This window comes from Pantherophis guttatus, chromosome 1 (assembly GCF_059756535.1).
Source record: "Pantherophis guttatus breed Tessera chromosome 1, ASM5975653v1, whole genome shotgun sequence".
Taxonomy (NCBI): domain Eukaryota; kingdom Metazoa; phylum Chordata; class Lepidosauria; order Squamata; family Colubridae; genus Pantherophis; species Pantherophis guttatus.
Genome location: NC_142063.1, coordinates 84,021,796 through 84,082,743, shown reverse-complemented (window position 1 = coordinate 84,082,743; position 60,948 = coordinate 84,021,796). Strand labels below are relative to the sequence as shown.

General features: G+C 38.5%; 1 protein-coding gene across 1 annotated transcript; it reads left to right on the top strand.

The window, feature by feature from the left end:
* Nucleotides 1-21,768: 21,768 nt before the first annotated feature.
* On the top strand, nt 21,769-25,119 carry FJX1 (four-jointed box kinase 1). The gene has a single exon (XM_034417375.3). It carries the CDS (start codon nt 22,383-22,385, stop codon nt 23,721-23,723), a length of 1,341 nt encoding a protein of 446 aa, XP_034273266.1. The 5' UTR covers nt 21,769-22,382; the 3' UTR covers nt 23,724-25,119.
* Nucleotides 25,120-60,948: the final 35,829 nt, after the last annotated feature.

The following is a 60,948-nucleotide window of genomic DNA, read 5'->3' as shown; positions in this document are numbered from 1 at the left end:
TAGGGCTGGGAAGTTACTAGTGGGAATGACAGATTGCCCTCACTAGAATTATAAGCAGTTCACTTGCATAGGTTTCTCTCTTCATTTTTCCATAGCTCAGAAAGAATAATATGGAAGCACTTCCCACTTGTTCCTACTCTTGCTAGAAATGTAAACCGATGGTGGGCAGGCAGTCTGTCTCCCTTTCTGCTTTCCTTCTCCTCCATCAATTTCAGGGTTTACTCCAGAGTTTTCTTCTCTCTTTCAATCTGTTCTTTACCTCAGGTTCCCATCCTCACTTTTATGAAATCTCTACCTGAAATCTGAAATCTCTCTTTCTGCACATCACCAAGCTTCTGCTTGATCAATGTCTTTTTAAGAAGACTAGAGAAGATGCTGGGTAAAAGGTACACTCCACACTGAAGCAATTCCTGAACAGTTCATGAACGGTTTCATTTTTCCTAAATGCACATGCTTGCTCTGAAAATGACACCTGTCATTTACAGTGACTCTTCTTAAAATCCTTATCAGCAGGTTAGAAAATACATCCTTTCTCTTGATGACTCCCTATTGTTACGCCTTGCTTTCTGCTGCTTGATCCCCCTCGCCCCCCTCCCCCGTTTGCCTTCTTTATGACTTTTGACTTTTTATTCAGAGAAGAGTTAGTTTTAAAGATGGTGATCGCAAAGCTGTAGCTATAATTCATATTATTCATAGCACAAGTTTGTGTTTTGCATGCTCTGTGGGGTTATACCCTCCCTTTTTTTTTCTTCTGCAAGGATTTATTTTATGGCTCTAAATAAAGTGTTTACATAATGCTCGAGGGACCAGCTCAAAGCCATTTGCAAAATAAAATGCACAAAATCAAAACAAAAATGATTGCTCAGCTTTCCAACCAGGGTATTATTTGTGTTCCATTTGTCTGCCTGACTCATTGTTTATTTATTGTAGATTGAACAAAATGCAATGATCTTCCTGGGCTAAACAATTGGCGTGGGTCCCATTATTTATTTGATTTGATTTGTTTTCATTTGATTTATATATCCGTTCTCTTAAAATGACTCAGGATGACATACTGTCAAAAACAAAGAGAACAAAAATAAGCTGTGTTTGGGAAGAGAAACAAAGGAAAGAGAAACACTTGAACTTTAAGATTACTTCCTTTCATAAAACAGGCAAACAATATTTATCCATTTGGATGAGAGTGTAGAGGTCACTTTGCACAGTTAAAATATATATATATATATATATATATATATATATATATATATATATATATATATATATATATATATATATATATATATATATATATATATGCAATTTATAGATATGTATTTTCCATTCATGACCATGTCCATCTCCCATGTGTAATTGTAAATTAATTTAAACCATTACAACAAGTCCCCTTTTATTGATCAATTTAATATTTTATATTTCTTGCTTGGCCTAAAAGATGCCTGAAACTGCTTAGCTAATAAAAACACAGATACAAATTAGAATTTCTTAGTGAGGAGCTGGGTCATCATGCAAAGAAAAAAAAATGCATGAAATTTCTTGAAAGAAGTGTCAAAAATATCATTTAATTGGGAAAAATTAATAACAAACCCCTAACAGTGATGGTGAATCTTTCCGGAACCGAGTGCCTAAACTGGAAGGTGTGCGTGTGCGGAGCACTGAAAACCAGAAGACCAGGTGGCCAGCATGCGTGTGCACCGGCCAGCTGGTCTTTAGATTTCCGGCGCTCCGGCGCACATGAAGACCAGGTGGCCAGTGCACATGCGCTCTCCGGAAACCAGAAGAGCAGCTGGCGATGGCGCATGTGCCCACAGAGAGGGCTCTGCATGCCAACACGGCCTTAGAGCAATGTGATTGCCTAGAGATGGAGCTCTCACTTTGCAATTAGGAGACTGGTGTGTTTGATTCTAGGTAGGGGCAGTTATTTTTCTCTCTGGGTGCAAAGAGAAAATACCTGCTGTGAACTCTGTTTAGGTGTCAGGAAGTGCATCCAGCCAGTAAATGCTCAGCTTCATTCAGTCGCCCTGACTCTGCTCCAATGCAAGGGCTACAGGCTTGTTTAAAAATAACAACAAAACCCTGTCATCATACTTGAGGCATCCATTTAGACATTTCCTCGTTTCTATCTACAGGCAAATGTCCATTTACACATTTGCAGAGATAATTTCAAATCAAACTTTCTGTCAAGAAAGCCATATGTTCTAGCTTGGCAAGCCTCTTTTATCTTACACTTACTTAAATAAGTTTGAATCCAAACAACCAAGCGCCCCTCCAGAGGTGCTCAGACTTATTATCCACAACCAGTATGGCCATAAAGAATTAAAGGTATGCATTATAGGCTCTGAAATCCTATAGTAGGCACATTTTTGCCCTGGACATAATATAATTTGAAAGGGATCTTAAAAGTGTAGCTTGGCAGCAAGTTGAATTACATGTTTAAAATATCATATAGCAGTTAAAAAGTGAAATGTAATTTTAGGAATAGAGTTTCCAAAGCACATGAAAGGATTCTAATATTATACTCTGCACTGGTCAGGCCCTATTATGAATACTGGGTCCAGTTCTTGGCATCCAATGAGGAAAGATTTAAAGAAACAACACAGAGAGGAACAATGTAATAAATCATCATAAAATGGAAGAAATCTTTCAAGTTCATGATTCCATTTCAACCTGATATGCTTCTGTTAACTAATCTTTCAGCAAACCATACATTCCCTCAAAATTGGGACTCCTTATGCACGGTCACTCAGGCACTCGTCACTTCCCGCCTGGACTACTGTAATGCTCTCTACATAGGGCTCCCCTTGAGGAGCACCCGGAGGCTCCAACTGGTGCAGAATGCGGCTGCGCGGGGGATTATGGGAGCGACGGGGCGCTCCCATGTGACACCCCTCCTGCATGAGCTGCATTGGCTCCTGGTGGTCTTCCGGGTGCGCTTCAAGGTGTTGGTTACCACCTTTAAAGCACTCCATGGCTTAGGGCCTGAGTACTTACAGGACCGCCTTCTGCCACCGATAGCCTCCCAATGGCCAGTACGCTCCCACAGAGAGGGACTCCTCAGGGTGCCGTCAGCCAGACAATGTCAGCTGGTGACCCCCAGGGGGAGGGCCTTCTCTGTGGCAGCACCTGCCCTCTGGAACGACCTGCCCCCGGAGATATGTAGGATCCCAGATCTCCGTGCTTTTCGCCGTGCCCTTAAAACTTTTTTATTTCATCAAGCCGGGCTGGCTTAACCCCCCGACCCTTAGATATTTTAAATTGTTAATTGATTTTAGTTGGGGTGTTTTAAATTTATTGGGCCAAAATTTGTTTAATTCTTTTTTTAAAAAAAATTAAATTTTGTATGCGATGTTTTTAGTCTTGGCTGTTCACCACCCTGAGTCCAGTGGGAGAAGGGCAGTATAAAAATCTAATAAAATAAATAAATAAATAAAATAAAATATACTGAACTGGCATTAGATATTATAATAGCTGCAAGAATTTCATATTCTTTTTACTAGAAAAGATCTCTGTTGCCCTTTATGGAAGAATGGTTAATTAAACTGTGGGAATATACTTTGATGTCTAGAATAACTAACAAATAAGTCTGATGTACAATTTGGTATTATTTGGGAACCGTTTTACAATTAAAGGTCTATATATGGAATTGTGCCACCTTATAAATCTGGGTTCTAGTGTTTACATTTCAATCCAAAAGATAGCCTACATGTTAGCTACAGTATTTTTTAAGATATTATTCATTATATACTGTTTTTCATTTTCCTCTTAATTGATCTAAATTGTGCCCACTAAATATTTTGACAATTCAATAGGAATATGTTTTGACTAGACATTGGATGTGAAATGTCTTATAATACCCCTAGTTGTTAATAGTATATTAAATTATATTAGCCATGTAATATTTCACAAATACTGGTTATTTGAAATGTGTTAGTTATTTACCCATATTTTAATATTTACATGTTCCCCTCCCCCCTTTCCCCTACTTTAATGTATTTCTTAAAATATTTACTTGCATCAGCATTATTTTTCTTTTTTCTTGAAATTGTAGCAATAAGAATTTTTTTTTAAAAAGAATACATGAAGAAACTGGATATTTCCACCCCATTTTCACTGTTGCTGCTCTGAAATTGCTCAACCAGCACTCCTTTCAGCTGGCCATAGGGTGTCAGCAAAATAGGCAGCCTGCCAGCTCATTATCTTTCTCCTAACATTACACTGTGTTTGTTTGTAAAATTAGGAGGATGCAGGATCATCTCTTACCCACTTTAAAAGACTGGTGAAAGGATCTCACCACAGCATGACACTAACCTCAGGAGGAGGAAGGCAAGAAGAGGAACCAAGAAGAAGGAGGAGGTTAGAGTTTCCTCTTTTGGAAAAACATCTGCATCCATACTTCAGTAACATAATGGTCTTTGCTGCAAGGTCAGCTTGCTGCGGCCATCTTTCCACAGCCAACCCAGCATGGCCAACTCATGTGATCATCTTTCCAAGGCCAACCTGGTATGGCCATCCTGCCATGGCCAACTCACTACGACCATCTTACTGCAGCCAACCTAGCATAGCCATCTTGCTGCGGACAACCCGGCATGTCCATCCTGCCATGGCCACCATGGGACAACTCACTACAGCCAACTCGCCATGGGACAATTCCATGCGGAATAACTCAACATGATAAATTTTATCTGCCTCTGTTACTTCGACATTATTTCCATTAACAAAAATAAAAATAATGTTGAAGAAATAGTGGCGGGTAACATTTATCATGTTGAGTTATCCCATGTGGATTGTCCCACAGCGAGTTGTCCGTGGTGAGTTGTCCTAGACCCTGTGATCCTGTGCTGCTGTTGAGCTGGAAGTTAACTGGCTCTGCTACCAATAGTGATGATGGCATATGACTACACAGATTTGAAATTTGTTTTTATTGCTTTAATGTTTTTAAAATTATTCTAACTGTTTTATAATTTTAGAATTATGAGCCTCCCAGAGTCATTTGGTTGAGTTGGGCAACTAAAGAAATTGAATAACTAATTAAATAAATAAAACCAATCCAGGAGTAGCATAAAAGCCATATATGTCATAAGTCTAATGAGAAAAAGTTGAAGGAACAAGCCATTTTGTTAGTCTGGGAAAAATGATTGAACCGGGAGTTGGACTTTATGATTGATTGAACACATTTCAAGTATCTAAAAGGCATCATGCAGGAAAAGAGTTGTTTTCTATCAGCAGCAATATTAATACCAACATCATCATCTCAAAGTAATTGAACAGTAATTGAAGGCAGATTTGGGTTTGAGGAGAAAAAACCTCCTTGATGATAAGACTGACAGTGGAGGCATTGTCTGAGGGAGGGGATAAACAGCCAGCCAATCATCTGGAAAGGTATTCCTGTCCTGAACAGGGAGTTGAACTCTATGTCTAAAATCTCCTTCTATGTCTTAAAGTCTCCCCTATGACTCTGAGAAGAGTAGGTACTGAAAACTGGAGATGGAGTTTCTTGTTGCTTCCATTTTAATTTCTTTTTTTAAAAAAATGAAAACTATGTTCTTTGCCTTTTTTTTTTTTTAAAGGATGCCTCTCAGTTAGGCACTATCTCTACAGGACCAAAACACTCCAAGACCCTGTTGTACCAGTTTCCCAGTATGCTTTTCAGATAAGGAGAAAACAGTTTCTTTTACACTTCAAAAATTTTGAATCTAGTAACACAGAATATTTTGCTTTTTGCATTAGCACTGAGCTGGCTGTTCTTTTACTTTAATCAAATTCTTTGATCTTCCTAACCGAGCCCTGCTGGCCTGCTTCAGAATTAAACCTTATGCTTAGGGGAAAATGTGATAATGGTGTGCAGAAAGTTTTCAAAAGTGCCTCACTCAGAACTTATTTCAAGAATTTTAAATGTTTAGTCATGTCAGTTGGCTAGTTCCACGTTTGAGTGCCAGAACCTTTGAAAAATAGTTCTTCTGCTCAGGTTGGGAGATTATCATACTCATTTTTAACAAAAAAAAATTCTTAAAAGTTATTGATATGTGTATAGAATTACACATTGCACTCATCTGCAATATTTATTTATTTATTTATTTATTATTAAAATTTATATGCCGCTTTTCTCCTGTAGGACTCGGGGCGGCTCACACAATAAAAACAACGACAATAAAATATTAAAAACCAATCCGAATTTAAAATCCCCAAAGTTAAAAACCTCATAGTCAGTCAGGGAATTTGCTGAAAAAGCCATGTCTTCAGGCCAGCGCGGAAAGTGCGGAGATCGGGAGCCATCTGGAGCTCGGTGGGTAACCCATTCCAGAGGGTTGGTGCGGCCACAGAGAACACCCTCATCCTGGGGGTCGCCAGCTGACATTGTCTGGCTCATGGCACCCAGATGAGGGCAGCTCTATAAGAACGCACTGGGCGGTGGGAGGCCGGTAGGAGGTGATCCATATAGTTAGTTTAGTAAATTTACCATTTTACCTTGCCTCCGGAACTTGCAGTAGCATACAGGGAACCCTCTTCTGAGGTATCTCTCACAATTCTGAAGACATTTAGTTTGAGAGAAAGAAATAGATTCAATCACTGTGAGATTTCAAGCATGAAGGTGGATTTGAACTAGAGTCTGTCATTTAATGTGACACCTTCGCCTCTCTACCAAATTGATTTAATTAGGATGGTGTAGTGCCATGTATGAACTTAGCCAACTATTCAACAAATCATATTTAAACAAACCATAGTTTTGTAAAATATGCAAAGTCAACCCATGTCTATAGGTTGAATTTAGGCAGAAGAAATCTTGTTTCAGAAAACCAGATAGCGAGAGTGACGTTTTAAAAAAAGAAACTGTATTAAAGATTTCATCGTTCTGGTTCTCCAAAGTACTAAAATCCAGTGACAGCCTTATGGATCAAGAAGTTCCTATACTGCACACAGTTGTCCTTTATGGTCAGATGATGAGTACAAAGGAGATTCTCCCTGCTTTAATCATTGAGTGATAAGGTGGCCTCTGTACATTGCACATTAAGCAAATAATGTATATTTGCATTCTACGGAAACTTAATTCTTTTACTGAGGCTAGTTCAAGATTTTAAAGATCAGTCATACAATAAGGGTGGGTGATAATTTTTCTTGTAAGAGTAAATAATTGGAAGCTGCACAGTTTACCGACAGCAGATTTATTTATTTATTGGTTCGATTTATATGCCGCCCTTCTCCAGAGACTCAGGGCGGTTTACAATGTGTTAAGCAATAGCCTTCATACTTTTGTATATACCTGCTTCGTAGGGCTTTCGGGGCCCCCTAAGCAGTGTTCTTTTTTATACAAAGTCAGCTTATTGTCCCCACAATCCGGGTCCTCATTTTACCTACCTCGGAAGGATGGAAGGCTGAGTCAACCTTGAGCCTGGTGAGATTTGAACTTGCAGTAATTGCAGGCAGGTGGCAGCTAAGTGCTACTTAACATCACTTTAGTCTGCTGCGCCACCAAGGCTCCTATGATGAGGTCAGATACAATTGTGTCAGTAATGCTCGGTCATTCTGGTACCCATTTTTCTCTTCTCTTCTTCCCTATCATACCGCTTCTTAACATTCTCTTTCAGCTCTCTCTCCTTCCTCCTCACACAGCAGGCAATAAGGGAAAGGGACATTCCTCTTGCGAGAAAACAGATTGCTAGCAAAGGGCTTCTGAAATTAGACTGAGGACCTCCTGTGGCCCAAACCTGTTGCTCACCCAATCATACAATGTGGCAGACATCAGGAAAGTTGCATTGTGTAGTTAGGCATGTGGTGAATTGATAATCTTGCTGATTTATTTACAAACCATACTTAATTGTAAAAAAAAAAAACCTTATTTCATTCTCAGCAAATTTACAGGAATGTGATGGAATAATTATGGCTCAGTTTCAAGATGAATGTGTTTGAAGCAACTGCCTAATCACTTAGCCGTGGGATTAACACTACACAGACCCACATATGATATGCATTCTTGCTATTCCAAATAGGTTACGTAAATTGGCTAAAGACATAATATGGAAATATGGTCGGCAAAAGTCCAGAGCACTTGCCTCCAAAGAAATACATTTTAAATTGGGATTCCAGATTGTATTTTACATGCAAATGAATTATCCACATATATATTTTTTTTCCATTGTGCCAAATTAATCACACATGGCAGACCCTTTGGTGCCTCCTACTAGACTAAATATAAATATTCTTTTACCTTTGTGGATAATCGTGAAGAGAAATGAGCATAAGCTCTTAAGCAACTGGGTCTCATCAAACCAGCTGATGAATATGGAACCCTGCCAAGCACCAAGCATATGAACTGGTTTGAAATTAAAGATGGCTCCTGGCCATGTTATACCTACGAAGTGTTGTGCAACCTGTAACTCTTTTGTACATAAATTGTACTGCTGTGGTGTCTTACATCTGGAGCTTAGAGTTCTTGGTTAATGTCAAAAAAGACATTTGCTTTGTGTGTGTGTGTGTACATATACATATACACACACCATATATATGAAGTAGAAAGGATTCTAGGTCCCCAGTGGAGGAAAAATTATAGACCATACAGACCAAAAAAGAACCCATCAAAAAACCACACATCCTAAAAACACCCTAGTGCAGAGATGGCTAACCTTTTTTTCCTCAGGTGCCAAAAGTGTATGCGCGAGTGCTATTGCGTGTGCGCATGTGCCCACACCCATAATGCAATGCCCCTCCTGCACACCTCACCCCCTGCACATGTGCGCAAACCCCCATGCATGCGCATGTGACCCCCGCACGCAACCCCGCTCCCTCCCCTCACGCATGTGCATGTGACCCCCCCCACTTTCCCTCACATCCCAAAACAGCACTGGGGGGGGGGAACCCTCGCCTTCCAAAATGGCTGGGAGAGGAATAAAAGCGTTGCCTCCCAAAATGGCTCGGAGGAGGGGAAAAGCCTCCCAAAACGGCTGGGAGAGGGGGAAAAAGCCTCGCCTCCCAAAACAGTGCTGAGAGGGAATCTCCAGAGATCTGAGAAGGCACAGGCAGCAGAAAGTGAGGGGAAAGGTAGGTCCCCTGCGCATGTGTGCGTGTCTCCCACTTGCAGGGCAGACCCAAAAATCAGCTGGGCGGTGGGAAGCCTGCATGCAGGAGCAGGGAAGCTGAGCTAGGCGACGGCTCGTGTGCCCACAGAAAGGGCTCCATGTGCCACCTGTGACATGTGTGCCATTGGTTCACCATCACAGCCCTAGAGGATCTTCATATGAGAACAACTTCAGAAGGACAAAAGTTCACTCATTGTCATCACAAGCATTCAAGTCAATTTAATTCTTCAATCAGGATGTGGATCTGCTAAAACAATATTGAGAAGGCAATTAATCTATTGGTTGAGGATCACATGCTGTTTTAAGATACAGAAAAGCACAATAAAAATTAATATATGAAAGAAGCAGGTCAAATATTAAACATTTCAGGATACTTCCAATACTATTCTGTAATGCCCCATATACTAAGAAATATTAATAATCCTGAATGCATAAATTTTCCACAGATAGCATTCTGAGAGGAGTGTGCTTAAAGATGTGATAGTAAGCAATGGTGTATCGCTTCAGTGAAATTTCCAGTATGGTTCTCAGACTTTGCAAATATGACAGGGGGTGCAGAGGACAGAGGTTCAGAAGCCAGTAACATGAATTCTTACTGACACTTTGAATTATTTAAAAAAATATACTGGAAATTAAATAACTTTACAGAGGACTGAAATTACATGCTAGCCTATGAGGAGATTAATACCTTGATGCCTGTGTTCACAATAGCTTGCCGTTTATGCCTTGTGTATTAGTTCAAATATTTGATCGAAAATTAAGGTTTGAAAACTTCTCATCTATGGAAACTGGTTTCTGGAAGCACTTGAATATAACGACAGGATACAATGATCAAAACTGAGAACCTCAGAGACTAAGAGCATCAGCCCAGATGATTCATGAACAGTGGGAACATTATAAATATGAACCCAAGATCAGTCACAACATTGTGATACCTAGTATTAATTGTAATCTTTTCCTACCAATTAATAAACTTGGGATATATAGAAAAATTGTTGCTGGCTCGGTGAGATCATGTTGATCTCTTTTACCTTTATTTTTCTTTCATTACTTTTCTTACTTTCATTGATCTTTCTCTTCCTTTTAAAAACATTTTAAATATTTTACAGTAGTAAATATGGATTACAATAGTAAAAAAATCCAAACAAAACTTTAATACCTGTATATATCTTATTTTCACCTTGATCAAATAAGACAACTTTCTATTCCTTCCTAAAATCTTAACTTTAGTTCATTCAAATATTGTCAAAAGATTTGATTTCTCTCCATTTCTTCGTCATATTGCAAAAATAGTAAAAATAAAAATATGAAGACTATCCCCTTAGCTATATCAAAACTTTTCTTAGATCTTCTCTTAATTAAGCTTTTTACCAACAAGACTTGAATCTTTACAGCAAAATCTCTTATATTTTCAATAATCCTGAAAGGATGTTTTAACTTGCCACAGAGTCTTATCTTTGTTGCAGAAGAAAATCTGTCTTCCTCTATAATTGACTGCTTTATAGTGTGATTAAGAGATAGGAAAAATCCAGGGATCCTCACAACTGAACCACTAAACTAGCTGCAAAAAAAAAATTCAGTTTCTGCAGTTAAATTGGAAGGAACACCATCTGGAACACATGTGGTTAACCTCATGATCTCTGATCCAGGAAAATAAAAACCAGTCAGAAACTGCCTCCTACCTTGTTTCTCAGCTGTAGCGGCTTTCTGAATTTTGAAGAGCCACAGGTCACTATCCTTACTGGAAGCAACAAATTTCTTCAAGGCTTTAACAAGCCTCTTTTGTAAATCCAGTAAGAACAAAATTATAATAAAAGTGAAATCATTTGCACTTGAAGATACCCATTGGCCTTAAAGGACAATGCTAGATCCATTTCACAGGATACCACCTAGTCTTCTAAATTGGTTTCTCAAAAATCTTGCAAACCTCAGATTCTGCTAGTACTTTTGCAGATCTATAGCAGATTATATATATCATAGATCTAAAGACAATTTTAGAAATAGAAAATAGGCAGATTATTACCATGAAATGAGATTCAGTACATCGCTATTATAGAATATATCATAGATGCCACCTACTAGGAATCTAACCCAGGTGCTTATGTATGTTTTGCACTTACTATTATTAACATTCTTCCCTACTTATTTAGCAACCATTTGAAGTTACATCAGTGCTGAATGAGGGGGACTTATGACAGGTCCTCATAGTTGTGTCTCTCGCAGTGTCCTTGAGTTCATGTGATCATGATTTGAGTGCTTGGCAGTGGCTCCAATTACAATGTTGCAATATCCTGCAGTCCAGTGGTGGGTTCCTCCCAGTTCAGCCCGGTTCTCCGGAGCCGGTAGCAGTGATGATATGACATCACAGAACCGGTTCTGCCCCCCTCGTGCCACCCACCCTCCCACACACCCCCACCCACCCCCCGCGTTATTCTTACCTTTTATTTGGCCCCACCCCCAATCTATTGCTGCCTCCTGAGTCCCAGCTGATGGCTAAAGGGGAAAAAAACTGTTTAAACTCTTGGCACAGGGCTTCAAAGGGCCGCCCTACAGCTGATCAGTGTTAAAAGAAAACAAATGAGTAGACCGGTGCCTGCAAAAATACATGAGTAGATTAGTGCCTGCAAAAATAAACGGGTAGACTAGTGCCTGCAAAAATACATGAGTAGATCAGTGCCTGCAAAAATACATGAGTAGATCAGTGCCTGCAAAAATAAATGGGTAGACCAGTGCCTGCAAAAAATAAATGGGTAGATCGGTACAGCTCTGCAAGCAGTTAAAAGCCTGGTAGACCAGTACCGCTGCTAAATCCTAAATAATTGTCACATGACCATCAAGCCATGCCCACAAAATAAGCCACGAGTAGTAAAAATATTTAGAACCCACCCCTACTGCAGTCATGTGATAGCCATGTGAGACCTTCTCTGCCAGCTTCTGAAAAAGCAACATGAATAAACATGAATTCATTTATGGCCTCATTATCCTGTCCCTTAAGCTGCTTAATCATCACTGGTGATTTTGTGTGTGTGTGTGTCTGTCTGTCTGTCTCTGTGTGTGATTAAATGTGTTACCTGACATTGGAATACCATTTCTAGTTATCCAAACGTAGCTTTAAAAACCAGTTATTTTTTCAGTCTTTGGGTTTAGAAGATATACTTTACCAATTAAAAGCTGTTGATCGTGCTTAAAGAGCCATGCAAGTTAGGGTAAGAAGATGGAATCCATTAATCAGAATGACAATATGCCATGCTGGGAAATTTTGTGGAACTAAACAAAAAAGTTTCTTATAAAGTTTCTTAGTAGCAGCAAAAGATCATTGTTTGGATTTCAAAAAGTATCATACTTTTGTCTTTTATGTTTTTCTAGGTTTCACATGAGATGTGGAATGAGTAAACTTTATAGATGCTTTAAGCCAGGGGTGTCAAATTTGAGTCATCATGGTGGCATCACGTGACGTATCGTGACTTTTTCCCCCTTCTCTAAACCGGGTGCGGGCATGGCCTGTGCTTGATGCATCTGGCCCACAGGCCACGAGTTTGACAGCCTTGCTTTAAGCCATCCTGGTTGTATTGATTTTCATGACTATATTTTAATTGTTCTGCTACAAATATGATACTGATCTGCCATGAAAATATCCATATTGATGGGGGAACTAAATATGAATATAAGAGAAAGAAGCCATTCATTCCCCCCCATTAATTGTGCTGGTTTGCAAAGGTGGGGCAGAAACTTTCAAGAGTAGTGTTTCTGTTTATGACATTAATCTAAGCAAACTGATAATCTTCCTTAAATGTATTTTGTTCAGCAAGAACTAGGTAGCATGCCGTATGACCTAAATCTAACATCTGTATTTCTGTTTTATTTCAGGCAAAATTAGTGCCAATTGTTGAAATTGTATCTGCTACTACAGTTTATTTGTAGAATGAATAATATGTCAGATGTTTCATTCAGCCCATGATGGCAGCTGTTTTATGCTTTGGGGAGCCCCAAGAAAGCACAGATATTACAGTAAGTGGAAGATCCCGTGACTCTCTGCTCCATCTGGAAAACTGACATTAAGTGCAGGAAGCAGAGAAAGGAAATGTGTGCTTAAATATTTGGCATCAAGAAACAGCAAGAGACCTAACACACATGGTTCTCACCCAGCCATTCCCATAAGGTAGCTTAGGATCCATGACAGATTTCTAAGCAAGTTATCAGAATGCAGTTAAGAGATTGTGAGAAATAGCAGCAACAAGGCATAGCAATTTAAAATGACAGGCATGAAGGGACAAAGAAAGTGACCGATCAGTTTTCAAAAGCTCCTGGTCAATTGAGCTACAGTAGTACTATATAGAACCGTAAAATATAGTTGGTTCAAAAGTCAGATGAAGTGTTTTAAAATTTTCTGGGTGACATGAAGTCTTCCGTTGTAAATCCAGCCAATCGTGATCTATTTAATAAACTATGTTTAGAAAAACCATAACATGGTACAAATTATTAGTCCAGTGGCCAAGTTAGTAAATGAATGAATGAATGATGTTTTATTTCTTTTTATTTGGGAGCAAGTCTCACTGAATTCAGTGAGGATCATTTCTAAATAAACATTTCTAAACACAGGATCAAATCTGTAAATAGGCACGCTTATGCCTCTTTAGCTGAGAATGATGCTCATGAAATCCAGTAAAAAAAGATTCTGGATGAACAAGCATGGAAATAAGCCTTATTATGGTTCATTGCAGTCAGCCAGTTGTTCAGACTGAATTTAGCATTTTTGTCCATATAGCGAGTCCTTTCCAATGATCTGGGATGGGCAGATGTGATGTTTGATGGTGTTAAAGGTACCATCATAGGATGTTAGTTGTTTCAAGTAAAGCTGCCTTTTGCAATTGACTGATGATTTTATCAACGCTGGTGGTATTCAAATGGTGCTCCATTTGTTTTGGGATTGCACCCAAGGTGCCTATTACTATTGGTATTACCCTACCGGTTCGCAAATGTGCGCATGCGCATCTGCACATGCACACGGCCTTCTGTGCATGTGCAGTACTTGTGCATTACATCCGGGTGGGTGGGAGGAGCCTCCCGCAGTCACCGCTACTGGTTCGCCCGATCCAGAGAGAACCGGCTGAATCCCACCACTGATATTACCTTTGCTTTCTTTTGCCACAGTTGTTCTATTTCTATTTGCAGATCTTTGTGTTTTCTTATATTCTCCACTGCTTTCTCTTGTTTTCTGCTGTCCAGATACTGCCATGTCCACTATCCAGAATTCTTTGTCTTTCTTATCAACAATTGTTAAGTCTGTTATGTAGCAGGTGCCTGTCTGTTTGAATTCTAAACTCCCAGAGCACTTTAGCTTCTTCATTTTTTATTGCTTCATCTATTTTATGGCCCCACCAGTTCTTGCTTGCAGGCAAATGCTTACTATTATGGTTCATTGCACTGTCAGCCAGATGTTTGGACTGGATTTGGCATTTTTTTCTCTTATTGAATCCTTCCCAAGGACCTGAGGAAGGCAGATGTGGAAGTTTGATGGTGTTAATGTGTCACAGGATTAAGTTTTTCCAAATAAAATTGTGCTTTGCAACTGATTTTTTCCAATTATTATTATTAATCATCACTGACAAAACGACTATCAGTCAATTGCAAAATTTATATGGAACAGTAACCTGCAACAGTATCATTACACAACAATATCTACTTATCCCAGGTCCTTAGAAAGGATTCTCTAGGTGGATAAAAATGTCAAATCCAGCCTAAACATTTAGCTTGACTATGTGACCAACCATAATCAAGGACTACCTATAGTAAAAACACAGTTATTTGTCCCAGCTTCTGCCAACCTAGCAGTTTGAAAGCATGTAAAAAATGCAAGTAGAAAAATAAGGACCACTTTTCGTGGGAAGGTAATAGCGTTCTCTGCACCTTTGGCGTTTAGTCATGCCGGCCACATGATCACAGAGACGTCTTCGGACAGCGCAGGTTCTTCGGCTTTGAAACAGAGATGAGCACCACCCCCTAGAGTCGGGAACAACTAGCACATATGTGCGAGGGGAATCTTTACCTTTACCTTATAGTAAAAAGACATCAAGATAAAAGACATTGCCAGTCATAGTGCCAAACATGAAGCTCTTTTCTGTTCTTTTTTTTTTTTTTTTTTTTGTTATGACTCTTACAAGTTTATGCTGGAAAGTAACAGTGGACCAATTTTGTAGATTTAATTTGTTGTACGTATTAAATGGCAATAATTCTTTTCCAGCAGGGGTTCTGAGCTTTGAACAATTTCAAGCATAATTCTTCTGCAAAGGGAGGCAGACTTTCTTTTTCATCTATTACTAGTTAAGACTCCAATCTCAAACCTACATTCTTTATCATCTTTTCTAGCATAGATCTGCATCATTACATCAGGGCATTTGAGGAATAAATAATAGGACACTCAATGGTGTGACTACCAGGTATTGTGACTTGTTATCAACATTGTCGGTTGTATACCCGATTCCAAATGATAGGGGAAGGGCTACAGACTGATGAAACAAAATCCCAAGATTTTGGTATATCGTCATCATACACAGGGGAAAACCAAGGTTTGGAGATAAACAGGAATGTCTGCATAATTCATAACTAACAGCACTTAGCACATTGATAGCACTAAAGAAATAATAGCACTTCAGCAAATAAAAATGAATGTGAAAAGAAGTGTGACTGTTAACAGTACAAATAGAAACCTTTGTTCAAATGTGAGAAACAAGAAAACAGCACATATGAAATCATCAGGAGTCAGTTCAACTCTTTTGAAATGAAGCTCATTTGCTACTTACAGGGCATCTTTCTTGACCAGTCAGATAGGAGGGGGGAGGAGTCAATTAAAGCATCTGTTTATTTGCCAGGGATCATCCCTGCCCCAAGAAACATTCCTTTCCTTCAATATGTCACCGTACAAAAGGAGATAAATTGAGGTAGAGTGTCCATGCTCATAGAATAATTTTCTTATCTCCTTCTGTCTCTTCTACTTTGGTTAAGAAAAAGGCAAACTCTCAAAGGCCCTTCTTAATGACCTCATCTTGGTTTTAAAAATCCTTTTATGATCTATTGTTACATTTAATTTATTTTGTGCACACAGAGAAATTAATGGCGAAGTTACTGTTGGCCTGCAGGTGGAGTAAGCATGACATTGTTGGAGGCAGAGTTTTGTGCTGCAATTAAACTAAAATACTGCCTCTACTGATAATCAAGAAGTTGGGAGGGGGAAGATCAGTTCTCCTGCTATTGCTCATTAACTCTACCTAGAAAGGGAGTGTTTCTTTGCATCTTGACATGATAGAAAAGTGGGGTTCTTCCTTTTCTTATACTTTCCATATCAAATTGAAATATGTTTTTTAATGATTTCACATTACATTGTGCTAAATAATATAAAACAGTATTACATTAAAATAGAGCATTGGATTACTGCCATTACCAAAGCTATTTTTAAACTGATAAATGTTGTCAATTTCATATTTTATGGATCTGGTTTTGTTTCCTTCAGTTTTATGTTTTAATCATGTTTTTTAATATTATTGTGCATTTTAGTGATGTTATTCCCCTGAACACTGTTTCTATTGGAAATATAGGATCTAATCATTTACTAAATAAAAGAATTACACAACATCCAGTATATTACCACAATATAATTGGTCATCCTGCAACTCTCTTCACTCTTTTCTGAATGAAAGCTGAGCAAACATTGCGGAACAATTGAAGGTACTTAACCAATTTGGATGATCTCAAAAATCATCCTGTATCAACCTGATTAATACATGGATGGAAGACTACCAGACAATCCTGGAAACTGTAAGATGATCTGAGAAGTGAAAGGCAGTTGCAAGCCACTTCCATAAGGTTCCCAACAAAACATGGATATGTTTATGTGGTCACAAGGAATCCAACTCAAAGACTTTAAACACATACTGTGACAGTGGAATATGCAATTTTCTGGATGAGTTGAAGTCCTCCCACATAACTAATGGTGAAAGATGCTGGGAATTTTATTTCAGAACTAAATGGCTACAGGATCCTGATTTTTAGTATGAAACCATCACCTCTACCTTTCCCAAACCTGTGGTAAGCAAGCCATCTGTCATCTAAATAACAAGTTCTGCATTCCATTCTTCCTTCCCTTCTCAGGGGATAATAATCTATCTAATCAGAGTATTGGAAAGATTATGAAAATGATATGCGTGAAGCTTCAATTCTGTCAAACTATGTATGTTCCCACTTTCCTCCACTTGGTGGAGCCCTCAATGTTGGCAAGACAATATGGATGACCAATTACTTATAAAACTTGTCATTTTATATTAAAAACACCGAACACTTTTATTAGTTGTGTAAATAATGAATTAGGTTCAGTGGATTAATATCTTTTAATATATGACAGGGAGAAGCGATAATGCAATTTTAATATCAACGATGAAGGAAATTCAACTGCAGATAGTTCATACTCTACTGGAAACTAGTGAAGCTTTCTACAGAATTCAAATTGAGAATCGTTTTTAGCAGTAACAGCAACTGGATTAAACTTCAGTTAAATTCTAATATTAGCAATTATTAATATTGATTTTGGGGAACCTGCTTCTGTATTCAGGGATGCTACTGACAAACAGCACGAAGGAATGATACTTTAATGATGTTCATCACAATATTACATTGTATCATATGCAATTGAAATTAGCCCAGGAATTTATAAATTTCCCATATGAAAATTGGCTAAATCTACCATGTCAGTTCAGATGAGCTGAAGGCCAGCTGGGACACTGCAGGTTTGCCATGATACCTCACTCATTTATAAGCCTTATGGACAAAATGATTAACTTTTTTAAAAATGGAACATTATATCAGTGAACCAAATAAGCTGAAAGATTCTTGGACTGCTAATAATTGGCAAATTTGTATCACTGCCATTTTGTAACTACCTTGCAATGACACTGCTAATGGGAAATTAATAGCACATTCCTAGCAATTGTATACTGTTGAGCATTGAGGAAAATGGCCAAAGCAAGACTACTTCTTCTGTATATGTAAAGATTGGACTTGGGCCATGAATAAACGACTACTATACAATTTTCTTTGATTTGAGAAAAGATATCACCTTTATAAGTAGCAGCATTTTCTTTTGGATAAAATATTATTATTTCAGTTTATGAAATAATAGGGGTATGGATATAAAAAAAATCAGAAGTGAAGTGTGATTTATCCATAATATCCAGGAGAATCAGGATATTAGAAAATGAAAAAAGGCTTATGTTGCATAAGAGAGAAAGGAATAACTTTGTGTAATTTCCTATGGAACTGTCAGAATGCAGACGATCTATTTAGAACCAAGTCTCACTGAACTGAACAGAACACAGTCCCAAGAAATTAAGCAAAGAAATAAAGCCCTAGAGATAGGAGATACTAGAACTTTGGATGATATCCAAGACCAAAACAAGGTTTCTAAGGCCAAATTATTTAACAGCAGTACCAGCAAACTGTATCTCCCTAGCCTATCTTTAATAGAAGTAAAATAAAGTTGGCTACAACTTCAAGCATCTTCTTTTAGGAAAGACTTCTCCACTCATAGACTCAAAATTTCAAAATTCTATGTTAATATATTTTGATTCTGGGGTTCAGTTGATATAATCTTTGGAATTTGCTGATCAATATTTATAAAGCAGTGTTTTTATGACACCTCGTTGTGCCTATGATTTAGGAATAATATAATAAAGAAAATAGAAAAAAAATAGTCCATGCAAAATCATAAATGCTAGAAGATTCCTTACTTAACCCCTGGACATTGTTACTTAACTATCACTCACAATCATGATTGATGTTTATTTCCCCTCCTTGCACAACCATAAATTAGAATATTTGCATATGGACACTCATGAAGTACCCTATCTTCACTTGTGCAGCAACAATGCTAGAATAATGGCCTTACCTATACTTCTGGTGTTTAATGTGTAATCTTGAAGTCTGGATTTAGAAATATTAAAAAAGAGACTAACCTGACAATCAACCAATTGATTTCTCCAGACTCATCTAGCTCCATCCTCAATTGAATGCATGCACTTATATCATTTGCATGTAAGTTATTCCAAATGCCTTGAGCTTCCGAGGTTCTGGTATGATTTCTGAATAGATTGCTTCTCTTTAGCTTCTTTGCTCTCTGGCTGCAGAATGAGAAGGAAACATTAATGTTATATGATACTCACCTAGTTTATTAATAGATATTTGTAAGCTGTATATCCCACATTTCAGTATTTAGAAATAGATCTACATTTTAATAGTAATTGTGAAACTACTGCAATGTAACTAAGGTGATGCCTTGTGGTGTTACCTGGAGCCTGCAGCTCTTAAAAGGAGAAGGATTTTTGTGATCTAAGATCCACCTGATGGGGCTCCTGAAAACATCCAGGAATGGGATTGGGAGTTGGGTCCAGGCAATGGTCAATGTCACTTTGACGGAAGAAGGCTCAGTGGCTTTGGAGGCAGTGCTCCATACATTCAAAGGCCAGCCCAGCTCCTGCCCTATCTCCGAAACTCCATTCTTGGGAAGATTGTTGAGAAAGTAGTGGGGCAACAACTACAAAAACCTTTGGAGGAAACCCAAAGGTGCTTTTCCAAGAGGCAACTGGACTTTCTGGTTTTACTTTGAAGATGTTTTGCTTCTCATCCAAGAAGTTTCTTCAGCATTCCCCACCATCCAGTCAGAGCTGAAGAAGCTTCTTGGATGACAAGCGAAAACATCTTCAAAGAAAAACCAGAAAGTCCAGTTGCCTCTTGAAAAAACACTATTGGGACAACCATGACCTGGATGACTGAGTATCTCCATAGACACTCTGGAGGAAACAGATTACCTGGGCTCATTACAGTTTGGATTTAGGTCTTGATATGAAACTACTGGAAATACATTAGTTTCTCCGGTGGGATTTGGATGAATAGAACATAATCATTCTTTTCCTGTTGGACGTTTAGTTCTCTTAACTATGTTACCCTTCCGTATTGCCTACAAGGAGACATTGCATTGTGGTGGCTTCACTCTTCAACCACCTGAGAAATCCTATAAATTCATGCCAACCAAGGATGGAAAGAAGGGGCACTGGAGCATCCTTAGTTTATCCCAAAGGATGAAGGAGCTCCGAAGCCACATGTAATCCATTCGATTCTATTAAAGGTAAAGGTTCCCCCGCACATGTGTGCTAGTCATTTCCAGCTCTAGGGGGCGGTGCTCATCTCTGTTTCTAAGATGAAGAGCCAGCGCTGTCCAAAGACATCTCTGTGGTCATGTGACTAAACGCCAAAGGTACATGGAGCGCTGTTACCTTCCCGCCAAAGTGGTCCCTATTTTTCTACTTGCATTTTTTTACATGCTTTAGAACTGCTAGGTTGGCAGAAGCTGGGACAAGTAACAGGAGCTCACTCCGTTACGCAGCACTAGGGATTCGGGCTGCTGAACTGCCGACCTTCTGATTGACAAGCTCAGCATCTTAGCCACTGAGCCACAACATTCCCTATTCATTAGGATGGTGCTCCTAAGTTAATGGAATCACTCATATCAGTAAAACTTAGATAATGGAGCTTTCTTATTACACAAGGAATATGATTCAGAAGGCTACTGCCACAGATAGGAATAAAGAACAAAATGTTTCCCAATTCCATATTGCAGAAGCTTACCAGACTATAGTTGAATTTTACTTCCAGGTTAGCTTCTTCTTCTTCAGTGGTGAGGAACAGACTGAGGGGGTGGGTGAAGCAGAGCAAAGGTGCTGCTTCTGTCCTGTCCAGTGGTCTGGATCTTCTGCTTGCCCCACTAGAAGAAGCAGATCCTCCTTTCCACTGGAGCTTATCTTTTCTTACCAAAAAGGGGCCACTCCCCATTTGTAGATGATCACAACAAGCCACTGCAACCTCTTTTTCCTGCAATGCCCCTTTGGTTGTGTGTGTTTTTTGCTTTTGCCTTCATCTGGTTCCCACTCTAAGAACAAGGCAGACTTAACAAGTCTCTCTTTATATTGGTATTTCCGCAGCACTTTCCCCCACATTTTGGCACCATCCAAGGACAGCCTCGAGCTATGTAAAATCTGTTCCGTTTTGTCATTTGTCACCTAACTTGGATGAAAGCCAGTGATCTGAAGCAGAGAATAACCGAAGTAGAATAAAGCCAGGGATTGGCAACTGGGAGCGGCAAATTTCACGCAGGTATTCTTTTCTGCCCACTCAAGGATGCCTTAGAATGGTTCTTCAAAATCAACGGTGGATAAAACCCTCGGGGGTGGGGGGGGAAGAGGGGGGGGGGTTAAAGATATTTCTACCGATTTCACTACCATCCTAAATCGAAGAGTCCGTGCATAAAGTAATGCCTAACGCCGATTATGCTAAGTAGAGTTCAAAGGTGTCTATTTGCATGGCTAAGAGGAGGAAAGAAACATCAGCCAGGGTTTTGTTTTGTTTTGGGGTGGGGGGAGAAGCCACACGGGATTTTTAATGCCCCGATCAAGGGTTTAAGCGCTCCGCAGCAACCCTTGGCTCATTACGAATGAACCGACCCCAGTTTGCCGCCCAAGCTGTATTTCTCTCCCACCATTCCGTGCTGCTGCCTCCTACTCTGTTCCCGCTCAAAGAAAGAGCTCTTTGAAATCAGCAGCACAATGTGCCGCTCTCTCCCATCTTTTATTCTAAACGGACCGAATCCTTTGTGCTTCCCAAACCGGGATGGGAGGAGGGAGGAGCGCTCGGAGATGGCCGGCCGCCCATCTCATCCCTTCGCCAAGATTGCTCCTCGTCGTCGCCACGACCCCCACGCCGGATCCCGAAGGGCTCTTTCGGCATTCGGGGCGTGCCTAAGGATCTCCCACTTTCTTGGAAGCGCAATCCTCCCCCCCCCCGCACGCCACCCCCCCGGAAAGACATCGGCCAGCGACGGCCCCACCTCTCGACGAGCCGTTGCCGCTTTAAGCGGAAGACCATGCTGGGCGGTGGGTTGGGTCCCTGCGCTCCCCCTCGCCTCCCCCACGTGGTCTCGGTTCTTGTGAATTTCAATCGCTGGAGGGTCTGTGTACAGACACCGGCCCCGCAGCCGAGGCTGGGGCGTCCGTCCGGAATCGGGGTTCCTCCTCCTCCTCCTCCTTACGCGGGATCCTCCCTGCCAGCCTTTGAGGCAGGCTCCTGCCGGAATCTGGAACCGGCCACCGGCAGCCACCATGAACCAAGGCAGCCCCGATCGGATGAGCCGCGGGGTAGCGCAGCTACCGAGTCCCGGAGCGGCGGACTGAAATCGCGGCAGGCTCCAAGCTCAGCACCAGCCGCGGGAGGAGAATGCAACGAGCGGGTCTGGCCGGGCTGGGCTCCGTGGCCGTGCTCTGGCTGCTAGGTTTGGCTTCCCTGGTGGGGCTGTGGAGCGGACGGATCGGGGACCCGAGGACGAGCGAACTGAAGTTCCCGCAGGAGCGAGCCGACTCGGCGTTCGGCAGCATCCAAGTAGCGCCGGCAGCAGCGAGCCGGCCCCTCCAGACAAGTCGCCTCCAAGCCGCCCAGAAAACTTTCCGAGCTCTGCTCACGCTACCGGGACAGTCGACGGAGCTCCAGGAGGGGCAGGGAGAAAGCGGGCAGGAGCCGCCGCTTCCTTCGGCTCGCCCTCGGCGGGAGAGGCAAGGAGCAATGGGAGCCGAGGAGCAGTTTCCCTTCTTGCCGGTGCGCGGCGGCGTTTTCTGGAGCCAGACCTTGGAGGCTCAGGTACCGCCGGGCTTTTCGGCGGAGGAGACCGCCTCGTGGCTGCGGGCGGCCCGGGAAGCGCGCGTCGTGTCGCTCGAGCGCGGCGGCTGCGGCCGCAGCTCCAACCGGCTGGCCCGGTTATCGGACGGGAGCCGCGCCTGCGTGCGCTACGGCATCAACCCGGAGCAGATCCAGGGCGAGGCGCTGTCCTATCACCTGGCGGGGCTGCTGGGCATTCAGGAGCGGCTGCCGCCTCTGGCTCTCTCCCGGGTGGAAGCCCGCGGCGGGCAATGGGCGGAAGTGCGCGACGAGCTGCGCGGCTCCCATTGGGCCGAGGGGGCCGTGGTGAGTCTGGCGCGGTGGGTGGACAATCTGACCGACGTGGTGGCCCCCGCCCCCTGGCAAGCTGAGGCGGGGGCGCCGGCGGCCGGCCGGAGGTTGCAGCCCCTGGCGGCGGGGGAGCTGAGAGGCCTCAGCCAGGCGCAGCTGGTGGAGCTGGTGCAGTGGAGCGACTTGATTCTCTTCGACTATCTCACGGCCAACTTCGACCGGCTGGTCAGCAACCTGTTTAGCCTGCAGTGGGACCCGCGCGTCATGCATCGGGCCACCAGCAACCTCCACCGGGCCCCCAACGGCGGGTTGGTTTTCCTCGACAACGAGGCCGGCCTGGTGCACGGCTACCGGCTGCTCGCCATGTGGGACAAATACAATGAGCCTTTGCTGCGCTCGGTCTGCGTCTTCCGCGAGGCCACCGCCCAGAGAGTGCGGGAGTTGCACCGCCTGCGCAACGCAGCGTCCGAGCTGCTCAGGCTCTACCGGACTCGGGAACCCCTGGCCGAGATTCTCGGCTTCCTCTCCGACCAGCAAGCCCAGATGCTTCAGGAGCGTATCGACTTTGTCCATAAGCACATTTTGCACTGCAAAGCCAAGGCCGCCGCTCCGTGATCTTCTCTGGCTGGCGAAACCGCCTGGATTTATGAGACTCGGAAGAGATTCAAGAATGGGGAGAAGGACGCCTGAAGGGGGTTTTTCCCGCCATTCACCGAGGCCTGGGGATCAATATCTCTAAAGGAAATCAAGGCTGGAACCACCCCCACCCCTTCCTTGGGGGTTGACAGGAACCTCTCCGCGCAGAAGGTTCCTGAGATTTCACACAGGAATATGTGGCAAGCCCAGCTAAAAATGAACACCATTCAGAGTTCTCTTTTGTGAGGATGAGTAGCCAGTAGCTGAACTAGTTCTTGTCTCTCAGATACTTTGTTTCTGGAATCTATCTGCAGAATGTGATCCTTCTTTATCTGACACTCCTAGTGTTAAACTCCCAACTCCTGAAGAAAAAAGCGCCTTGCTGCCAATTTCACTCCTCTTGTGACCGCTGGGGAGGCCTGGATGTTTGGGAGAGATGCACTCACATGGCCTTCTGCACCCTGGGAACCTCCTAGATGGATTGAACCACATCTTACACCAGGCCCCAGCTGGCATGTTGGCTAAGGGTGATAGAAGTTGTAATCCTGTTCAACAGGAGGGTGCCATATTAAAGCTGGATTAAAATGTCATAACACCCCCACCCATTTTTAAATATTAGATGTAACAATGCCTCCTTCTACCCCTGATCTGCACTATTGCTTATTACAGAAAAAGGTCAAAAATATCTGCAGTTTTTGTTAGAATTGCTGTGAAGATGCTGAGTAGCCGGGAGTTAGAAACATAGCTGAGTTTAAGAGATGATTCATGCCTTTGATATAATCTATACATAAAAAATTGATTTATATGTCACTGTGTCATTTCTCTTACCGGATGTTAAGAGCTTCTCTTAACAATTCAAATTAAAAGGTTCTGTCCTTCCAGTGTAAGTCCCTCCACTTACACTGTTAATTTAATTTCTAGATACTGTAGCTCCACTTACAGAACAGCATTTTGTAGTGAATTTCCAGCCAGCATGGACAGCAACAAAATCAACAGTTGTAATAAGTGTGCAGAAAAGTCACTGTTGTTAACACCTTTTATCCCTTAACAGTTAATAGCATTTGGAGGGGAAAAAGTGGTTCCACAGCATTTCTGTTTTATATGTAACCCACTACTGTATAATAAAATGGGGGTGGGGGATTTCCAGGTTTATAGTATTGTCAGTGTAGTAAATTTTGATGCATTAATTTGGAGAAGAGAAAATCAGTTTCTTGCACTTTACTTTCTTTTTATATATACATATATATATATACATACAAAATCTTGTTATTTAAAAAAAGTCTGCATTTTAGGTACATGATATATGTTCTTAAGCCTTTCTGTAATATACTAAAGAACTGGATATTTCAGTAAAGATGTGTTAATGTTTTGCCTCTTTTGTATCCAAGTTTTGGATTTCATTGTTCTATGAAGTATTTCTTTTTCCATAATTTGAATATTTTTCTTTAGTCCAATAGGGTGAGTGATAGAGTTATTCCACACAGTAGGACTTATTTTTTGTAGATGGATTTCCTGCATTAAAGTATTCAAAATCAGATGAGCACCACAGGCTATATAAAACATACACCTTGTAGATTTTACTGATCTGTATAAGTGTCCTTCCACATGCTTCCTAGAAAATAATCATTCTGCATTGTTTTGATTCTATCAGTTCAAATTTCAGCACAGCCTACTCTTGACTGTTTCACTGGTGTAAAAATCATCCTTCAGAATTATCAAAACACCGTACTTTTGACTATGAGCAATTTTCAACAGCTGTTAAATTTCTTTTCCAGTTTGGTTTCTGGCAAACAAGTTACAAATGAAAAATCCCTGCCAATAATAATTTAGGACTTTGTTTTAGCTTAGCTTCTCTTTTTACTGTGGTGGTGGTACCTACAGAAGCTAAAATTAATAGTATCATGAGTTACTAAGGTTCAGTGCTTCAATCTAGCAATTATGAATGGATAGGACAGGACAGTCCTCTTGAGTTTTAATGAATTAGCTGACGGAATTTTTTAGAAATTTTTGTATATGGATATGCTGGTGTGGACTGATAGCTTATGCTATGTATCAGAAACAATATTGGGGCTCAGATCTTCTAGAGCATATATAGTGTTATAGATCAGAGGCAGAAAGAATTCTGTAAGAAGGTAGAATAAGTGGGTAGAACATGAGTTCTGGAATTCTTTCCAGTTCTGCAGTGGTCATAGTTGGTGTGTATATTTTTGTCTGTGTAATGCACAGAAGCATTTCTATTCTCCCCTTGCAGGGCATCTTGCCTGGTTATATGTATGTGTACCCTGGCAATCACAGGGCAGGTTGTGTATATGCTTTTCTAGGTCACGTGACCAGGAGAGATGTAAACCAGAAAAATTTCTGGTGACAAAATTTTATGCAGAAAAAAAATCACGGGGGATAGTTTTAAAAAAAAACCTGGAAAGTGGGAAATTCATCGTTTTTCCTTCCCCGACATCAAATACTGTAGCCTAAATAGTTGAGCAATCTATGGATATCGGGATGGATACGTTAATAGGAATAATTTGCAAGTAAACTTTTCTGGAAAATTTTCCAATCCAGTTTTTTTCTCTGTTGACCAAGAGCGAAGAATTTAAAATGGAACCATCAGCAACATTTTGATTCAGTGCCTCTCCTATAGAGATGAACTAAAGGTATTTAATTCTTTTTTTCCCCCTGGAATGTTTTTCTCTGAAGCTCCCCAGCATATTTTACCCATTTTTGAGTTAACTCCCCTTTGCCAGCTTTTTCCTCCACGCCAGATATGCTGCTGTTCTGCTCCACTTTCACAGAGTTAATCCTGCTGACTGATGGACAGAATCCTGAGCTCCTTTACATAATTTCTGTGTAATATTTCATTAGGTTGGAAAGAATAAAAAGGGTTCTTTCTATAGCTTCTAGTAAGTTGCAGTAAGTTGCCAAGAAGCAGTTTTTCAATGGTGGGATCTGTTTGAACCTTTGTGATCATAATTCCCTCAGAAGTCAGAAACATTGTGGTGTTTGTAAACAGGTGCATCACATCTGAGAAGCAAAATTCTGGACAATCTCTAGATGGTGGCAATGAGTTAAGAGTTTTGTGTATTTCTTTTCTGCTATTTTAGTGGAAATCCATATTTTTGCAGCCCAGCTATGCTAGCCCTAGTTAAATACTGAATCTTTAAATGCTTAACTAAGTCACAATCTTTGAGGGAGATGGATAGTTTAGAAATATGAAATATATATAAATAAATAATCCTCAAACCCTACAAAAGCCCTAGAAGGCTCTTTCTCTCCACAGCTTCAATTGACAAGGTTCTTTATTTAACTCTTATTTATAGCTCACAGCTTTTTATCACTCAGCACAAAGCACAGGCTCCCATGTGGCTTCTTTTGCCATTTACATGATAATATGGAATTTAACTGTGTAATTTTTTTAGCGTGTATGTCAGCATGAGTTTTGTAGCTTACTCAGATGCAGTGCCTCAGACTTTTCACCTAATGAAAATACATTTAAATAATATAGCAGTGGCAGCATACATTTAAAACCATCTGTAAAGGTAAAAGGCAGTGCCGTAAACATCCCAAGATCTTTGTTTAAGCTTTCTGGAAATCTCAACTGGATCACAGCTTTGGCGGCTTAACAGATGATTCATCTTCCTTGCCACGGTGTCAAAACTAAGTCTCAGATAATTGTACCTTTCCGAAAGAATCATGGGCGTATGCTTTGATGATCAGTGATGATCATTTCAAATGATACAACAACATTGGGTTCAGAAATGAGGGGCTACTTGGAAAGAAGAGAAGAAACAGAGAAAGAAAGCTGCAAGGTGTGGAAAAAATGGCTTCCTAAGGGACAATAAGGGTTGGATTATACATTCCGGAAGACTTGGTTCAGACATCATGTTATAATGCTTTTAACCATGAGTTGAATAAGAAATATTCTGATTTAGTATTCTTACTGAATAAGCAATATTCTAGAATGCTCATAGCATGAAGCTACAAATCATCACTTGCAATCATAGCAGGATACTGAGCCAAAACATAAACAATACAGAGTGATATGCATTTTGTCCTCGTTGGCTCCTATTCTCTAGGTTTGATGATTCTAACGTTACATTCAGAAATAATTGCTCTTTCAGTTGAATAGCAAAAGCAAATAGACTTATATACAGTTTAATAGTGATTTACAACATTCTCTGGTTGGTTTACAGAATCAGCATATTGCCCCCGATAATCTGGGTCCTCATTTTATCGAGAAGGATGGAAGGCTGAGTCAACCTTGAACCAGTCAGAATCGAACTGGAGTGAGCAGTGAGTTAGCCTGCAGTACTGCATTCTAACCACTGCGCCACCAGCTACTATGAAACTGGGTTTGAATGAAGTGTTTTTATATTCTGTCATCAGATTTCAGTGGGACTCTCATGTACCTGAATATTCCCTAGATTATCTCTAGAAAACTAGAGAGAGAGAAATAGTTCTAGCCTAACATTCTGTATCGAGCTTACTGCAGATCTGAGTAACCTCTGATCTTAACTTGGTTCCTCTGACTTCACAGTTTATGATATTCTAAGGTTACCAATGAGCTTGGCTTATGCAGTTTCACACTTGGAGAACAATTTGAAGAACAGAAGTGTGGCTTCCTGGGCAAAGGCTTTTCAATGGGCACAATTTAATCAACTGTTTTCAGCAGCATTTAGGTTACAGGCAAGGTAGGGCAGGTAGCTTTAGCCTTGCATATCTTTGAATTTATCTTGACACTGAATTGGAAACACTTCATTTTGCAAAGGCCAAAGTAAAAGGTTTTAAACAAGAATTGCATTGCATTCTGATTTATTTTTATAAAACTAGATCCTAGTACTTGTTGCTGTTATTTCCTCAAATTTAGTAGCAAAAAGTAAAAAAATGAAACATCACATATGAAACTAGATTCATTAATAATTTTCTGGTTAAAATTCTATAGAAATGCATCCCGAATTAGTTGGTGAAATTAATAGTATTTCAAATGGTATTGCCCTGATTAAAATGGACTCGATACAGGATTTTTTAAAAAAAATATCCTTTTCACAAAGAAAACAAGAGTAATATATCTGCTTTGTTTTACTTTTTAAAAAAGCATCAATTTTCCAATCTTAACTTACTCAGAACTGAAGGATGTTTACAGGAGGCCGAAGCAAAAAAAGGCTAATAGTTTTGTGCATAGTGTGTGGTTAAATAAAATTTATGGCTTAGTGCAATGAGACAGGATATATATATTTAAGACATCATTCACTTAACTACAGTTTCTCAAATCAACCACAGTTTGCTGTATTCACACCTTTGCTTATGTGCAGATCAAATATTTAAATAAAAACATTCTCTGATCATTGAAATAATTATATAAAAATGAAATATTGTGAAATCGTCTACAAGTTTTTATTGAAATCATTTTGTAACAATGACTAAATATAAGCACTTTTGCTAAACTGCAAGTTCTTTAATTCGTTTATTAAATTATAATAGCTGTTTCACACACCATATCATAAATCATGATTTACAAACCACAATGTGCTGGATTTGCACAAAATGCTTCAACAAAACCATGCAAACGACAGTACAGGTTAAGATAATGTGGGAACTCAGCCAATGCATATAACTTTACACCCTAATTTTTAAAGTTGTTTTTAATTTTAGGGGGGAAATGTTTCTAACCTGAATTTAATTTTGTTCCCTATTGGTGTCAAGAAAATTACACGGTCCTTTTCATGAAGTGGCTAAAAGTAATTTTTCATAAGGAGATACTAAGTTTTTTAACAGACTTCAGAGTGAGACATAAAGATTTTCTTATTCTCTCCTTGCAGTCATCTACCGATAGTAGGTGTCTGATATTTTGGCACCCCAAAGCGATAGGTCCAGTTTAAGATGCTGGTTACTCTCCAACAGTAAATATTGTTATTTACTGGATTATCAATTACTGATAATTTCTACTGGTCCCATAATATCAGGAACAGTGGGCATGCTCCAGATCCCTTCAATTAAACAATATTATTTAATGAGGCCTAGGAAGTGTGCCTTCTCAGTTGCAACCCCAACCTTCAGGAATGGCATCTCCTCAGATATTCGTATGACTCTCACCTTGATGATGTTTAGAAAATCTCTGCAAATCTGGTTCCTAAGCCTTGGGGCAGCAACTCCCAAGCCATGGATAAGGTTGCAGTTGAATTCTTCTGGGGTTTTAAAAATCAGATTGTTTTTTCTAAACATTTATGATCTTATACTCTTACTATTATTGCTCGCTTTTAAAATGCTAAGCCACTCAGAGACTATGGAGCCTTCAATTTTAAAAATTAATTAAAATGTTACCAAAGTAAATTAAATGATTAAACAAACTACCATACTTGTAGAAATCTGCCCCAGTAAGGAAAAGAAAAGGGACGCAGAAGAGGTGAAAAGAAGTTAATCTCCCTACATTCCTTTTCTTTTGCCATACAAGGAATTCTTTATCTTTAAAAACCCAGTGGAAGGAGGTTCTCATTCAACATGGAGCAACTGAATAGTCTCTTTCAACTTAAGAGAATCTAGGGAGAGAAGACTGATTAGTTGCATGAAACTAGAGTCTCTCACTCTTCAGTAACACTACACATGTTGCTAGAAGTGATAGCTTATAAAAGGAATGTAATGAGCCTCAGCAGATAATTAATTTAGTAATAGAGTGCAAGAGGGAACAGATAATTGAGATTAGTAGTAGATTTACATCTCCTGCACTGATAATGACATTCAAGAGATGCTAAAATTGGGGATTGAAATAATATCAAAAAGGCCAATGCTCCCCCCCACCCTCCCAAATCTTAAAAGCCTCTGACATAGGTGAGTTAATCCATGCCCTTGCTCTGCTTCCAAATGCAAAATTTATCCCTGGCATGAAAAACAAAGCGTGCCTATTTTGTTGTTGCTTTTCTGAGGAATAAAATAATATTATTCTCTGTCTTTGTTCAATGCCCTAAGGTGGGTGATACAAGGAAAAGGGATGGCTTCAAGATGGGGAAAAAAACTGGGTTAAGCCAAGTTTAATGAGAATTCCATTGCAATTCCAGTACTACTTTTGCTATGTCTGCAAAAGAATAGTTGACCGTCAGAGCTTTATATAATTTTGTTTTCAATCTTGAGAAAACAGTCATAGCCTTGTTCCACAAATCTAAGTGGCTAAATTTGCATATTATTCAGTGGTGGGATTCAGCCAGTTTGCAGCAGTTCGGGAGAACTGGTTGTTAACTTTCTGAGCAGTTTGGCAAACTGGTTGTTGGAAGAAATCATTAGGGCAGAGAACCAGTTGTTAATTTACTTGAATCCCACCACTGATATTATTTATTTGCTAATTATAAACATAATTCGACAGGTTGGAATTAGCTAAATAGCAAGAAAGCAGCAAGTTAGAGTAATAAAAAACAACTGATACTCATGCTCAAGGACTTCAGGGTTTTAGTACGAGAGTCTCAGAATTATGTCCAACTGCACATATTTTCTTGCAGTGAGATGGGCGAATGAATGAATGAATATCTGGATCCTTCCATCCTCCCTCCCGCCCTCCAGTGTTTGCATGCATATATTTTTCCAAAATTAGGAGAGGTGTTATCCTTGTTATAGAATGGTATGTCAGAATCTTTTATCCTGACTGGAGCAAGCAGAAGGGAGGGAGAGGCCCATGCTGAATTTGCTGTCTCACTGTAGAAAAAGAACCCTCACAGTATATCCAGTGCACTAACTTGAGGCAGGGCATTCTACAGGGAAATATATATAACAGCATTCTGGGAAGTGTAATCTTGCATTCAGAAGGTATCTAATCGTTGCTAGTAGCTGCTGTCTGAAGGCTGTGAGTATCTGGATAGGCTTCAGCTGAATCTTGGCAAGAGTTTGGCTTTTGGGTTCTCTGGTTCTATGTTCTCTCTGGTGAAGGATAGGATTGCAATCTGTGTGCAATCTGGGGTCTCCCTAGACTCACAACTCCTGCTTGAGAAGCAGATGGTAGTCGTGGCTTTTGCACAAATTTGTTTTGTGTACCAATTATGCCCATTCCTGGATCAAGGGGCCTACTCACAGTCACTCATACCCTGGTCACCTTCAGGTTGGTCTACTACAATGAACTCTACATGGAACGTATCTGGAAACTTCAGTTGATACAAAATTCAGCATTGTGAGCAGTTATGTATGTTTCTGTTACACACTTCTGCATGTTACAGCTCTGCTGCATTGGTTAACAGTTTGTTTCCGGGTCCAATTCAAGGTGCTGGTGTTGATCTTTAAAGTCCTTCATGGTACAGGACTGGGTTACGTGAGGAACTGCCTTTTCCTGATTTCAGTTGCCCATCCCACCAGATCCAATAGAATGGGCATGTTACATGCTCCATCATCTAGAGAGATAGACATTTGGTGGGCCCTAGGCAGTGGACTTTTTCTGCTGTGGCAACTGCACTGTAGAATCTTCTTCCCGAGATGAAATCAGCCTCATCACTGCTGAGCTTTTGAAAGACACTCAAGTCCTGGTTATGCCAGCAGGCTTAGAGCAATGGTGGGTTTCTACCGGTTTGCCCCGGTTCGCATGAACCTGTAGCGGCAGCGGCGGCAGGATCCGCCCACCCACCCAGACGTCATCAAAAATGCTCTGCGCATGCACAGAACCTTCTGCGCATGCGCAGAAGCATCCCACGCTCGTGAAGTGAGCGAGCGCTCCCGCACGCTCCCAATAGCAAACTGATAGCCCCGGGATTTGAAACCCACTTCTGGCTTGGAGGTAAACTTGTGAGGTGACTCGATTATTATTAACATCTAGTATCTATTATTTTCTTGTTTAATTCTGCTTTTAAATTTTTTGTTTATAAATAATTATTGTATGATGGTTTTAGGAAATGATTATTTTATATTCATCATTTATTGGATTGTTTTATACTACCCTAAGTAACTTTCTGTGAGATCAGTGGCTATATAAATTTGATAAATGAATGAATGAATGAATCAATCAATCAATCAATCAATCAATCAAATAATAAAGCTATTTTCTGCAGCACCATCCTGCCAAAGAAGTCTTCATCTGAGAAGTGCATATAGGATCCTGTGCCAGGGTTTTAGATGTCTTCAAAGATTGCCTTAGATTTGGAGATAGTTGAGATAGCTGCACTTCTAATAGAAAGGGTCAGAATTCCCTGTGGGAAGACTTCTTTTGAGTTTCCACTAATATTTGCACTGAATCAAGGGGGTTTTAAGACGAAAAATCCTCATTCTCTTTACAGCCTATACTATAAACTATACAGTGTCGCCTCCAGGCTTGTGCAATGTTGCATCTCATTTTTGTCAGCAGCAATAACATTTTTTAAAAAGAGAATACAGCTGGGCAACTTTTTTTCATTTAAAAGCAGCTGCATGTACACATACCATCTGGTTTAATTAAGTTAAGCAGGTAACATTTTGAAGTTCCTCCCTTTGTTTGACATACAGGACTGTGAGAAGGGGCTCATGCTAGGTGGTTCATTGTGCTAGGTGGCCTCTCCCACTATAGTCCCAGTATCCTGTCCTGATATTGTAATGTTGGGTATATAGGCAGTGGTGGGATTCAATTTTTTTAACAACCGGTTCTGTGGGCGTGGCTTAGTTGGGGGTGTGGCTTGGTTGTCATGTGACTGGGTGGGCGTGGCTAGCTGGCTTATGACCTTCCTCACATTTATGCTCGTTGCGGCATTCTTAACAACTGTGTCAGTCATTTCACCACTACTTGTCTTCATCACGGTGACAAGATAGGGCGCAAAACGTAAAATGTGAGGACAGTCATAAGTTCGAGGACTGGTCAAAAGTACGAGGACCAGTCAAAAATAACTTTTTCAGCCCTCTGAGTAGTCCATATGCACAAAAGGACTACCCAGAGGGCTGAAAAAAGTGATTTCTGACAGGTCTTCGCACTTTTGACCGGTCCTCACCCTTATGACTGGTCATCATTGATGCCCATTGTAGCATTCTTAACAACCGTGTCACTCATTTCACAACTGCTTCTCCTCACCATGGTGACAAGATAGGGCGAAAAATGTAAAATGTGAGGACAGTCGAAAGTTTGAGGAGTGGTCAAAAGTGAGAGGACCAGTCAAAAATAACTTTTTCAGCCCTCTGAGTAATCCATATGCACAAAAGGATACAGCAATAGAGAGGGATGAAGTAATGAGAAGAGAGATGGAAGAAAGAAGGAGAGAGAGGGAAGGAAGAGAAGGGAGGAAGGGAGGGAAGGGAAATTAGAGTAGGAGGGAGGGTAAGAGGGAGGAAGAGAGGAGGAGAAGGAAAAAGGAAGAGGAAGTAGGGAGGAGAAGAAGGCGGGGAAAGAAAGTAAGAATGAAAGAAAAGAGAGAGGTGGTAGGTTTGAGGAGAAAGATTGCTGTACAGTAAAAAAGATGAAATGGAAGAAAGGCAACCCCAAACAAATATTAAGATATTAAGATAAAGAATGAATTGTTAAAGAATAAAAGAGAACAAATATGAATAAATAGCAATAATTAGAAACACACATACAAACATACAATGTATTTTCTTTGAACAGAGTATTTGGCCGGTTCACAAATTTAAACAGTGTTTAGTCATTTCAATTAAATTTACAATTTCTATATTGCCTTTTTGCCATATTTATTCCTCATCTATTTTTTTTAAAAAACCAATATTACCCTTCATCCTCATCTCTAATCTTAATCAAATTCAATTTTTCCCTTCTATTCTATATTATACCCCTTCCCATTGTCATCTATTTTTATATCCATCCTCACATTGGTTAATTATGTAATATTACAGTTGTTTAATATAAATTCAACATTTTAATATAAATCAATTAGTTATATAACTATCTTTTTTGTATATTAATCAATATGAACATGAATATTCCAATTATTTCCATGCAATCCAATTTCTTACAAATCAATTAATTATATTTACCAATAATAATAAACCAAATAATTTCCCCCATATATTCCTCCAAACCACAATTTAACCATTTCTGCTTTCAACACAATATACTATTAATAGTATCTCAATTATTACAATTCCATAGTTAAATAGAGCTTTTTTTCTTTTGTGTTTTAAAATCTTGAACTCTTCTCTTTTTCCCTAAATTTCCCATTGTTTGCACCTACCTTTTTTGGTGAGGAAAACGAAAAAAAATCTGCCTGCCTAATTTTCCAACGTTGCAGCAACAGCAAAGGCAACAGCCTGCTTTACTTTCAGTTTCATTTTTCAGCATAGCTAGGGGAAAAAAAATCTGCTCCAGCACTCTTTGCAAGGAAGCAGCAGAGCTCTCTGCAAAACAGCTGAGAGCAAATCAGCTGAGAGTCGGGAGGCCGATCTAATCAACGGGCTAATTAGCCTATGCTGAAGCTCTGCGGGCCAATAAAATTACAAAAGAACACCGAACCGTTTGTTAAATTGCTGGCTCGCCCGCCCCTCGCCCACCACTATTTATTGGCAATAAATAGTGGTGCGGAGGGGCGGGGCAAGGGGGCGGGGCGAGCCAGCAATTTAACAAACGGTTCAGCCGAACCGCCTAGAACCGGCAGAATCCCACCACTGTATATAGGGATCAACAGAATCAAGTGGGAAACACAACAGAAGAGTAGATTGTGAAGATGATAAAATTTGCAGAAATGGTCTTGTTTAATTAGGGAAGGAACAGCAATGACTTTTATGGAAGACTGGAAGCCCTTTGTGGACTTTTTGGTGAAAACTGTTAAAAATGAACTGATGATTTCTGAATTTATTGATTAAAAAGGGCTGCATATGGGGAGAAAGGAATTATATTATGCAATTTTGAAGAGCGGAACTATTAAGTACTATGTCTATATCTGCTATAAAGAGGTTTGCAAGTCATTCTTTAAATATCTTTCCTTGATTTCTATTGTTTTCAACACTTTTTTTCTTTCCTATTTCTATATTTTTGTCTTTATCTTTTAATTTTGTAAACAACTTATTTAATAAATATTTATTTTAATACCCCGTTTCCCCCAAAATAAGATATCCCCTGATAATAAGCCCAATCGGGCTTTTGAGCACATGGCATGGGTTCAAAAAAATATAAGACAGGGTCTTATTTTCAGGGAAACACGGTATATTTCTTTAATAAATATTTATATATATATATATATATTAATATATAGATCTATCTTAGTCTCCTTAGTCTCCCAATGGGCAGCAGAGTGTTTGCTGGCTGCCAGAAAAAAAAAAAGCCTAGAAACTAGTGGATTGTGATTTCACTGAACTAGGGCTGCATAAAAATCTTGGTTTACGTAGGAAGAACCCGGCTAAAGAGAAATACATACATACATACATACGAACAACATTGGGCTCAATGTTCTAAAATGGCTCCTTCTAACTTTGAATTTCTGATTGTATACCGCCCTGAGTCCCTTGGAAGAAGGTGTGGTATATAAATTCGAAATAAAATAAAAAATAAATAAATTATATGAAATCCAGAAATTTGCATTGGAAATGCCCATAATTCATCTAAAGCAGTAAATAGTTAATATGGCTGGCATTGGTTCTAGTTACCATACAGTGATTAGCTTTGAAAGAGCAACAGAAATATTCTTTTGCTGGCATACACCTGGTAATGCGTTATAAAATAAATCTTCCCACTCATTGTCAGATATAAGAGTTTTGTACAATGTAAGATTTCATTCTGTTCTTCACTTGCAATAGTGACTGAGAAATGAAAGAGCAGTCTCTGTCTGCTGTCAGCCACAAGGCATCAGGGATATGACAAATATGGTTGTCATTCAGAGACCCAGGCCATAATTGTATATATGTTTTTATGAACTACTGTATCATTGGCTTTTATTTTCAGAATGTACAAAGGGGGTTAGTAATCATCTGCAGCCTCATAAAAAACAATTACTTTTCTTGAAATCAATCAAAACTACTAGCAAGGAAAAGCGAGTTCAGCCTGGGAAAAATGCAGCATGTTATTTTCTGGTTTCCACATGTGTTACTAAAGATTTTATATATAATTTAAGTTTGTGATAAGTCACCAAATCATATCTTGTACAACTCAGCTCAGAATTGTTTCTTCTGAAGGCAGACTCTCCATAAGACAAGTAATTAATTAGAATTTAAGAATCACTGACATCCTGAACAGGAAAGGATTTTTTTTCCATTTTAACAGAATAACAGCGTTGGAAAGGACTTTGGAGGTCTTCTAGTCCAACTCCCTGCTCAAGCAGGAAACTATACCATTTCAGGCAAATGGTTGTCCAATCTCTTCTTAAAAACCTCCAGTGTTGGAGCATTCACAGCTTCTGAAGGCAAGCTGTTTCTCTGATTAATTGTTCCAACTGTCAAGAAATTTCTCCTTATTTCTAGATTGGTTCTCTCCTTGATTAGTTTCCATCCAGAGGTGGGTTTCAGCAGGTTCTGACCAGTTCTAGAGAACTGGTAGTGGAAATTTTGAGTAGTACAGACAACTGGTAGTAAAAATTCTGACCGGCCCCACCCCCATCTATTCTCTGCCTCCCAAGTCCCAGCTGATCGGGAGGAAATGGGGATTTTGCAGTATCTTTCCCCTGGAGTGGGGAGGGAATGGAGATTTTACAGTATCCTTCCCCTGTCACACCCACCAAGCCATGCCCACCAAGCAACACCACGCCCACCAAGCCACGCCCACAGAACCGGTAGTAAAAATTTTTGAAACCCACCACTGATTCCATCCATTGTTTCTTGTTCTGCCTTCAGGTACTTGGGACAATAGGTTAATCTCCCCTTCTGTGTCGCAGCCCCTTAGATATTGGAACACCACTACCATGTCACCCCAGTCCTTCTTTTCATTAAACAAGACATATCCAATACCCGCAACCATTCTTCATATGTTTTAGTCTCCAGTCCCCTAATCATTTTTTATGCTCTTCTGTACATTATTTCTAGAATCTCAACATCTTTTTTTATATCACAGTGAGCAAAACCGGATGCAATATTCCAAGTGTTGTCTTACCAAGGCATTATAAAGTGGTACCTCGCGTGATCCTAATTCTATCCCTCTGCTAATGCAGCCTAGGACTGCATTGGCTTTTTTGGTGGCTGCACCAAGCTGCTGGCTCATATTTAAGTGATTGTCCACCAGGGCTCCAAGATCCCTATCGCAGTTATTCCTATTGAGCCAAGTTTCACCTAATCTATACCTATAATAATTGTTTTTTCTTGCCTAAGTACAGAATCTTACTTTTCTCTTTACAAATTTTACTTTATTAGATAGTACCCAGTGTTCAGATGTGTCAAGATCTTTCTGTATCTTGAGCTTATCTTCTGTAGTGTTGGCTATTCCTCCAGCTTGGTGTTGTCTGCAAATTTGATGAATTCCCCTACTATACTCTCATTTAAATCATTTATGAAGATATTGAAGAGTATGGGGCCTAAGATAAAACCTTAAGTTACCCCACTGTATACTTCTCTCCATGTAGATGTAGTTGTAATAAGGACTGCACATTGAGTGAGGTTAGTCAGCCAGTTACTAATCCATCTGGTGTGTGATGCTGTCTAATCCACATTTTTCTATTTTATCAAGTAATAAGTTATGGTCTACTTTATCAAACGCCTCACCGAAGTCCAAGTAAATTATGTCCACAGAATTTCGCTGGTCCACTAATTTAGTCACATTGTCAAAGAATGCAATAAAATTTGTCTGCTGTACAAAAATGTTTCCATTCTAGAAATATTTGTATATTATTTCTAAGGAGAACTATTGCAAAACTAAAATATATTAAAATATAGCTGTTAATAATTTCTTTCTTTATTGGAAGCAATTTTGGTCTACTTCTTTTTAGCAAGCCCTGCAAAAATAAGTAATTAGAGGTAAAGTAGACCAACTAGTGTTTCTGTAGTGTCAATCATTTGCCATGGTACTTTTTGAGTGCTCTGTCCTATTCAACTTTTTAAAAGAAAACATTTTAATTCAGAAAATCAATATATGAGAAACCAGCATTAGCCTCTACCATCATATTGGTTTGCAGCAATGCTTTTGGGTTCCAGATAGGTTCTTCAGGATCCTGTGAAGTCTAGATTACTTCCAGTATTTATTTATTTATTTATTTTTGAATAGTCATAACTACCATAGAGCTGTTTTATTTATTTTATTTATTTATTAAATTTATGTGCCACTCATCTCACTGTTGAAGGGATTCTGAGTTTTGCAAATTGACCCACTATATCTTCACAGAATTCCACATGTTCCTGTACTTAATTTTTTAATTTTTAATTGTTAACTTTTAACTTTTAAATGTCCAAAATGGGTAGTTTTATTTTAATTAGATATGAGCCAAATTATTTAATATTTCTTAAATTGTTTTTTAAATTTTATATCTGTGTGTTTTATTTTGGCTGCACACCGCCCTGAGTCCTTCTGGGAGAAGGGCGGTATATAAATTAAATAAATAAATATTTCTGCCCACTAAATGAACTATTCTTTAATTAAACAGTGTCCCTTCTCTACCATTCAAAGACTCATGAGATATGGCAAGAGATTGGCAGGATGAAAGACATAATTGTGATTATTGGTCCTGTTGCCAGATAGATGGGAATATCATACTGAGGTTTTCATTGCAATTGTTCTCTGCCTACATTGACCTGCTCCTTCTCTCCTCAGCTTCTACCATTTTTCATTCTCATTTTGCTTTCTATTCATGAATTCAAGCTTCATCTGCTTCTTTGTGTCACAGCAAAATGACTTAGAGGCACTTCTGATAGTTGAGAAAGAAAACTGTGCGGTCCCGTGTGGCCTCTTTGTGGCAGCTTTCTGGGGTCCCTCCTCTTGCCAACATTACCCTTTGGGGACAGGAAATGCTTGAAAATACCATGTAACTCCCAAAAGAATGTTGACATAGTCAAAAATGAAAATAAAAACAATCCTTAAATCTAGGGAAAAATATACAGCCAAGCCTTCACATTGCAGTCCTTACTAGTGCAAAAATATCAGAAACAGTTCATAGACCATAAAGATTTGCCACCTAATTGTGTTTCCCATCTTCCTTTCTTCGAGCAAGATGGTTCCTTAGAACGCTTTATTTGATAGAGTGGGAACCCCAAAGATAGTTGGAAAGAAGCACTTGCGTCTAACTTTAAAACTTTTATTTGATTAGTTAATTATAACTATTGTGGATATTATATGGAATGCCTGCTACAAAATTAGTTCTTTAAAAAAAAATCTACAAATGGCATCATTTCACCAGAGATTCCTTTTTTGTGTAAAACAGAAAGTTTTAAAATAGAAGTGAGATCCTGTAGAGCAGATGGTACATATTATTGAGGTTTTCCCCCAAATGCCAGCCCCCACCACTGTCATCAGCAGGGAGCCAGAATTGTGTGATTTACTAATCAATGCATAGTTAGTATTACCTCTGGCCTGACTAATTATGCACAAGTTATTCACAAGATGAAAGTTCTCATTCAAGGCATGTAAAGAGGTAGTAACATCTCACAATTTACCCCAAAGCAGCCTGGTAACATATGTTCATTGGGAAAAGAGGATCATTCAAGTCTTTTGTGAAAAATTAGGTATCTGAGAGACTAATCTTGCTGCCTTGAAATGAATGTAATAGTCTGGGCACAAGCACTGTATTGTACCCAAGATTTCTGAAATTTACATTTTAATTTTATTTTAGATGGAAAGTGCAATCCATCAGCAGCAATTTTAGGGGACACCTGAGGTGTTACCAGAATACACTTTTCTTTCAAGAATCCTCTCAGGATGAGTTCAAGACAAGATGAATTCTCATTTTTGGCCTGTTTTGTTTCCCTATGCTAGTATAGTATTTATTAGCTTTTCATAGTTATAATGTTACTACTATTAATTATTGGGACAAAAAGATTGCCTTTTTCTTAAAATCTGGAAAATAATTTCTTTATCTTATTTTTCTCAGGGCAGTCCTTGAGCAGGCAACTACCTACCCTTTCTTTTTTCTCTTTTTAGTATATTAAACAGTTTCAGGCAATTTAATTAAAGCTACTCAATGATTTAATGCATGGCTTGTTATTAAGCAATGATTGCTGACTAGGGCCAAGTCAGTGTTAAGCTTTACAGACCTCAGTACTTGGTTTGCACAATCCAAAACCAATGAACCAGGTTAAGCAAATATACAGTATATAGATATCTATCTATCTATCTATCTCCAAAGGAGCCAAAGGAATGTAATGAGGTTCTTGACTGATGATGAATTAAACCTGGTTCCAAAACAGATAAATTGTGAAACATGCAAATGTGGAAATCCTGACATCTACTGACATTTAATCTCTTGGTCTTGCATTGCATTGTAAGAATTCTTAAATGGCCTTGGCAGCACTAAAAATGGCTTGATATGCTCTGTTCTTTCTTGATGAAGAAAAAAATCAGAGTTGGGCTATGGATGAAGGCCTTCCTTAAATAATGTTAATGCGGCTTTTCAAGTGCCTGTCACTACTGAACAAAAGATCTTACGTAGTGATTGACAGCTTTCACACTCGTTTGTGATGTACATGGATTTGCAGAATGTCAAACTTTTTGGGAATATACAAATGGGTTAAATAGAATGCTGACAGACTGCATTTCAGCTACTGTTAAAAGTGTAACTTTTTTTCAACTGTTTGAAGCATAAGATTGAAAACAAATCTGTAACAGTGCAGCTCTACCTTTGTTTGTGCACTAAATCCCTCACGTACCAGCAACAAAACTTTCTGTCAACTTTCATTGACACTGAATCAAAGCTGGGGGTTTTGTATTCTTTAGATTCATTTCCCTTAAAATAAACACCATGATTACAGATAGTCCTCACCTAAAAACCATTTGTTTAGTGACTGTTCAAAGTTACAATGGTACTGAAAAAGAGGCGACTGGTTCTTGCATTTACCACCACTGCAGCATCCCTGGGGTCATGAGATTATGATTTTGGCACATAAATGTTCTGCATTTATGACAGTCACAGTGTCCCACAGTCACGTGATTGCCATTTGCAACCTTGTCAGCTGCTTTCTGACAAGCAAAGTTTATGGGAAAGCTAACAGGGAAGGGGCAGTCATATGATCTCTCACTTAACGACCACACTACTTAATGACAAATTTTCTGGTCTCAATTGTCATAAATCAAGGACTATCTCTATTCACAAATGCCGATTATACCAAGATTTTTGATCGTTTACAATATTTGATTTTGTTTGAAGTTCAGAATATAACATAACTAATTGCAGAAGACTTCTTGTTCATTTCAGTCCAGTGATAGCAAAACTGAAGAAACAGAGGTTCTAGGACCCTTCTGGCAATAGCATATACATACTGCCAACATTCTCCATCACAGTTGCTAAAATCCAACAATTACAAATTCTCAGCATTTTGAGGTAGGCAACAAAGACTTTCATAAAATACAGGTAGTCCTTGATATATGACCAACAGATTAACAATGATTTGCATTTATGATGGCCATGCAATGGGTGCTTTTCAGACTGGAAAGCACCCCTCAGCTGTCATAAATGGTTGCACCACCTGCCCTGTGGTCACATGATCACTTGTCGGATATTTGGTAACGGGTTACTTTGTGACCGGTCACAGTGTTTTGTGGTCATGTGATTGTGATTTGCAATATTTTTTGCCAATTTCCAGCAAAAAATGCAATTCAAATGAATAGATTTGCTTAATGACCACCACATTTTGAATTGTCAGAAAAACACTTCCAGTTATGGGCTCCCTAACCTACACCCATAAATGATTTGTGACCAGATTTCCAGCTCCAACTGCAGTCATAAGTCAAGGATTCCTTGTAGATATTTAAAGACAACAAAGAACCACTTTCTCCACAAAATACAAAAAATCTTGTCTTTTTCGTGTGTGTTGTCTCTCCCCATCCATTTTACATTATTGCTGTTTATGAGAAACAAGATCCTAAAAGGCTGTTTATCAGGTATATTTCAGGGAAGGAGAAAAGGCTAACCTGGCATCTTTACATGCAATCAATCCTGTTGAATTAAGCATCATTTCCCAGAAAATATAATTAAGTCAAGTGGCATGGAGAACTGAAACCAATGGAGAAAGGCAGTTATGACTACATTATTGTTTGAATGGAATTAACCACAACTAATTTTTAAGCTTCTTACTGTGCTGTAACTGGGTCTGCAGAGACATGTAACTAAACGCCTGCCTTCAGTTTGTCTTCTTTTCAAATTCCTCTACCTCCCCTGCCCTGAATTTTAGATTGCAAGCTCCTTTGAGAATTCAGTCATTTTGCCACTGTGTAAAGCTCCATGTAAAATTATTATTAATATAATATAACCAGCATAGTAATAATAATACAGTCTTTTAATTTTAATATTATTGCCAGATCAAGGTCACAATATTTTATTTATTTATTGAGAGTAGCACATCCTTTTTAATATACAAGTACTATTTTAAAGATGACAATTTGCAACACAGACTTAGAATAAAAATCTAAACCTAGTTGACAAGGATAAATGAAGACATTGCAACCAAGACTTTCAAGGACAAAGTTTCTCCTAGGTAGATATAGAATGTATTTCCCCTGACATATTCTTCAAGAATTTATATCAATGTGATAAAGGTATAAAATTGTCACAATTTGGATATCTGCATGTTGCAAAAATGGAAAGGACTTAGTATAACAGGAAAAATAAGTATTTCATTATTACTCATATTAGATGTATATAGGATGTCCTCTAATATAACAGTATGTGTGTCTGTCTGTCTGTTTGTCTGTATCATCTACAGGTGAAACTCGAAAGATTAGAATATCGTGCAAAAGTTCATTTATTTCAGTAATGCAACTTAAAAGATGAAACTAATATATGAGATAGACTTATTACATGCAAAGCGAGATAATTCAAGCCTTGATTTGTCTTAATTTTGATGATTATGGCTTACAGCTCATGAAAACCCCAAATTCACAATCTCAGAAAATTAGAATATTACATGAAATCAATAAAACAAGGATTGTACATAGAACAATATCGGACCTCTAGAAGTATAAGCATGCATTTGTACTCAGTACTTGGTTTGGGCCCCTTTTGCATCAATTACTGCCTTAATGCAGCATGGCATGGATGCTATCAACCTGTGGCACTGCTGAGGTGTTATGGAAGACCAGGATGCTTCAATAGCGGCCTTCAGCTCTTCTGCATTGTTCAGTCTCATGTCCCTCATCTTTCTCTTGGCAATGCCCCATAGATTCTCTATGGGGTTCAGGTCAGGCGAGTTTGCTGGCCAATCAAGCGCAATAATCCCATGGACATTGAACCAGTTTTTGGTACTTTTGGCAGTGTGGGCAGGTGCCAAGTCCTGCTGGAAAATGAAGTCAGCATCCCCATAAAGCTCGTCTGCGGAAGGAAGCATGAAGTGCTCCAAAATCTTCTGGTAGACGGCTGCGTTGACCCTGGACTTAATGAAACACAGTGGACCAACACCAGCAGATGACATGGCTCCCCAAATCAACACAGACTGTGGAAACTTCACACTGGACTTCAAGCATCTTGCAGTGTGTGCCTCTACCTTCTTCTTCCTGACTCTGGGTCCTTGGTTTCCAAATGAGATGCAAAAATTGCTCTCATCAGAAAAGAGGACTTTGGACCACTGAACAACAGACCAGTTCTTTTTTTCTTTAGTCCAGGTAAGACGCTTCTGACGTTGTTTGTTGTTCAGGAGCGGCTTGACAAGAGGAATACGACATTTGAAGCCCATGTCCAGGATCCGTCTGTGTGTGGTGGCTCTTGATGCACTGACTCCAGCCTCAGTCCACTCCTTGTGAAAGTCCCCAGCACTTTTGAATGGCCTTTTCCTGACAATCCTCTCCAGGCTGCGGTCATCCCTGCTGCTTATGCACCTTTTTCTCCCACACTTTTCCCTTCCACATAACTTTCTATTAATGTGCTTTGATACAGCACTTTGGAAACATCCAACTTCTTTTGCAATTACCTTTTGAGGCTTTCTCTCCTTATGGAGGGTGTCAATGATGGTTTTCTGCACAACACCCAGCCAAAAAATTATAGGCCCATATCACTCTTAAATACAGATTACAAGATTTTTGCTAAAATATTAGCAAATAGGTTAATGACACTCATGCAACAAATGATTCATAATGATCCAACTAGTTTTATAAATGGTAGACAAATGAAGAGTAATGTAAGGCAAGTTGTTAACCTATTGGAGTATTTGGGGAAGAACAACCAAATCCCTGTGGTGCTGATATTTCTTGATGCAGAGAAAGCATTTGATCGATTGAATTGGCAATTTTTATTGAAAATAATGGAAAAGATGCAGTTTGGAGAACATTTCACAAAATCTATTAAGGCAATATATCAGAAACAAACAGCGCAAATAATAATTAGTTTAGTTTAACAGATACTTTTAATATAGAAAAAGGAACAAGACAAGGATGCCTTTGTCTCCATTATTGTTTATCTTGACTTTGGAATTTTTGTTAAGTAAGATACATGGGTCGGACAAAATAAGTGGAATTAAGATTAGGTAGTATGACTATAGATTACGAGCATTCGCAGATGACTTGGTTGTTACTTTAACCCAACCATTACAGTCTAATGGATATAATTAATCAAAATGGACAAGTATCTGGATTTAAAATAAATGCAGGGAAAATGAAGATAATAACTACAAATATGACTATAAATCAAAAAGAAGAATTAGAAAGACTAACAGGATTTGAAATTGTAAAAAAAGTTAAGTATTTAGGGGTCTATATTATGATATCAAATACGAAATTACTTAAGTATAATTATGATCCGTTGTGGCAAAAAATACAGAGAGAGATGGAAAACTGAAAAAAATTACAATTATTCTTGTTGGGAAGAATAGCAGCAGTAAAAATGAATGTTTTGCCTAAGTTTTTGTTTCTTTTTCAAATGATACCAATACTTAAAAAAGATGACAATTTGAAGATATGGCAGAAGGGTATTAATAACTTTGTTTGGGCAGGGAAGAGACCAAGAATAAAACAAAAAATAATGCAGGATATATGTGAAAGAGGAGGTCTCAAAATGCCTAACTTAAGACTATATTATGAGGCAGCTGTTTTATCAGCAATGAGTGATTGGATGAATTTAACAGAAGAAAGAATATTGAATATTGAGGGATATGATTTCGTTTACGGGTGGCATGCTTATTTATAATATGATAAGAAAGTGGACAAGACGTTTAAAAGTCATATATTAAGGAATGCTCTATTGCGTGTCTGGAAAAAGTACAAGTATAAACTAAATGAGAAGTACCATTGTGGGCAATACCGAGACACACGATAGAGAATATAAGTGTAGAGCAAAGGCAGGATGTGATTACATATAAAGAGCTTCTTAACAAGGAAAGAGGTATACTACAATTAAAATCTTTGAATCAACTAAGAGAAGAAAGGACAATTCGAACATGGTTTCAATATGTACAGTTGCAAGCTAGATGGAGAGAAGATCAGAAAATTGGTTTTCTGCAAAATGAGAAGAACTTGGTAAAACAGATTAGAGATCAAAGTCAAATGCACATAAAAAGATTGTATAATGCGTTGGTAGAAATAGATTCAGAAACGGAGTTAGTTAAGGACTGTATGATAAAGTGGGCACAAAATATTGAAGAACCAATAATGATGGAAACATGGGGAAAAATATGGGTTAGAAATGTGAAGTTCACGCAAGCCCAAAATTTAAGAGAGAATTTTTATAAAATGTTTTATAGATGGCATCTGGATCCTAAAAAGCTAGCCTGTATGTATCCAAGTGTGCAACCTAAGTGTTGGAGATGTGAATGTGATGATGCCACGTATTATCATATATGGTGGACATAAGGCATTTTGGATAAAAATATGGTGGATTATTCAAAATATTCTCAAAAAGAAGATAAAATTTACTCCACAGTTCTTTTTGTTAGGCATAATTACAGATTGTACTGTTATAGAGACTAAGTTGATTTTAAATTTAATAACAGCAGCCAGACTCTTGGTGGCACAGTACTGGAAGAAGGAAGACTTGCCTATTGAAGAATGGACACTAAAAGTAATGAATTTAGCAGAGATGGCCAAAATTTCAGCGTATTTGAAGGACCATTCAAATGAAAGATATATATTGGAATGGAGAAGATGGATTGACTATATTCAAAACAAATATCAGACTAAAAAGTTTCAAATAGCTTATGAATGAAATCTATATTTTCTTTTTGAATATGTTTAGTTAGTTGAAAGGGGAGTTAAAGAGCAAGGAGGAGTTTGGAGACCACAGAAAGTTAGCCTATTTTAGTTTATGTTTGTTATGCTATATCCTGTTTTTGCTCTGGGAAGTCTGGGGGGGGGTGTCGGGGGGAAGGGGGGTTGGAGGGAGAGGGGGATGGGGGGGAGGGGGGAAATTGTTGTAATGATTGTTAAAACTTTTTAAATAAAAAAAATGATGGTTTTCTGCACAACTGTCACAGCAGTCTTTCCCATGATTGTGATTCCTACTGAACCAGACAGAGAGACCATTTAAAGGCTCAGGAACCCTTTGCAGGTGTTATGGCTTAATTAGCTGATTAGAGTGGGACACTTTGAACCTAGAATATTGAACCTTTTCACAATATTCTAATTTTCTGAGATTGTGAATTTGAGGTTTTCATGAGCTGTAAACCATAATCATCAAAAGTATGACAAATCAAGGCTTGAACTATCTCGGTTTGCATGTAATGAGTCTATCTCATATATTAGTTTCAACTTTTAAATTGCATTACTGAAATAAATGAACTTTGGCACAATATTCTAATTTTTCAAGTTTCACCTCTATCTATCTATCTATCTATCTATCTATCTATCTATCTATCTATCTATCTATCTATCTATCTATCTACCTATCTACCTATCTACCTACCTATCCATCCATCCATCCATCCATCCATCCATCCATCCATCCATCCATCCATCCATCTATTTATCTAAACTTAAACTGGCCATTTAAAAATAAAATCTCTTATGGGGCATATGTTTAAAAAATTAAGAATTCATAGGACTTACTATGATTCTGCTGCTATGATTTCTTAGCAATTGATTTCTTAGCTGATGTCACCTATTTATATCATACAATCCCACCTGTTTTTGGGGCTGAAGACATTATCTAGGTTTTTGTGAAACTGCCATGCATGCCAGTATGGCTTTCATATGTGTTACGGTACACAGCCAAGTAAGTCATCATTTGCAACTTACTGAGCAGTGAATAGCATTTGGAAAATGGCAGGGCAAGGTATTTCAGAAAAATCTGAGATCTTTGAACTAGGAAACCAGGAAACTAAACATAGTTATAATCAATATGCATTCATGTTATAACCAATATGAAGAGAATAGGTTTAATGGCAGTTGCTATACTTTTTATATCTTCTTTCATTAATTTTTACACCTTTCATATTGTATGAATCTTTGAAAGATATAGGAGTTATTTCAGCCTAACCACCAGTCACAAAGTTTTGCTGGATTATGAAATGTAATTATGAATGATGTTAATGTTACACAGGTTATATCTTTGATTAGAGTAGGCAGGACTCTCTAGATCTGAAATATGCTTGGCAGAATATAAAAATGTCAACCAAGTAGATCCCACAGCTTCATAGACTACTTTTAAAAAATGAAAGAACATTTCTTACATAAAGAAATCTATTTAGTATAACTTATGCTGTTGAAGTCAGTGGGGTTTATTTCTCACCATGGCATATTCATGTGACCTCAAAAAGCTGTCAAACGTTTGTCTATTAATCTACTCAGTTTAATATTATTTATATTAGCTTTATCTAAGCTAAATTCCAAGCTGGCTAGAAATTCTGGGAGTTGTTGCTGGAACGTGTAAGATTGGTTTATATCAGGAATTCTAAATATGGGTCTTCCAGATGTTACAGCGTACGTTTTCAGGCATACAATTGGGCTCTGATCAAGTTCCAATTTTCACATGCTAAAACAGTCTTTCATCTGGCGGATTAACCTAATATTCATGCATACAGCAGTTACTTTTGCAGTTAATCTTTTTTTCCTGAGATTTATCAGTGTCAAATTATACGATCTAAGAATGTAGAGAATCTTAGCAAACTCTAACATAAACTTCAGAGCAAAGGTTTAAATGTGTTGGAAGAAATGTTCATCTGGGTTCAGTTCCAAGTGGGAAGAAAGACACTGAAAATAGGGAGGCTGATTGGAAAGATGGTTTAATGGTGGACAGGACCACGTGGTTTGAGGTCCTGGGCAATCAAGCACATGGGTGAGAGAGAGAGATTTATACTCTCTCTTGGGCCCCACCTTGGAGCTTCCTGTTCCTGTATAAGAAATATACTCTGATTGGCTGTCAGACCATGGGGCCATGCAGGGGTAACTTTGTAGGTTGTCTTGAGTCCCAGGCTTGGTTGAATCTTGCTGGGTGAAATAATGAAGGGGCTTTGGGCAATTCCTATTATGGCTTAATGGCTTTGTCCTGGTTTGGATCTTGAGTGAGGGCTAATCCTATCACCCTGGAGCTGAAGGTCTTTTATAGATAAGATGGTCCAGTCTTTTGTCTTGTAGATAAGTTGGCACCAGTTTTTCTGGGGCTATTAGCAAAGGTGGGGGCTGCTTTCCAAGAGCATGTTTCTCCTTTTCTCATCCAGGGAGGTATAATATTCTGCCTTTTTAATATTTCCTAGAATATTTCATTCTTCTAGGAGAGGGGTGGGTGCTAACTTCCTACAAATGTATATGTAATAAAATGTCTGAGAACTAATGTAAGGCTATCTTATTTTGAAAACCAAAATAACAAATTGGGGGCAAATTAAATGTGGTTAAAACAAGGAGTTTTTTTTTTAAAAAAATCTTAGGTCCTAGAGTAATGAACAAGAAGGGAGATGGCTCCATAAATGAACCAATTTTCAGCCTTTGATAAAAGCCTATAAAAGCCTCGTTTCTTCTGAACTTAACTATTTAGCATGTGTTGGTGCACAGAGGAATAACAACTTATTTCATATTTAAGCCATGTTATCCAGTATCTCTGTAGGAGGGCTATGAGAAAAAGTATGAAAAACAAAAGAGATAATGTTCTGTCTTTGGAACTCAGTCTTAGAATACTTTCTTTGTATTGTCTCATTAAAAAATTACATGATGAAAGAATTTGAAAGCAGGACTAATTTTACTTTTGAAGCTTTGCCCAGTTTTAAGTTATAACATAAAAAAATAGTCTTATGAACTTCATTTTGATTCCTAGAACACATGCTCTTGTTTTTTCTTTATTTATTTATTAAGAAAATCTAAATGGCCATCCAATTCACTCATGATGACTCTAAGTGGCTCATAGAAAACCCCAATACAAAGTCCAATAAACCCCCACCCCTCGGTGACAACAATCACACCAACCATTTAATGGGCTCCATATCACCTTGAGATTCCCCAAGCCCATTGGCAGAACCATATCTTCAGAATCTTTCAAAAGAGTTTCAAGGTGGGAGACAAACATTTCCACAGGGATGATTTCCCAGGGAGGGAGCTACCATGGAGAATACTCTTCATCTTGGTCCTACTAGGGCAGAGAGGACCCATAACATCCTTGCTCATCCTGGTGAGTTGGGTAGATGTAACGCGGACAGAAATGGTCCTTCAAATAACCTGGCCCCAAGCCATGTAGGGATTTAAAGGTGACAACCAGGACCATGAATTTGACCCAGAAGCAAATCAGCAATGAATGCAGCTCCCACAAAACAGGTGACAGATGTGAAAATCTAGTATTGCACAAAACCATGAGAGTCACCACATTTTGAAACAATTGAAGCTTCCAGATACTTTTCAAGGGAATTTCCACTTGTCGACATCTGAGCATTTTCAGAGTACCTTTTTTAGAACCATCACCTTTGAAACACAGGTAATTCTAACTTACAATTCTCAGCAGTGCCAAGTAACATGGCTTAATGGAGGACCAGATTTTGACATATCATATGTATTCTATGCAGTTGGCCAGAAGGAGAAGAAAAAGAAAGACGACCAGTGATATTTAGTCCAATAGATAGCCAGCTAGCTGTAATTAATAACTTTGGTCAACCAAACCAGCCAGAAGTTTAAATTAGGCACACTGACAAAAGCAGCCTTTCATTTATATGCAAAGAACTAAATGGTAAAAACAATTAATGGAATAGCATGGCCTCACTAATTTTACTGCATGCCAAACTTGACTTTGATGTCAAAACCAAATGGGAGTGAATGAACTGTATCTGCTTAACTACAGTTAGTCCTCAATTTATGACCACAATTGAGCCTGGAATTTCTGTTGTAAATCATTGGGATCACAAGTCGAGTTAGACCCAATTCTATGATAATTTTTTTCAGTGGTCATTAAGTCAATCACAGTTATTGAACAAAAACCAATGGGTGCTTTTGTCATTCATTTTTCCAGAAATTAGCCCAAAAGGTTGCAAATTGAGATCAAAAGACTGCAAATGTGAGCTGGTTGCCAAGTGCCTAAATCGTTATCACATGACTACAGGGATTGTGCAGGTACAGGTTAGAAGTCACTTTTTCCAAGGTTGTCATAATTTTGAACTTTTATAAATGAACAGTCCTAAATCTAGGACTATCTGTAAACACTGCTTGGATGGTTGAAAGAGAACCATGGAATCTGTTATGAATAACAAAACAGTAAGTTCACAAAACGATTTTGTGTGCTGGAATTTGTCTGGTTGGATCATGAGAATCCAATGCTCCCTTCTCTCGACACTATGACACAAGCAACCACATCAATGGTTTCTGCCACCTGCCATAAGGCAATGAAAAATATTTTTGAGCAAAATTACTAAGGATTTGATTGCTTTCCTTATCTTTTGGTACAGACTTTTGTAGCATTAGTCTTTGTTTTTGATAAATATTCCTAAAGTAAGATAGTTGACCAATCATTTATCCAGAAGGTATAACATATCATCTGAATTCTCAAATTTTGTTCCACTGTTAGTCCTCCCTTCTTATTTAAAGAAGCTTATTTGGCTGTTTTGTAATGCAGAGAGCAGTGTTGCTGTGTTAAGCTATCCTTAATGAAAGCCTAAACAGCCACCAGTATTTTCATGCTTCGGTAGAGCAGTGAATGTATTCTATACTGATATTGTTTAGGGTTTCATATTAAGAATTCTGTATGCTATCTTTTCTCCCCTATCCATTTCCAATATCTTAAGTCATGTCACATCCGGTATTTTTTCTCCTTTCTTCTGAGTAAGATGGCATATAAAATGTGTATGGATGCACTCTCCTTCCTATGAACATCATTGATCTCCATGCAGAGGTAAATTTCAACCAAGTTATCTCAAGCTAACAGAGGACAGACCAAGTGCTGAATAGTATTGTTGTCAATGCCTGTGGATAGGACTGCTTTCATTAATGTAAAATACATTTAGCATCATTTTATTTTCTTTCTTTTTACTACTACAGTAAGATAAAATAGGATTACAAAAAGGATTGAAATATGGGATGCTTTATTTAATATAATGAGTTTAATTAATTAATTTATTATTTATTTATTATTTATTTATTATTGCGATTTATATGCTGCCTTTCTCCCTAGGGACTCAAGGCGGCTTACAAAATGACAAATTCCAATACAAATCACAATGGAAAAAAAAATTAAAATCAACAACCCTATTAAAACAGTTTAAAATTATAACAGTGTATCCCCAGTTTGGGGATTTAATCTTACTAGGTTATTTTTTTCAATAAATATGCAGAGAAGCCCAGACTGGAATATACAAAAATGCTATGCTGTGGCCTTTAACTCAAGCAACTATAGCCTCAGCCTAATTTAAACTGTGCAAAAAGTTCAGTTCAGATTACAGGTAAAGGGGATTTGCAGCCAACTATATGGAATGAAAAAAGTATCAAAGAATAAGTGGGTGTGTGTGTGTAAGAGAGGGAGGGAGAGAGAGAGGGAGAGGGAGAGGGGGAGAGAGAGGGAGGGAGAGATGGAGAGAGAGAGAGAGAGAGAGAAAGGGAGAGAATGAATATCAGAAGAAAATGGAAGTTTCAGTCCACTTCTGGTTGTAGTCCTAACTCATCTATGCTTGCTTCAGCTCTGCCCACCATGCAATCCCCAATAATTATTTCTGGAGAAATGTGACCTTCAAGAGAAAAGGATTGCCAATCCCTGAAGCTAAAGGAAAGTAGATTTTCCAGACATGAAAAATGAGGGATTAGTGAGTCTGAAAAAATAGATGGTGGGATCCAAACGCAGCTGCAGAAAGAGAACCTCTTCAGGTCTAACAATGAGCTAGTAGATAATATCTCCAAAAACTAGGTAAAGCATTTCTAAAATGATCTGTTGATGAGACAAAGCAATTTTATGTCTTAGGCTACAAGTCCACCTATGAAGAAGCGAATAGACTTTTTGAAGAGATTCTGAAGATGAAAAGAACAGAATCTTCTATCCTTTCCAATGTTGGTGGAAAAATGTTCAGTAAAAATTCTCTTACACCATGTTAGAGTAAAACGAGTTTGAAGAATTGAATTGGAGTCAAATTTAATTCTTGAGAGAGATCTTTTACAACATATTCCCTTTTGCTGTTTAATTTAGTTAAGAATTCTCAAGAACGTAAATATTCTGAATTCAACACACCAATTCCATGAAAAGATTCAAAACTGTGCTTTCAGTCTAAATGATGAGGAAAACCTTATATTTTTTCATGTATAGAAAGGGAAGGGCAAAGAGTAGCACAATGTACAAAATGCTGGCTAAGCAATGGAATAAATCCTAAAAGACCAAAAGTTAATTCATATTACATCTCCAACTATTTTGTTTTTCTTACAAAGGAGTTTCCTAAAAATGATCATCAGAGCCCTTCCAGAGATACCAACAGACACAATGCCATATACATGATATATTGGGTGTTGAACCCTTTTACCCATATACTGATACCTCAAAAAAAGGATTAATATCACCTTTACAGGCATTTGGACCTCTAAAGTTCAGTTTGACTGAAAGGTTTCCTTTGTTCTTTGAATGTATCATAAATGAGGACCCAGTTTGTGGGGGCAATAAACTGACTTTGTATAAATATACAAAAGGATGAAGGCTATTGCTGAGCACATTGTAAGCCGCCCTGAGTCTTCGGAGAAGGGCGGCATATAAATCAAATTAAAAAAAAAAAAATGAGTGCTTGGATGCTTTGAAGGCAACAAGAACAAGTGAATATTTAAACAAGAATGAAAAAAATCTGCACATACTTCAAATGGACAGCAACTGAGGCAAAATAAAATAAATAAAAACAGTGGCAACATTAGAATTTATTATAATTAATTAAGCATTATTTTGACAAATATTTGGAAAACCTAATGACAAATATTTGGAAAACCTAATGACAAATATTTGGAAAACCTAATGACCCAAACCCAATTTGTTGATGTTGTATGGAATCTGTTGGTGGAGGCTGGCTTCATTCAAATAAAAATTACAGAGCTAAAACAGAACATTTAAAGTGATATATATTTACTACTAAAATGTAGTTTTTAAATCTAATATGTAGAAGTACACAAGCAGATTACATTCTACTTGTATTCAATTAATAGAAATATGCCTCAGGTATAGAGTAAATAGTTCTCAAATGTTAAATCAGTTTAATTACTTTGCTGGGGGAATCTGCTTACTGAGGATTTGATACAAAGGTATTATTCATTTGACATACTAAAAAACATTCACATAAGAGTAAGGTGACCAGATTTTAACATTGGTAAAGAGGGACATTGTGGGCGTGGCTTATTTTGTGGGCGTGGCTAGCTGGTCATGTGACTGGGTGGGCGTGGCTAGCTGGTCATGTGACCGGGTGGCCATGGCTATGTGTATAGGGTAAGGTGAACAGATTTTAACATTGGTAAGAGGGACACCATTGTGGGCGTGGCTTATTGTGTGGGCGTGGCTTGGAGGCCATGTGACTGGGTGGGCATGGCTAGCTGGTCATGTGACCGGGTGGCCATGGCTATGTGTATAGGGACTACTCAGAGGGCTGGAAAGTCATTTCTGACAGGTCCTCACACTTTTGACTGGTCCTCACACTTATGACCATCCTCACATTTATGCCCGTGCAGCATTCTTAACAACCATGTCACTCATTTCACAACTGCTTCTCTTCACCATGGTGACAAGATAGGGCAAAAATGTAAAATGTGAGGACAGTCGTAAGTTCGAGGACTGGTCAAAAGTGCGAGGACCAGTCAAAAATAACTTTTTCAGCCCTCTGAGTAGTCCATATGCACAAAAGGACTAACCAGAGGGCTGAAAAAAGTCATTTCTGACAGGTCCTCGCACTTTTGACTGGTCCTCACACTTATGACCATCCTCATATTTATGCCCATGCAGCATTCTTAACAACCATGTCACTCATTTCACAACTGCTTCTCTTCACCATGATGACAAGATAGGGCAAAAATGTAAAATGTGAGGACAGTCGTAAGTTCGAGGACTGGTCAAAAGTGCGAGGACCAGTCAAAAATAACTTTTTCAGCCCTCTGAGTAGTCCATATGCATAAAAGGATACAGTAATTGAGAGGGATGAAGGAAGGGAAGGGAAATTAGAGTAGGAGTGACGGTTAAGAGAGGGAGGAAGAGAGGAGGAGAAGGAGAAAGGAAGAGGAAGTAGGGAGGAGAAGAAGAGGGGGGGAAGAGAAAGTAAGAAGGAAAGAAAAGAGAGGTGGTAGGTTTGAGGAGAAAGATTGCTGTACAATAAAAAAGATGAAAGGGAAGAAAGCCAACCCCAAACAAATATAAAGATATTAAGATAAAGAATGAATTGTTAAACTTTAAAGAATAAAAGAGAACAAATATGAATAAATAGCAATAATTAGAAACACACATACATACAATGTATTTTCTTTGAACAGAATATTTGGCTGGTTCACAAATTTAAACAGTGTTTAGTCATTTCAATTAAATTTACAATTTCTATATTTCCTTTTTGCCATATTTATTCCTCATCTATTTTTTTAAAAAAACAATATTACCCTTCATCCTCATCTCTAATCTTAATCAAATTCAATTTTTCCCTTCTATTCTATTTTATACCCCTTCCCATTGTCATCTATTTTTATATCCATCCTCACATTGGTTAATTATGTAATTATGTAATACAGTTGTTTAATACAAATTCAACATTTTAATATAAATCAATTAGTTATATAACTATCTTTTTTGTATATTAATCAATATGAACATGAATATTCCAATTATTTCCATGCAATCCAATTTCTTACAAATCAATTAATTATACTTACCAATAATAATAAACCAAATAATTTCCCCCATATATTCCTCCAAACCACAACTTAACCATTTCTGCTTTCAACACAGTATACAATTAATAATATCTCAATTATTACAATTCCCTAGTTAAAAAGAGCTTTTTTTTCTTTTGTGTTTTAGAATCTTGAACTCTCCTCTTTTGCCCTAAATAATTTTCCATTGTTTGCACTTACCTTTTTTGGTGAGGAAAAGGAAAATAAATCTGCTGCCTAATTTTCCAATGTTGCAAGCAAACCGCAAAGCCAACAGCCTGTTTTACTTTCAATTTCATTTTGAGCTTGGTTTGCACAAAGAGGGGAAAAAAATTGAGCAATTTAGCAAGAGCAGAGCCCTGTGCAAATCAGCTGAGAGGGGGAAGCCGAGCTAATTAACGTAGGGCGGCCCTTTGAAGCCCCGCGGCAAGAGTTTAAACAGGTTTTTTCCCTCTAGCCATCAGCGGGGATTCAGGAGGCAGCCGGGAACCAGGAGGCAGAATGAAAAACCGGGACTTTTTTAAAACGCCGCGGGACGCGGGACAAATTGCTCAAAAGCGGGACTGTCCCGCCAAAAGCGGGACGTCTGGTCACCTTACATAAGAGAGTGTGTGTGTGTGTGAGGAGAGAGAGAGAGAATGAGAGAAAGAGATATCTTTCCAAGTGTTTCTACTACCGCCATGCAGTTTTCTTGGCAGCAATATGTAAATTGCTTGCAATTATTTTTAGTTTATACTCTGATACACTTACACACACGGTAAACCTTGTGACTTTGAAGTGACATTGGAGGCCATTCAAAGAAAGGAGTAATATGATCTCAAAATATAAGGATCCCCACCTGTAGATGTGTTAAATATACAGTGAATATGTTCATCCCAAGAATTAGCAGAGATTAAATTATTGTTATCCAAACTGCTGAAGTTCACAGGAGGTGTCAGAACAGTTGCTTATCTTTGCTTATTATAGCCTATTGGAGTTCAGGCAATTAATGCATAATTTTGTTTTCTCTATTTTATAAGCTTCTTATTACTCCAAAAGGTTTTCCAGAAGGAAGGACTATTATATTTGGGCATTGCTGTAAATAGATATTACATTGCCTTCATGGCACCACATTTTCTGTTGAACCAAGATTTACTGTAGATTGTTGGTCTGGATGAAGAGAAGGAGGTTGAGAGTTTTAAATGTTCTCAAGCAGAAGCAATAATCTGAAGGCAATTATTTCACAAGCATTACTACTCACACTTATGGACTGTTTCAGATGATTGACCATTGGAGCGTCAAAGAATTGTGCCATAGCTGCAGACATCTTATTATACCATATTTATTGGAATTAATTATCAGTGGCAAGAAAGTCAGGAATTTGTAAAGGTTGTGCCATTCTGCTAATTTAATAGGGCATAATCCTACTGGGGGTAAGTGGTCACCCATAGATGGAAACCACACAGAATTGCTTATAATGAACCGCAAAGTCATTAGATATTAACATGTAATCTAAAGTTGAGGACCCCAGGTACCCAAAGGGTTAGGCCATCCTCTGGGTCACCAGCCATAGATCCATTAATGACATTTGGGGCAAATGTTAATGTTAATTGCCACAACCTTTATTCCCCTATATCAAACCTGGCATCTTTAGATTTTTGTGAAAACAAACTGATCAGTGAAAAGTATGGGATGTTATTCTGAAAAAGAGCCTTGATGTTTGGTCCCATCCTAGCATTAAAAGCACTGACAAGATTTTGACTGTAGAGTTAGGAAATGTAAATGTTCAACCTAAAGAACAGAGCAGAATTATAAATGATCCTAGCTACTGTTAATTTGGGAAACAGTAATATGAAATGGAAATTTGTGAGAAGGTGACTGGTCAATTTTTAGAGGGAGAGTGACAACTAATTGATCACAAAAACGAAAAATAACATGAACAATGTAGTAGAAATTAAGGTACTACCCTAAGTATCTTTCTGGCTAGACCTAACCATGAGGGAGTAAGATATAAGATTGCAGTACATGGATTCTATATCCCAGGCCAGTAACAGTAACAGAGTTGGAAGGGATCTTGGAGGTCATCTAGTCCAACCCCCTGCTCATGCAGGAGACCTGTACTAGGGATTCGAACCGCCAAACTGCCGACCTTTCTGATTGACAAGCTCAGTGTCTTAGCTACTGAGCCACACTATTATACTGTACATAATCTTTAAATATTGTGATGGATTGATTGTTGATTCATCCTTCAATGTTTCAGGACAGGATCTATAAACCCAGAGAAAAGAGTTATTCAGAAGAAAGAACAGAAGAAGCATGTCTGTAGGAGTGTGAATGTTGGCAGGTGTGAGATCAAAAGGAGCTGATGAGATCTGTGATTAAGAGAAGGAATGAGGTGATCAGACATTCTGTACCCAAGTCTTTATTGCAATGACTTGGGGTACGTTCTTAATTTGATATCATCTTGTGGAGGCAAAGAAGACAGTTGCACAAATTGGGGTGTGAAATTAAAATCTGAACGTTTTTGCTGTTGCTGATCAAAGGAGGATGATCTACAGGGATTTTTCCTTTGAGAAAAACAAAATACAGAGAAGGCATGTTGCTTGGGGGAAGAATGGGATATATTCAGAAGAGCACCAGAGGAGGCAGTTCTATTGTTCTCATAGTTGCTACAATAGCTAGATTTTTAAAACAAATTTCTCAATTGAAAAATAGCAGAGTTTCTGGCAAAGACACAGTTTTACCAGTATTTCTAAAATCCAATCCCACCTGCTAAATCCTCTAGTGCTATGAATAAATATTTCCAGATTCTGAAACAGTGGCTTAATTCATAATCTTCCCATAATCAAAAAAAGGGAACAAATCTGATCCTCCAAGCTATCATTTTATTAATCTTTATAGAATTCTATATGGATATTTGTCTATAATTAGCAAATTATCTATAATTTTATCTATACAATTTTATAGAATATATAATATTGGATGGATATATATATATATATATATATATATATATATATATATATATATATATATATATATATATACATATACATATACATATACATATACATATACATATACATATACATATATACATACATACACCCACACCCACACCCACACCCACATATATATACACATACATACACATATGGTACATGCATACATACATATACATACCCATGTTTTCCCAAAAATAAGACCATGTCTTATATTTTTTTGAACCCCGAAATAAGCGCTTGGCCTTATTTTTGGGGAGGTTTTATTATTTTGGGGCATGTGGAGCAAGATGGAGCTCCTCTTGCCGTCTTATCTGATTTCCAGCTCTGCATTTAAATATTTTCGGGGAGGGCTTATTTTCAGGGGAAGGCTTATTTTAGTACATGCATGCAAAAGCCCGATTGGGCTTATTATCAGGGGATGTCTTATTTTCGGGGAAACAGGGTACATACATATACATATACATACACACACACATATATATATATGTATTTTTCTTCAGCTGGGTATTTTCCTATGTAAACCAAGTTGTTGGATGCTTATCCTACGGTTGGGTAGGTAATATATAGAAAACTATGTTCTGTAACTTTAACTGCTACAAGATGACTAATTGGCTGTGCTAAGCAGACATAAAAGAAGGCAGGAAGTTCATTCACTTCTGCTCCTGCTATTAGAAGGTTGAACTGCTGAAAGGAACTGTGTCTGTGTTACTGAAGAGAACTGGAATTGTAAGCAAACTATGTTTTTGTGTTGAACCGTGATTATTTGAAGAAGTGTTATCTTTGTTTTGAGAAGCCAAGTTTTTTTTTTTTTTTTACTACAAGTAAAGACTGTTTATTTTTCTTTAAACGTTTGAAGAAGCCTAGGATAGTGGATGTGATTTCACTGAGCTATGGTAAAAACTCGGTTTACGTAGGAAAATACCCGGCTGAAGAAAAATACATACTTTTAAACCTACGATAAGAGAAGAAAGCATATACATATATATGTATACATACTGTATATGTACACACACACACACACACACACCTTCTTTTACTGGATTCTTTCTGAGAACATCTTGGCCCTAGAGAACACAAGGTTCAGACTTCAATCCATGTATACTATTATATCACCAAGCCAAGAAATGCTCTAGTTTTCCCAAAGGCGACCTTTATGTTGTTCTCATAGTCTAAAGGTGGCCTTTGGTTCTATATTTTGTGAGAGATTCTGAAAAAAGCTAGCTACAAAATGAATTGATCAGTGTCTTCTTAAGTTAATAATATCATTGCATTCTGATATCACCATGTAAGTTAAGGTAAACTGTAAAGAAAATCTAATGGAACCTATCCTAATCCTAAAAGATGTAAAATTCCATTATTGCTTAATGTATATGTTAATAAAGTAGTTGAAGTCTTTGCTAACCTAGATTTTTACTCTCCATCTCTTGCCTATCACCATGTTTTCATTCTTCTTTATACCAATGATGATACTATTTTTTTCCATAACTGCATAGAGGCCCTAAACCATTATTTTCCTATTGGTACAGGGAACACATTGATCAATTACTTTAAAACAAAAATCTTAATATTCTCCAGAAAGCATTTCAAGTCCTCAATTAGATTGAAGATCAATAGTAGACTTATAGAACAAGTCATGACCATTAAGTATCCAGAGATCCACTTTTAATCATCTACTCATTACATCAGTCAAACTTAGAAAAGCCCCAAACAAGCCCTCACAAATATTATCAATACGACAACTGTATACTACCTGCCATCAATTATTCAAGGCTAAACTATTAAGATCAATGCTAAAAGGTGTCAAGTTATTTATTTATAAGGATGCTTCTAGGTTAGAAGATATCCAATTCAATTTTTTAAAAGTGTACTCCAGCATCCTTATTCCTCTGGAATTACGGTAGGTTGCATCTTTTTTCAGGACCTATCTGAAGCTCTAACACCTCAGATACTGGTTGAAGAAAATTTGGGGAATAATTTTGGCCTTTCTTATCTTACTAGATAGATTTAAAACCTTACCTAAGCAGACAAATCA

What these genes read in the sequence shown, in the direction of transcription:
- FJX1 (XM_034417375.3), top strand. Translation starts at nt 22,383, where the DNA reads ATGCAACGAGCGGGTCTGGCCGGGCTGGGCTCCGTGGCCGTGCTCTGG.